A 72,089-nucleotide genomic window follows, 5' to 3' on the forward strand; every position below is an offset into this window, starting at 1 on the left:
CACATTAATGTCATTGCTTGAACCTGTAACTCCATAATATGCATGTCGAATCCACAAGTCTTGTGACGTGACGACTTCAAGTATTATTGTGGGTTTACAATGATCACCTCTACGATATTGTCCTTGCCATGCAATTGGACAACTTTTCCATTTTCAATGCATGCAATCAATAGAATCCAACATACTTGGAAATCCACGTACTTCTCCAATTTGTAGTAGGCAATTAATGTCATTGTTGTTTGGCCTTCCTAAGTATGCATCCCCAAACATTTGGTTGACACCCTTTACAAAAGCTTCAAAGCATTGAATTGTAGTGCATTCGACAACTCTAACGTACTCATCAACACTATCGACAAGTGATTCGTATGCTAATATACAAATTGTTGTAGTGCACTTCTGCAATGGTGAAAGACCCCTTCCTCTAGTGTAATATTTTCTAACCCTACTTGGATAGAAAATTATGGAAATTGCATTTCAACTTCATCATTGGAAGGAGTTTATGGATCACTAGAACTATTGGTAGGCATACAAAGCATGGCAAAATTGTTTCGTGACATTGAAGTAAACATTTGAGAACTTTGAGAATTTTTGGTGCAAGGGGATTAATTATTTTGCGTATAATTCATTGGTGGTGGTGGTGGTGGCATGTAGGGAAAAAATGAAAGAGGATTTGTAGGATTTTTGGTGGAAGGTGATTGATTATTTTGCATATAATTCGTTGGCGGTGATGGTGGCATGAAGGGACAAAATGGAGGAGGATTTTGAGAATTTTTTTTCGAAGGAGCCATTTGGTAATTTTGCAGTAAATTGCAATAGGCTTGCAAATGAAATTGATTTGGATCCATTAAGAGTCAAACTAAAGGTAGAGAAAGATATTGCAACATAGAGATATGATCACCGATATTCCGAATTTATAGGATTCAGTTATTACCTATTTTGATAGCAAATGGTAAAAAAAATCATGTGTAAACAATTTAATTCCATAGTAAATGTTCCAATTTACAACTACTAATATGACAATTTGACAAGCAACAGTAATAATTCAAAGGAACAAGCAAATGTTTCAAATTTTTTCCTCTTCTCCTCTCCCCCCTTTCTCAGTGTCTCACTTTTAGATCTCCTTTCCCTTCCCCTCTGCCCCACCCACCCTCTTCCCCCTTTCCCGTTCCCTTTGGCGCCCTACCTTCCCTATTCCCCCTTTCCTTTTCCCTCGAAGCCCCACCCTCCCTCTACAACCTACCCTCCCTGTGCGGAGCATCAAGGAGGACAATGTGTTTTTGCCAAATGGTGTGACGGTGGAAGTAGAGTGTTGAGGAGAGCCATGATCGTGACGGATCGTGGTCGGATCAATGCCTGGACAGCTTCAAAGGTGACGGATCGACGTCGTGACAATGAGTTTTTGGCCTTTTTCTCCTCTTTTTTTGGTTTTTTATTTATTATTTTAACTTTGAACCATTTGATCATGTTGTTGTTAAAATCAATGGATTTGTTGTTGTTGTTTAAAATCAATTGATTTGTTGTTGTTGTTTAAAATCAATTGATTTGTTGTTGTTGTTTCATCCCTTTCCCTTGGTTCCCCTCTTCATTCTTCATTTTCTATTGCTTCCCTCCACAAACAGTTAAGGAGAGTGGGAGTAACAAAATGTTTTTTTTTTTTTAAAAAAAGGACAAGTTATGAGGGATCTTGTAGAAGATCTCATCATCCAGTGTGATCAAACTCAAGATCTATTACTAAAGATTCTATGACAAAACACATTTAAACAACTCACTCATATCATTGGAATTATTAATAAGATTTATTTGAACTTATGGAAGCATCCAATAACCTTTCTAATAATAATTAACTTTTTTTTGGTTTATTTTTGTAAATTTAATAACATCCTCTCTGATAAATGTTAGAAATATATTCTTTTGAACACACTATTTTTTATTGATTAAAATTTATTAAAAATCACAATTTTATAAATTTCACACTGTATCTTTTCTAATTTTATACAGCAATTTCTAATTTCTTATAATAAATTTGAAAAGGAAGTGTGTTTCTACCACTCTTCTCTCTTGTTTGATAAGAGTTTATTTAATAAATATTTAAGTTCTTTGATTAGAATCAGATAGCATCCCGGCTTTTCTTTCGTTTTTTTTTACAAGCTAGGATCCGGTTTGTTTTGCAACCAGTTTGCTGACATTTACAAGGTCAAGAAAACCGATACCTCCATACATGAAACCTTCACATATCTTCATTTATTTTCAGAAAAATCCTCATCCACAATATCTTCAACTTATCTTTTATAAATCAAAAAGTGATATATAAGATCCACTAGCATCGAAAGCTCATAACCACATCCAGAAGGCTGAAGCTACTTTTTCAACACCAACAGGGTGTTCATCCAATGGTCCAGTAATCAAGACAGATCTAAAAATTCTTATAAAACCCAGAAATAAACTGACCATCCTATTTTACTGTGGTTGAACCACTATGAAACTTTCATGCCTCATGCAGTTCGGGTCAAAATCAAAAGTTTAGCAACAAGAGAACATACAATCAAATTTGTTAGTCTCGGAGACAAAAGGCAGTGCAAGCATAACTGTTGTGGGGATCTACGCCACTAAAGCAATAAGCCATAATAATAGGCACAACTTTCCTTCAGAGGCAAAGATACCCGCAACAGTTTTGCTGGCCCGACACAGAACAGTAGGAGAAAGGAAGCTTAGAATATGGGTTGCGGCTAAAGGAGGAATGCAAACCCTAGTGTTGCAAATTGAAAATTGTGAGAGGATGGTTTTATAGCACACTCAACAGGCCAGTTTTTTGTTTATACGGCTTAGAAGCATGCCACCTGTATTATTTTCAGACTAATAAATTCTTGTTCTCGTGTAGTAATAAAATTGAAGTCTTATAACAGCTGGAGTCATTTTGCTACTCGTTTAGTAGTAAAATTGAGTTCTTATGAGTGGAGTCAGCTTAGTTGAGGTTAAATACTCCCGCTATTTAAAAAAATTATTACCCCCCATTCCTCAATTAAATATAATATTTTTTTTTCAAAAAAATATTTCCTTTTATAAGATTATTTTTAAGTTGTCTATTACATTAATTTATTATTTTTTTTTATCAAAATACTCTTAATTACTTTATACTAAATGCTATAAATTAATAAGATAAAATAATTTTGTCTTGTTGGAGAAGATAGCTAACACACATTTATTAATTAGGTAAAATGTAATTGAATGAAAAGAGTGAGATGATGAATTCTGCTAATTTTAAGGCTTTTTTAGCAAAATAATACAAATTTAATTTTACTAATTAAGTTAACCAATTTTCTGTGAATTAATTAAAAAAGTGTTATATTTAGTAACGAAAGGCTTAATATTTAAGTTTTTTTTAGATAGATTAAAAGCAACACTACATTTATTACTTTTTGAAAAATTTAACCAAATTACTCTTATCTTGCATAAATACATTAACTGTAGTAATTGAGACATTAATGGTAGCGGTTGAAAAGTTGATGGACGTACATAGTAGTATAGACGTATAGTACTCAAAATCATTAAATTGATGTAAATTTTTTTATACGACAAATTGATGTAAATTATTTGAGATAAATTTGGAATGGAAATTTTAATGTTTTATTGAAAATTTAAAATATCAGTTAATATGGAAACTATTTCAATGTTAAAATATCAATATTTTAAAATTGATAGAGTAATTTATATGAATTTTGAGTTGATTTTAATTTTTAACAGTGGCAGCAATAAGGTTACTTAAACTCCTTTATTTGTAGGTTGATTTATTGAGTTATTTTAAGTTTATATCTTGTTACAATTATTGTAGGACCAAAAAATCGATTTATTCTCTCTCTAATTCTTTATATGTTTGCATTGTCTAAATATTTTTATATGATTTGTTATTTGATTTGATGATATGTTTATTACATGTTATATACAGCATTCTTAAAAATTAATATTTGTTTAGCATTATAAAAAAACAAAAAAGATTATTGAGTCATAGCACGAATTAAAACTTTCAATTATTTTGATATGATGCAGATAAATATTAAATTTTAAAGTTTGTGTTTAATAACATATAGACAAAAATGATTGAGTGTGTTTGATGAATCAAATGATAAAATCTATGATCAATTTAATGCTATGTTCTTTTGATCTTATGTGCAGAGAATGTTTGTTTATATTTTATAGGATCCTTTGGAAGAACAAAAATAAAAAGAGGAGTCAAAGGATAAAGTTAGTCCTTCAAAAGATGCGTCCAAAGCTATTTCATAATACAAAAGTTTATCTATCTTGTGCGAGATTTGGAGTGCCTTGAGGAAGATAAGTAGAGTGTTTTATTAATATGGTTTGACAAATTGATGACATGCATTTAATATTGCAACTAATGCTCAAATAGACATCTTGATCAACAAACACACAATAGAAAGAGAATGTTGTTTAAACTTTGGAAACAACAATTACTTCCCCATCAAGACTATAAATATTAGAAGTTTTGAAGAACTAAAGTTATGAACTATTAATTCTCTTAAGCATTCCAACTTTTATAAAGATATTTTTTGTATTCTCAAAAGCTCACAAAATATCTTATAAATCTTGAGAGAAAAAACTATGAGCTTAATTGTATATTCATCTATAAGACATTAACTTAGTGTATACCTGAACTTAAACAAATCTTATGATTTGTCAAGAGGGGAAAGTAGCTTGATGATCAATAATACTTAGGCTTCAGCTTGAAGATGCTAGTGTAAAAATTACTTTGTTAAGTTAGGCGTAGCTTGTAAAAATAAAACTTGATTTTTGTGAAAGTTAATAAAACTTGATATATGGATTGTAAAGAATTAAGCGTAGTCTCAATGGTTGAAAAAAAATAGTATAAATTTCTATGGTTTTCTTTCTTTTATTTGTCTGTATCTAACCCTTGAATTGTTAAGTTTGTTTTTGAAAATGCTTTATATAGGTTTGTTAATAACAAAAGTGTAAAAACTATCATGTGTTGTTTCATCTTAAGTTTTTTTTTTTTTTAAAAAAACTATTTCTATAGATGATAGAGTGGTTTTTGAAAAAGGTTTGCACAATTTTTATAAATTCCAATATTTAATCTATTTTTTGTGATTTTTATATTTTTATAATTTCTTTGAGATTAGAGGTTGTGCACAAAACAATTTCAAAATAACTCAATTCATCTCCTCTTCAATTATTGAAGTCACTTGGTTGAAAATAATGATGTGTAAGAAAATAAAAAAGAATGTTTTGAAGTACATGAACTAAAAGGTATAGCTTTGCCAACTGTAGAGACCAAACAAATAATTAAACCACCATTATTTATATCTTATTTAATCTTTTAATGATTCCTTTATTATATCATCTACATATTAGATGTTTAGAATAATATTTAGCTCTAAAATATTTTTATAAAATATCTTAATTGTTTATATATGTTGATTGAACATGATAATTATCCTTATTTTAGTTATATTATTTTCTTTTATTTTAATTTGATTCTCTGATTTTTATATTGTATAATAAATTTATTTATTTTTTGACCTATAATAGTAAAAAAAATTAATAAGAGTACATAATTATTAAATGAAAAGTTAAAGAGTTAAATTAAAATAAAGAAAACAAAGGATCATTACAAAAAAAAAACTTTAAATAAAACCAAAGAAACACATATTCAAGATTGAATTTATCAATATTAATCAATAACATTTATTTTTTATTATCTTCAAATGAAACATATTTTAATAAAAATAGTTAATAAAATAGACAATTAACGAGAATTTTATAAAAATAAATGATACTCCTTTCTGTCCCAAAATAATTATTGTCCCAAGTTTTTTTACACAAACCAAGAAAAATTAATAAAAAATAAAAGAGAGTAACAATTTTACTAAATTGACCTTATTACTAATAATTGTTTTATGGAAAGCGATGCAATACAATAATAATTACTAGGAGTATAAAGGGAAAATATTAATTAATACTATATTAAAAAATTAAAATAATAATTATTTGATAACAAATTTTTTCTTCTTACACGACAATTATTTTGGAATAAGAGTTAGTAATCAAATTTTTTGAAAAAAATATTACATACATTAACCCATGATTTATGAGTTTGAGTCTACCCATGACCCAATCGGCATAATTATATGAGCTTGAGTTTTTTAAGTGTTTAGGTCGAATTCAATCCGATCCAATTAAGACCTAACCATAAATGCATTGGGTAATAACTTCTATTTTTTTAACTTGACCCAACTCATACCATCTAATTAAATTTATTATTATATATAAATTAATTATAAATAAAGAACACATTAATTTTTTAGCTCATATCGTTTATTAAATTAAACCAATCATGATTTATTTTTATTTTTTAACTTGTTATTTTTATTTTTGTCTTAATTTTGTTTATATTTTCTCATGCTAATACAATACTTTATTTCTACTAAAATAAAAATATCGTATGAGCATTGAAATCATTAATTATATTATCCAGATATTTTCACAATTTAGTCTCTTTTAAGTGCATTTAGTCATCAAAGTTTAGGCAAAAAAAAATTATTATTCTAAAAAATCTTATTTTTTTACAAAGTAAAAAATAATTTTTTAAATATTCAAACCCGATTAACCAATCCGACCCAACCCATTTATAATTGGGTTGATTTGAGTTTGCAAAAAAAATTACACAAAACTCGACCCAACCTAATCCCAAGGCTGATCTTTAGATTTTGAGCCCGGAGAAATATTAAATAAGATTCTCTTATAATTAGGTATTTTTTTTAATATTGTTTTTTGTTACAATCTTATAATTAAGTACTTAAAAATAAACAGTAATTTTTATAATATATATATATATATATATATATATATTTTATTGCATTATACAAATATAATATAATTTAACAAATCTAAAAAAGATATATCATATATTTTTTTTTTAAATTTACTGTTATCATTCAATTTATATCTTTAGAAAAAATTACATACACATAAATATCTATATATAAGGTAGACATGACAAAATGATAGATATTATATCTTTTTAAAACTCCTTCATACCTCTCTTAGTTTTTATCAAGTGTGGATAAACTTGCATGAAACTTGTTTAACTTTTTATAATTTTAATTCATTTATATATTTTTAAAATATTAATTTATGTTTTAATTTAATTTTTTTTATTTGGTCCCTCAAAGAAAATGTTCTAGCTCTACCATTATCGTCTTTCATTAAAAACACATCTTTTTATATTAAAGCTTACATATATTTTAAAAATACTCATTTTAGTTTTATTTCCATTATAATTATAATTTTTATTTGTGTTTCTTATCTTGTTTAAAAATAGATATTTAAGTATATTTTATCATAGATCCATTATATCATCATATATAATAGATAATTAAAAAATCATTTAATATGAATTTATAATATTAACACATTAGAAAACCGATACATAAAACTAATTAAAAAAGTAATATTTTTGAATCACATATCACATTTTAATATAAATAAAAAATAATACATAAAATAAAATAAAATGATAAGTTCAATTATTTATAAAAACAATATGGAGTATCACAAAATTATAAAATGAACCCCTTTTAATTCAGAGTCATTGCACTTCCAGATGGATTAATTCACAACCCATAAATTTTTTGACGGAATTGAATATCGGGTCTAATTAAACCCGACCAACCAGTGAACACCACTGTTAACACGGACGGAAGTTAGTAGTTTGTTTTCGGATTACAGCGTAAAATTTACTTGTAGACACTATTTATTGTTTTTAATTTTTATACAAAAAAGTTAAATTTTCAAGGGAAAAGAAAGAAAAACTGTGGGCAGAGAGAAACAGGGGAAATATCGCATTTTGGTTGAAGTAAAATGGTTTTGTTTTGAATATGAATTGTCATGGGTCGTGGATTGGCAGTTTGGCACTGACCAATCCCTAGTAAAAGAAAAAAAAACGTCTTCAAAATTACGACAATTATTATCTGATAAGCTGAGGGTAGTTATAGAGAACAAGGACATGGTTTTCTCTTCACTTCGCAGGTACTTTAGTATGAGGCACCAAAGCTCCAAGGTTCAGGCTTTGTATGAACATTGCAAAACCATCTTATCGCCCTCTGGATCACCCCCTCCTTCGTCCCAAGCTTTGCAGAAGCTTTCTTCGATTCTGGGTATGTCTCTTTTGTTGTTCTCAACGTTCAACTTTGCAGCTTTTTCTCCTTTTAAGCAAAAAAAACAAAAAAAAACAAAAAAAAATGTATTCTTTTGTTTTTTAGATTGGTGAATGTTCAGTTGGTCCAATTGGGGTTTTGGGGGTGTTTTAAGTTGCTAGTGTTGGGAACATTGTTGGGGCGGGGCGAGTTTGGTCTTTTACGGTTAAATTGAAGCGTTATGTTAAGATGATGTTTTATGTTAAGGCATCTAAGATTGATTTGATTTTGAAGAATGAGAATATGCTCCAATAAGACTGTGGGGGGGGGGGGGGGGGGGGGGGAATAAACTATTAGGAAAGATGCATGAACTAAGACCAATATAACTTTAAAACTGAAAGCTGCGTACTTGGACTTGTAATATGGGTAATTTTTTATTATTGCAATTACTAGTCAGTCTAGGTAATTTACTTCTTCGAGAGGTCCAAGATGAATTGTAGAACGAGGAAGTAGATTTGGCCATTTTTGTTTATTTTTTGGGGTTCTAACCCTACGTAAGCACTCTCGTATTGGAATGATTGCAAAACTGAAAGGATGTTTTGAAGAGTTGATTTGTGGGAATTTGGCATGTTGCTGGATTCTGATGTCACTGATTTTGAGCAATTATTCAATGAATATAGAGAAATATGATAGTGGTCAATTGTTGTCAGGTTTGATTTGTTCTGCAAAATGAACTTCTGTTTTATCTCTGCACATTGTTAAGGTATTTATTCTGTTTCTGCATCATTTTATAAATTGGACGTTTCCTATCAAAATCCAGATTAAATTTTCATATTTTTTGAACTTTGAAATGCAGATGCTACATTGCTTTGGATAATGGAATCTTGATCTTTGTTAATTCATGACTTGGCAGACACTATTCAACCTGCTGATGTTGGCCTTAAAGAAGAAATTGCAGACGATGATCGAGGGCATGGATTTTTTGGCGCTAATGCACTTAGTAGATTAGCTCGATGGGCTCAACCAATAACTTATGTAGACATTCATGAATGTGATAGTTTTACGGTGAGCTTCACCATTTATTACACACCAGTGACACCACTGTAAGACAACTATTTATATTAATATGGTGGTAGTCAACTTTATGCGTTTGTATGTATGTTGCGTTAGTAGACTGCCTCTGCACTGCTGCAAGCTTCATGTCTATGCTCGTGTATGTTTATTGAAGTATGTTTCATTCTTGTCTTCTGAGTACTGGTATCAGGTGTTTATGCTACAATTCATTAATTGAATTCAAATATAGCCTAACTGTTCCTTGTATTCTTTTAATTGGGTTGATCATGACATTTACATTCTGTATGAAATGAGATTTACAATTAAAATAAGCGATGTTGATTGGTGCAGATGTGTATATTTTGTTTCCCTACTTCTTCAGTTATTCCTCTCCATGACCATCCTGGGATGACTGTATTTAGCAAACTTCTCTATGGCTCTTTACATGTGAAAGCTTATGACTGGGTTGAGCCTCCCTGCATCATAGAAAGCAAAGAACCAGGATATGCTCAAGGTCTGACTTGTATATTTCATTTACTTATGAGTTGACTTTCTTATTTCCTCCCATTCTTTCATTTACTGCTTCTTACTTTCATTTTTTAATTTTTGTATATGCTCTTATTTTTTTGTTAAGGTGAAATTGCTCTTGTTAATTTGTCAATTGAACTACAAATACCTTGTTCCATCATATTGCATAGTGCATATTATCCTCCTTTGGAACCTTATTTTACCATAATGCTTCAAATTATATACTCTAGATCTTCCTCAATATAAAAATATAAATAATGCTTTTGGTTCAAATGTCTATCTGTCCTCGTATACATCTAGATATTACATTTCTCCTGGCTACATGAGAACCATGAGGACACAAACTTGGTGGGTGATTGGTGTAATAGTATTGGAGGCTATATTTTGTTTCAAATGTTCACTCTGTCTTAGATCTACTGAAAGACTATGTTTTGTTTTTTCTAACTCAACTCAAAGGGTTAATTGTTTATTTTGGTTCATCTAATCTAATATATTATAATACAAAACCTGATAACTTACCTTGTCGCTATATGTTTCATCTCTTTATTATCCCTTAACTTTGGTTATCAATGGGTGGAGATGCCGACTGTTTGATATGTCTTTCCCCTTTGTCTACTAATAAAGCGGAAAAAAGAATGACAGTTATTGGAAACTAGTGCCTGTTATGATTGACTAAGGCAGTAATTAAAATCCTTATAAGGCAGATTGCTTACAAGTAATAAATAATTTCATTATGCTATGTTTTAGCTCTTGGTGGTTTACATTCTTATATATAATCTTCAGTAGAGCTATAAATTTTTTAATATTAGAGAATGTAAAAATCATCATGTTAATGGCTTATACATCCTGCTCTTCTGCATCCTTATTTTTAAGTTACTTGTTAATTGATTTCATTATTATTATGCTTTAATTTTCCTTTTATGCAGTAAGACTAGCAAAGTTAGCAGTTGATAAGGTCTTGAATGCACCGTGTGATACATCAGTTTTATATCCCAAACACGGTGGAAATCTGCACTGTTTCACAGCAGTGACACCTTGTGCCATGCTAGACATTCTCACACCTCCTTACAGAGAAGAGGAAGGAAGGAGGTGTACATACTATCATGATTATCCTTATTCAGCATTCTGTAAGTAACTGCTTAGCAATATTGCTTGTTTTCTATACATCATAATATATAGCAGTGATCAAGATTTTAATTGCAGACCACATCACTTGATGCAATTGCAACATTTCGGTTGTGGTGATTTCTGTAACCACAGTAGGCCCTGATTGTGGATTGCATCACCCACAATTGGCCTGCTATCACAACTTAGTAGAACTACATGTCATTACGTCAAAATTGAGTTTCTCCTATAAGCTAAAACCAACTCATGCACATTAGCTTTTGGAGAAGTTAAATGAAAGGTTTTCTATAAAAGCTAAGAGCACAAGTTGATTTTTGTTTATGGGAGAAGTTCAATTTATTATACTTCCGTATTTTCTTCTTCTATAAATACCTATTGAGAAGTTTAGCTAAACAGACCTTAAGTCATGATTAAGGATTGATAAATTGAATTACAATTCTTAATTCTAAAAGTATATTGATGGTCTTAAGAAGTTAGAATCCTTTTTATAGAACTCACACTCTTTTAGGATGTGAGTCAAATATGAGATTTCCAGGAGTGATTTTCTTGATGCTATGGCTCTGCAGCAGTTGCAAATGCACCTATATGTGACGGGGAAGAGGAGGAATATGCATGGCTCACAGAGTTAGAATCACCTAGTGATCTTTATATGCGCCAGGGGGTATATGCTGGTCCAGCTATTCAGCTTTAGCTCTGCTTGCTTGGATTTAAAAGCAATTGCTTGTTTCCTGCTGTGAAGGGTGGATGATATTAATGCCTGAAAATATACTTATCCCATTTTGCTCCTGGAAGCTAGTGACAAGAGGATCTAAAATGCTGATGGATGGAATGTTCTGGTTTATTTGTGCCTCCTTGTGCTGGATGCATATTTTGAGCAAAGATTTTCGTAAATAAATCTGCATTTTCTCATTAGCTTGGAACAACAAATCTTTGCTATAGTTACCAGTGGCTATTGTGTTTCATACCATGTTCCCTCATTGTTACAAGTTATAGATGTTCTGTCCCTGCACATTAATATAAGCATAATTGTTTTGTAATAATTATCATAAATATGGTATGTACAAAACGGATTCCTGTGTAGCCGTAATCAAGTATGGTAATACTTTTAGTATAATGGAAAAAGATGCCCTGGCATCATCAGTCTGTGGGTTGCAAATGACATTCGATTTGCCAATTTCCTGATACAAGTCTGCAATTATGAGCCAAGGTTCATTTTGATTTTCTTTTGAGATAGTCTAAGTTCAGGAGACGTGATTTTAGCAAGTCTTTGTAAACGAAAAGCATTTTCCTTTCCCTGTTTTTTAAGGTAAATTTAAGCATTTCCCTTTTCTTTTGGTTCAGGGTACGTGCTGGTCCTAGTTGTCTTAAACTATTAACTAGGTTTTGGTGTCAATAAATATTCTTTCTTTATTAAAAATTCTCATCCTTTATATAGACCTTATTCAATTAGGTCAAATTATAAAGGTCAATACTTTAATAAGTGGATAAGAATTTCCATGTTTTGACGAATAAAAGTATACAAACTAATAAAAAAATAGATTAAATTATTTTGTTTTCTTCTAATTTATTTTTTTTAATTCAATTAGGTCTTAAATATTTTAAAATGTTCCAATTAGGTCTTGTTTTTTTTTTTTTAAAAAAAATCAAATTGAACTCATTTGAAAAAATAAAAGTTCTAATTGAACTTTTTAAAAATAAAGAACCTAATTGAATCTTTGTTAAAAAGACCCAATTGAATCTTAAAATAATATAAAAAAAATCAAACCTAAAAGATAAATTAGAAAACAAAAATGTAATTTAACCAAAAAGATACAAAGAATAAAACCAAAATATAAAAAATTAAAGATATTTATAAGAACTGAAGCCAAAAACTATTGCAGAGTCTAAAATTAAAATTAACGATTTCCTTTATAGGCGCAGGGTGAGGCGTAAGAAATTTCAATCCTATATCACTAATGCTTAGCAGTAACAGACGGAAATTGTTCACAAGTTATGTAGAGAAGTACCATTACAAACACTGAACTACCAAACAACAACGTCTCAACCTCTCCCTTCTTCAAAGGATGACACAGTATAAAATCTTATTGCCGTAAGCAGAGGGACTAATTCACAAGTAGGGTTCTTTCAAAAAAAAGAAAAAAAGTTACACCGACGAAACCATGTTACTGCCCCAAGTTATCATCCAATCACATAGTAATTATTTCAGTTCAAAACACATATCTTAAGACTAACTCATCAAGTAGATCTGAAAACCCCAGAAGGCAAGCAACTATATCAAAAATCAGGATTTTCCTTGGTAAATCAATGATGACAATGATTATGATGCAGAATCATTTCCAGAATAAGATTTTTTGGATCAATTGAGTTCACTCTAAGGTGATCTGAAAGTTTCACCAGCATATTGCACACTTCCAAGTTCCTCTTCAATCCGAAGAAGCTGAAAAGAAATTGAATACATGTGTGTTAGATCACTTCATTATCATACTAACCATTCACATAATTTTAGCAATTGACTGCTAAAGAAGCATTCTAAAAATTACTTTTCAAGAACAATGATATTTTATCTATTAAAAACAATATAAATAAAGTTTTGAAACTGAGACATACTAAATAGAAACATTAACTATGAATCAATAACTCTTAACTCTACATGATTATACTCAGGTTTGTGTTTCACTTTTATCAATCTTTTACCATGCCGAGTCCATTTCAAGCCCAAATAATGCAGATAAGTGTACCAAAAGGAAAAATGAAGACGAGTTAAAATAGGTTAGACACAAAGATTATATGGAAACATTTGATTAATGAACACACTTTGCAACAGTCTATTCATAATGATTTCTATGGTGTCATAGGGTGACCTAAAATCCTTGAATCGAAGAGGAACACAAGTTCCAATTACCTGATTATACTTTGCCAATCGCTCACTTCGGCAAGGAGCACCAGTCTTTGTCTAGAGGACAAAATTTGGATAATCAATATGAAAGTGATAACACCACAGTATAATGTATGGTAGCTAAAAAGATTAAATTCACCAAAAAAAAATTAAGGATATAGAACCTGTCCACTGGCCAAGCCAACAGAGAGATCAGCAATGAAGTTATCCTCAGTCTCGCCACTCCGATGACTAACCACTACACCCCAACCTGCAGCCTTTGAGTCAAGTGCAGCCTGAATAGATTCGGTCACTGTACCAATCTGGTTAACCTGCAGTCAATGGACAACACAAAACAAATGAAGCATTAATTGCAACTGTAAATTCAGCCAACAACTATCTTGAAGCAAGCTGTAAATTCAGTTGGTGTTTGATTAGTTTCGATAAAATGCAAATAAAAACAACTATCTTAAAGCAAGCTGCAGGAGGAAATGTTCGGGAAACTAAACAAAAATATAATGAAATAATTCTAATAATTGAAAGAAATTTTGTTTAAGGATGCTAACCTTTAGAAGCAAACCATTGCAAGCTTTCTTTTTGATGGCCTCAGCTATTCTCTTAGGATTTGTAACTAACAAATCATCTACAAGTTGAATATCAACTGAAGCAAGCAATGAAGCCCATGAACCCCAATCATCTTGATCAAACGGATCCTTAATTGACACAATGGGAAATTCTTTAACATAATTTTTATATAGTTGACCAAGACTCTGAGTAGAGTGAACATGAGCTCCATCATTTGGCTGTTTCATGAAGTTCAAATCATACTTCCCATCCTTAGTGTAAAACTCTGAAGCTGCAACATCCATACCAATTTTAATCTGCACCATTGTTTTTTATTTCCAGATCAGCACAAGTGAATATTCAAATTATGCAACAGAAATAATCAAAACTTCACCCACCTTGCCAGTATAACCAGCCTTCTCAATGGCATCCACGAGTAAAACAAACCCCTCCCTGTTATCTTGAACACTGGGAGCAAATCCTCCTTCATCTCCAACATTACATGCATCTTGTCCATATTTTGCCTTGATTATTTGTTATGAACTGAAAATCAGCTCAATGTTTCCTAGCATTCGAGGTCTAGGACCCTCCCAAGAAGAAAGAAAGAGAAGAAGGAAACTCTAATATTTTTCTCTGCTACCTTCATCACGATACATCATTCATTCTTATAGGCACTGCAGCTACTGGATAGAGACAAAAGGTTCTAACAAGAATGGCACTACCAGTGGAATAACAGAAAAGGAATAATAAGGAGCAAATTATAACAGAAATATGTAAGTGGCAGACAACCACTAATTCTATAGCCACTGAGAAGCTGCCAACTCAACACTGTTGTTGGAATTGGTTACGCAGAATCATTTAGAGATATTGTGGCTTGGTTATCTTCATCTTGGGCCTTTGGTTTGTGTATCTGCTACTGCTGCTTTATTCCATTCATAACATTATTCCCTTTAATACAAGATAAACTGTTCTACCAGAAATAACCAAGTTAACTGATTGTCACCATATATAGATCGCTGGTGAGATTGAAAAAATCATGGAATTTATGCTATAGATAATATGCAGTCAGGAAAATTGGAATTAAGACTAGCTATCAAATCATATGTAATACCTACCTAAGAACCTAATATTAGCACAGAAGTTAATATCCGAACTCATCAATTCACACTCACCAAACAATTGAATTATTGACGAAAAAGGCAGACATCACGTTGAATGCCAAAATGAGAAAAATGCACACAAAAGATGCATTGTTTTATCAGCAAAAGATAATACTTTTTATATAAATAAAAGAGTACCAGAGGTACTAGTATACATATGGTTAACTACCCGAAGGATGGTTCCGACTCAAACTAAATGGAGTCTAGATTGGAACCACAACCAGGGTAGAACATATTAGTGAAATGTATTAACATGCTATGTTGCCAATCTTTACTGATACAAAATGCTTACTCTAAGATTACTAGTCCATTGATTGAAGTGCATAGAAAAATCTTTCTCCAAGTACCTCAACCATGTCCACAACAGAAAAGTTGCGTCTTCCATAACTTTGTTGTTGTCAAAAGATTCATTTGAGAATATCATCTTGTTCCTTTGCTGCCAAATTGTCCAAGTCACTGCCAGCCACCAACACTTCCATCTATTAGCCCTAGTACCCTCATTCAATATAGATCCATGGTGTAGGAAATGGTTTCTTGGATCATACGACAGAGCTGTAGAATTCTTCACCCAGGATAGTGTTTCCCACCAGATAGGTATGACTTTTCTGCAGTGGAAGAACATATGTCCTGCCTCCTCTTCCATGTTTGTACAAAATGGGCAGCTCCTATCCATAAGCTAGACTTGTCTCCTATGTAAGTTTGCTTAAGTAGGCAACCTATTTCTAAGCAGCCTCCATGCAAACAACCCATATTTAAGTGGCACCTTCAATTTCCACAGCTCCTCGAAAGCCTGATCTTGAATCCCCTCAACTGCTATCTTCCTCATCCAATTGTAAGCTGATTGTGTCGTGTATCTCCCGCTTGGATTTGCCATCCATTCCCATTCATCTCTTCTCTATGTGTGGATAGTCTTCCCTTCAATGTCTTGTAGGAAATTAACAGCCATTGGGATCTCGTTTCCGAACAGTTGTCTCCTCCATGATAACCCCCTTCCTTATGGCCTCCCATCTTCTGGATTAAGTTGTTTTGCTGGCACGAAATTAGGAAGAGTCTAGGGTATTTCGTTACCAGTGATGTCTCTCCATCTAACCACGTATCCTCCCAAAATTTTATGTTGTCCCCACACCCCACCCTCCATTTTACACCTTTTATTACCTCCTCACCTTGTTGTGTTGTTTGGAAAATCGACTTTAGGTCTCGCCACCACAATGACTCAAAACTATCAGTAGTGTTCTCTTCTAAACCCCTTCACCCTCCGTACTTAGACACCAGTATCTTCGCCCAAAGTTGTCCTTCATCATGAAATAAGTTCCATCTCCATTTGCCAAGCATAGCCATGTTGAAAGTGCTTATGTCTTTGATACCCAATCCACCTTTTTCTTTTGGAAGGCATACTGTGTCCCACTTGATCCAACCAATCTTGTTTGTGTCTGATCCTCCTCCCCACAGGAATCTACATTGCAGGCAGACTAACTTGTCGTTCACCTTCTTGGGGATCCTGAAAAAATATAAAAAGTAAATGGGAATAGAAGTTAAGACTGACTTGATAAGGGTCACTCTCCCCCCAAAGGAAAGATGTCTCTGCTTCCACTTAGATAAGGCTCTCTCACACTTTTTAATGATAGGTTCCCACAGTTGCCCCTCCTTTGATTTGCACCTATAGGTATACCTAGATAGACAAATGGTATGGACAATAAACCACAGTTCAAACATCTGGCTGCATCAAAGTTCCACCTCTCCGATGTAGATGCAATTGCCTTTGATGTTTTGATGATGATCATGATGATGTGTTGCAATTGATGCAAATGAGCTTTTCAAGATTAAATTCAAGACAATACTTCAAGATTACAAGTCACAACATCAAGATGATCACTAGAATATTAGGAAGGGAATTCCTAATTGAATTAGCAAAGGTTTGGCCAAGTGATTTAAATTAAAAAAGTGTTTCTCAAAGGTTTTACTCTCTGGTAATCGAATACCAGAGGATGTAATCGATTACCAGTGGCCAAATACGTTTTATAACAACTACAAAAATTTGAATTCGAAATTTTAGACTGTGTAATTGATTACATAATTTTGGTAATCGATTACCAGCAGTTAATAAACGTTTTAATTCAAATTTTAAAAGCAATAATTGATTACACAATTATTGTAATCGATTACCAGACAGGATTTTCAGAAAAATAATTCTAAGAGTCACAACTTTTCAAAGGCTTTATTCATGACCACCAATGGTCTATATATATGTGACTTATAACACGAATTTGCTCAGAGATTTTAAAAACAACAAGTGTTTATCCTCTCAAAGAGCAAATTCATTTTATCCTCTTAAGAATTCCTTGGCCAATTCAATTGCAATTCATTAAGGAATTATTTGAGTGCTCAATCTGTAAAATCCATCTCTTTCTAGAGAGATTTGTTCTTCTTCTTCTTCTCATTCTCTAAGGGATTAAGAGACTGTGAGTCTCTTGTTGTAAAGGAATTCTAAACACAAAGGAAGGATTGTCCTTGTGTGTTTAGAACTTGTAAAAGGAATTTACAAGATAGTGGAACTCTCAAGCGGGTTGCTTGGGGACTGGACGTAGGCACAAGGGTGTGGCCGAACCAGTATAAAACTGAGTTTGCATTCTCTCTTCCCTTAATCTCCTTTATTTATTATTGCTTTATATTCATATTCAAATTGTTTTATTTGAATTAATATTTAAGAAGATTGTCATTAAGGGAATTCATAACTTGAATAAAAAGTGAAATAGATTTTTAATTGGGGAAGTAGTTTGGAATATCTTAATTCAACCCCCCCTTCTTAAGATATTTGAGGCCACTTGTCTAACAAGTGGTATCAGAGCTTCATTCTTGTATAAAGTTTAGAAGCTTCAAGAAAAAGATGGCCTCAGCAAATTCCTTATTTCCAGAAGGGAATTCTATCAATAGACCTCCAATCTTTAATGGAGAGGGTTACCACTACTGGAAAACCCGAATGCAAATTTTTATTGAGGCGATAGATCTAAATATATGGGAATCCATAGAAATAGGGCCTTATATACCCACCACAATAGAAAGAGTTTTAATAGATGGTAGTTCATCAAGTGAAAGCATAACCATAGAAAAACCTAGAGATAGATGGTCTGAAGAGGATAGAAAACGAGTACAATACAACTTAAAAGCCAAAAACATAATAACATCTGCCCTGGGAATGGATGAACATTTCAGGGTTTCAAATTGTAAGAGTGCTAAGGAAATGTGGGACACTCTTCGATTAACACATGAAGGAACTACATATGTTAAAAGATCTAGGATAAATGCACTAACTCATGAGTATGAATTATTTAGAATGAATGCAAATGATAATATTCAAAGCATGCAAAAGAGATTTACACATATAGTAAATCATCTAGCAGCCTTAGGCAAAGAATTTCAAAATGAGGATCTCATAAACAAAGTGTTAAGATGTTTAAGTAGAGAATGGCAACCCAAAGTAACGGCCATTTCTGAATCAAGAGATTTGTCTAATATGTCCCTTGCCACTTTATTTGGAAAGTTGCAGGAACACGAGATGGAACTATTGAGATTACATCAACACGAAGAAAACGACAAGAAAAAGAAAGGAATTGCTCTTAAAGCATCATCCTCAATTCAAGAAGAAAGTGATCAGGATAATGATCCAGATGATGATGATGATCTAAGTTTGTTTGTTAGAAGATTCAACAAGTTTCTTAAAGTAAGAGGAAATCAGAGGCGACCCAATTTTAAATCAAAGAGAAGGACTGAAAATTCATCCTCTACTTTAAAATGCTTTGAATGCAATCAACCTGGACATCTGAGGGTTGATTGTCCCATCTTCAAGAAAAAGATGGAAAAATCTGAAAAGAAAAATCATAATGAAAAGAAACTGAAGAAAGCATACATCACATGGGATGAAAATGATTTGGAATCCTCTGAAGATTCTGAAAATGAAGAGATAAATCTCTGTCTTATGGCTAAAAGTTACGAAAGTGATGAAGAGGTAACATCTTCAAATAACTTATCTATTTCTTTTGATGAATTGCAAGATGCATTTGCTGATTTGCATAAAGAATCAATTAAACTTGCAAAATTAGTTTCATCATCAAAGAAAACAATTTCAAATTTAGAAAATGAAATTTCGAAATTAAACAAAGAATTAGATCTTCTTAGAAATGAAGTCTCAATTTCTAAAACAAATGAAAAAGTTAATACCTCCACTATTAATGACAAGAAAATAACAGATTCTTGTAGTTGTGATAAATATGTAAAAGAAATTAAAGAGTTGAAAAATTCACTTGCAAAATTTTCATATAGTAGAAATAATTTAGATGTTATATTAAGTAAACAAAGATATGTGTCTAATAAAAATGGACTAGGGTATAAATCTGAAAAACAACAAAAGTTTCATAAAAACTTTTCCACTTCCACACAAAAATGTAATTCTAATTCTATCACTTGTTTCTACTGTGGAAGAAGAGGACATGGCATATCAACTTGCTACTTCAAGAAAAATTATAGTAACCTTAAAATGATATGGGTCCCAAAAGGATCCTCTGTTTATACTAACATGCAAGGACCCAATAAAATTTGGGTACCTAAGTCAAAAACTTGATTATGCAGGTATCTTTGAGAAAGAAGTGGTACATAGATAGCGGATGCTCAAAACATATGACTGGAGATGCATCAAATTTTACACATATCTCTCCAAAGAAAAGCGGGCATGTAACGTATGGTGACAACAACAAAGGTAGAATCCTTGGAGTGGGTAAAATAGGTACAAATTCTTCAAACTCCATTGAAAATGTTCTACTTGTTGAAGGCCTTAAGCACAGCCTGCTTAGTGTTAGTCAATTATGCGACAAAGGCTATCTAGTATCATTTGATTCTCAGAAATGTCTTATAGAACATAAGCATGACATTAATATAAAGCATGTAGGACATAGAGTCAATAATGTTTACATGATAGACTTAAGCATAAAACAAGAAAACAATCATTGCTTTCTTAGTAAAGATGATGATCCATGGTTATGGCATAAAAGAATTGCTCACATAAACATGGATCACCTAAATAAATTAATTTCAAAGGATTTAGTAGTTGGTTTGCCTAAATTGAAATTTGAAAAAGATAAACTATGTGATGCATGTCAAAAGGGCAAACAAACAAGAGTCTCATTCAAATCTAAAAATGTTGTCTCAACTACTCGACCCTTACAGTTATTGCATATGGATCTATTTGGTCCATCTAGAACCATGAGTTTTGGAGGAAATTACTATGCTCTAGTTATAGTTGATGATTTCTCTAGATATACTTGGACATTATTTATTACACATAAAAGTGATTCATTCCAAGCATTTAGGAAACTTGCTAAAGTCATACAAAACAAGAAAAATCTCAAGATTGCATCCATTAGAAGTGATCATGGGGGTGAATTTGAAAATAAAGATTTTGAATTATTTTGTGATGAACATGGTATTGAACATAATTTTTCTGCACCAAGAACCCCTCAACAAAATGGAGTTGTTGAGAGGAAAAATAGGTCATTGGAAGAAATTGCAAGAACTTTATTAAATGATACTTTTCTTCCAAAGTATTTTTGGGCTGAAGCGGTCAATACTGCATGTTACATCATGAATAGGGCCTTAATAAGACCTATTTTAAAGAAAACCCCATATGAGTTATTTAATGGTAGAAAACCTAGTATTTCTCATCTACATGTTTTTGGTTGCAAATGCTTTGTGCTCAATAATGGAAAAGATAATCTAGGAAAATTTGATGCAAAATCTGATGAAGGTATTTTTCTTGGATATTCATTACAAAGCAAAGCATATAGGATATATAATAAAAGAACTATGAATATCGAGGAATCTATTCATGTTACCTTTGATGAATCTAATGTTATCTTGTCAAGAAAGAATATGCTAGATGACATTGCAGATTCTTTAGAACATATGAATATTGATGAACAAGATTCCAAAGGAAATGATAAAGGAAACAATGAAGATTCTCAAGAAGAAGTCAAATCCAATAATGAACTTCCAAGAGAATGGAAAGCTTCAAGAGATCATCCCCTCGACAACATTATTGGTGATATCTCAAAAGGGGTAACAACTAGACATTCACTTAAAGATTTATGCAATAATATGGCTTTTGTATCTATGATTGAACCTAAAAATATAAAAGAAGCCTTAGTAGATGATAATTGGATCATTGCCATGCAAGAAGAACTAAACCAATTTGAAAGAAATAATGTGTGGAAATTAGTAGAAAAACCTGAAAATTATCCTGTCATAGGAACAAAATGGGTTTTTAGAAATAAATTAGATGAACATGGTATAATTATTAGAAATAAAGCCAGGTTAGTAGCAAAAGGGTATAATCAAGAAGAGGGAATAGACTATGAAGAAACATATGCTCCTGTTGCAAGATTAGAAGCCATTAGAATGCTTTTGGCATATGCATCCATAATGGACTTTAAACTTTATCAAATGGATGTTAAGAGTGCCTTTCTAAATGGTTTAATTCAAGAAGAGGTATATGTTGAACAACCCCCTGGTTTTGAAATTCCTGATAAACCAAACCATGTTTATAAATTACAAAAGGCTCTTTATGGTTTGAAACAAGCCCCTAGGGCGTGGTATGAACGCTTAAGCAATTTTCTTCTAGAAAAAGATTTCTCCAGAGGTAAAGTGGATACCACATTGTTCATAAAGAGAAAGCATAATGATATTTTGTTGGTTCAAATATATGTTGATGATATAATTTTTGGATCCACTAATGATTCATTGTGCAAGGAATTTTCCCTTGATATGCAAAGTGAATTTGAAATGTCAATGATGGGAGAACTAAAGTACTTTCTGGGATTACAAATCAAGCAAACTCAAGAAGGTATATTCATCAATCAATCCAAGTACTGCAAGGAATTGATCAAAAGATTTGGGATGGATAGTGCAAAACACATGTCTACACCGATGAGCACTAATTGTTACTTAGATAAAGATGAATCTGGTCAGTCTATAGACATAAAACAATATCGAGGTATGATCGAATCTCTTCTTTATTTATCTGCTAGTAGACCTGATATTATGTTTAGTGTATGCATGTGTGCTAGGTTTCAATCCAACCCCAAACAATCACATTTAAGTGCAGTAAAGAGAATCATGAGATATCTATTAGGAACAATCAATTTAGGATTATGGTATCCTAAGAATTCAACATGTAACTTAATAGGATATTCTGATTCTGATTTTGCCGAATCTAAAACTGATAGAAAAAGTACAAGTGGAACTTGTCAATTCATTGGATCGACTCTTGTCTCATGGCATAGTAAGAAACAAAACAGTGTTGCTTTATCTACTGCTGAAGTGGAGTATATCTCTGCCGGTAGTTGTTGTGCACAAATTTTATGGATGAAGCAACAATTATCTGACTATGGCATCATTCTTGATCGCATACCTATTAAGTGTGATAATACTAGTGCCATAAATCTATCCAAAAACCCAGTTCAACACTCTAGAACTAAACATATAGAGATTAGACACCACTTTCTTAGAGATCATGTCCTAAAGGGAGATTGTGTATTAGAATTTGTTGATACTAAGAATCAACTTGCTGATATTTTCACTAAACCTCTCCCCAAGGAAGTGTTCTTCTCTATTAGAAGAGAACTAGGTCTCTTAGATGTAAGAGATTTAGAAAAATAGGGATTGATTGGTTGATTGATTGGTTGATTTACTCTTACTAATTGATTGTAGATTATTTTGTTTGTTTGATCATGTTTGAATTCTTGTTTTTATGATAGAATTTATGATTTCTTGTGTATATAATAATTGAATGATTGAATTTAGTGTATTAGTAGTGAAAATTAGTCATATAGGATGTATTTGAGCATAAATATAGATATTCTCTTAAGAAACTAGCCTAGGATAGGCTCTGGTAATCGATTACCATCCAGTGTAATCGATTACACATGAACAGGCAGCCTGTAATCGATTACAACATCCTGTAATCGATTACCAGAAGGCTTATTGGGCCTGTAATCGATTACCAATACCTGTAATCGATTACAATGTGTCATCTTCTATAAATACTCACGAAATCAGAGCTGCTGCGCAGCCAAAGCCTCCTCCACGTTTTCCTCCATACCTAGAACTTCAAACCTTCGATTCTCATTCAATTCTTCACCAAATCACGTCCCGTAAAGCCCAATCTTCCTCTTTTTCACTCCTCTTTCACTTCCACCAATCAAAATCTATAAAAACTTCATCAAATGGCAGAGCCATCAAAGAAGAGAAAGGGATCATCCTCCACCGCTACCGCCGCTGCCCATCGCCGCCACGGCCCATCCGGAGCACCCACAACACCTATTCCTCCTTCTTTGTCATCTCCAAGATCATCAACTTTGTTTTCATCCGATGATCAGCGTCTACGATACCTTTCTCAGTTTTCTTCTAGAATAATCTTAGACCCTAAGTACCTAGACGTAGAATTCTTTAATGATGAAACGTTTGATTATTATCAAGTGTTTCAAAATTCTGGTCTTGTTGATTTCATGTCATTAAAATTGCCATATTATCCTGAACTTGTAAAGGTCTTCTACTGCAATTTAAAAATTCAGGATAGTATTATTATGTCTGAGGTGCATGGTACTTCTATGGTCATTGATCAGTCACTATTCTTTTCTTTGACTCATTTACCCAGTCAAGGTGCACCTTTTGAGGGCACCATTGTTGATGACTGGAAATTCGATTATTCGAGTCATGATGCTCGTCGCATGGTCTGCAATGATCAAGCTGAAATGACCGGTAGATTGCTGGCCGGGTCATTAGCATTTGATAATCGCATCATGCATTATATCATTGTTAGAATTTTGCTTCCTCGGTCTTCAAATTTAGCACAAGCCTCTGAGGAGGATTTGATTCTTATGTGGGCTTTTCTTACCGATCGTCAGATCGAATGGACCCATTTGGTTCGGTACCGAATGCATAAGGCATTACGGGCCAATGCACCTCTTCCTTATCCACATTTGATTACTCTGTTTTTGCGTCATTTTCAAATTCCGCTTGATGATGAACCCTTTGTTCAAGTCAAGCGTTCCTTTGCAATTGGTGCTGGTGCAGTGACCTCCTTTGGGTACCGTAAAGATCGGAATGGTCAATGGCTGAAGAAGGATGCACTCCCTCCTCAAGATGAACGTACTCCTTCACCTCCCCCTCAACGTGAAGATTCCGCACTCATGAATGAAGTCCTCTCCGAATTACGGGGTCTTCATTCTTACGTTGGTGACCGCTTCGACTCGTTAGATTCACGCTTTGCCGGTATGGACATTCGCCTTACACAGCTTGAAGAGGATGTCGGATACATTCGTCAGAGTTTCGACCTTCCCCCACCACCTCCGTCTTCTTAGATTTTAGTTTCTGATTATATGTTTTTTTAAGCCGTGTATTTTGGCTATTTAGTCTCTTAGAGTTTAATTTCATTATGTTAAGTACTTTGCTTATTTATCTTGTGGTTTTTAAAATTTCAGTCTTGGATATTTTGTGGTTTTTGACATTATGTGGTTGTTGATGTTTTGAGTTATTTGGATTCTGGTTGATTATTTCTTGTTTGTGAATTTGGATGGTTATGCCTCATCGTTATTCCATTGTTATATCTTTCTACTCCATTATTATATTTGTGTTGATTCTCGAGTTCTTTGGCTTTTTGATGTTTCCAAAGGGGGAGAAAAAGGTTGTAGAAAAAGCTTAACAACCTTAGATATCAAGTGATCATAAATTCCGAAATATAGGGGGAGTAAACGCACATTTTATCTATATACAATTGTTTGTTGCTTGCTTGAATCTTGATTTCAGGTATTGTATTGTCATCATCAAAAAGGGGGAGATTGTAGATGCAATTGCCTTTGATGTTTTGATGATGATCATGATGATGTGTTGCAATTGATGCAAATGAGCTTTTCAAGATTAAATTCAAGACAATACTTCAAGATTACAAGTCACAACATCAAGATGATCACTAGAATATTAGGAAGGGAATTCCTAATTGAATTAGCAAAGGTTTGGCCAAGTGATTTAAATTAAAAAAGTGTTTCTCAAAGGTTTTACTCTCTGGTAATCGAATACCAGAGGATGTAATCGATTACCAGTGGCCAAATACGTTTTATAACAACTACAAAAATTTGAATTCGAAATTTTAGACTGTGTAATTGATTACATAATTTTGGTAATCGATTACCAGCAGTTAATAAATGTTTTAATTCAAATTTTAAAAGCAATAATTGATTACACAATTATTGTAATCGATTACCAGACAGGATTTTCAGAAAAATAATTCTAAGAGTCACAACTTTTCAAAGGCTTTATTCATGACCACCAATGGTCTATATATATGTGACTTATAACACGAATTTGCTCAGAGATTTTAAAAACAACAAGTGTTTATCCTCTCAAAGAGAAAATTCATTTTATCCTCTTAAGAATTCCTTGGCCAATTCAATTGCAATTCATTAAGGAATTATTTGAGTGCTCAATCTGTAAAATCCATCTCTTTCTAGAGAGATTTGTTCTTCTTCTTCTTCTCATTCTCTAAGGGATTAAGAGACTGTGAGTCTCTTGTTGTAAAGGAATTCTAAACACAAAGGAAGGATTGTCCTTGTGTGTTTAGAACTTGTAAAAGGAATTTACAAGATAGTGGAACTCTCAAGCGGGTTGCTTGGGGACTGGACGTAGGCACAAGGGTGTGGCCGAACCAGTATAAAACTGAGTTTGCATTCTCTCTTCCCTTAATCTCCTTTATTTATTATTGCTTTATATTCATATTCAAATTGTTTTATTTGAATTAATATTTAAGAAGATTGTCATTAAGGGAATTCATAACTTGAATAAAAAGTGAAATAGATTTTTAATTGGGGAAGTAGTTTGGAATATCTTAATTCAACCCCCCCTTCTTAAGATATTTGAGGCCACTTGTCTAACATCCGACATATCGATTGCACCAAAACTACTTTTTGCAAAATTAATTTTCAGGCCTGATGCAAGTGCAAAAGACCTCAGAATTTCTTTAAGTGCCTTCACATTCTCCATTGATGCCTCTCCAAAAAATATTGTATCATCCGCGTATTGGAGTATGCTTATGTCAACACTGTTTGAGCCCACTTTGAATCCCCTAAATAAGTTTTTGCTACATGCCTCTCTCACTAGTCCAGTCAGTGCCTCCACCACAATATTGAATAGGAATGGTGCTAGTGGATCTCCCTGTCTTAAACCTCTTTGTGGTGAGAACTCGGATGAAGGGCTACCATTTACCAATACTAAAATAGATGCGGATTTCAAGCACCCCTCTATCCACTTTATTCATTTGGGACAGAATCCCAGCCTTCTCAACATATAGAAAAGAAATTCCCAAGATACCGAGTCGTATGCCTTCTCGTAATCCACTTTGAAGACAATGCATGACTTCTTTCTTCTTTTTGCCTCATCCACCACCTCATTTGCTATCAATGCACTTTGTAACAGATGTCTACCCTCTATGAATGTGGACTCCCTCTCATCTATTATACTTGGCATGATCTTTTTCATTTTGTTGGCTAACAGCTATGCCACTATCTTATACATACACCCAATCAGTGATACCGGTCTGTATTCGTCTAGAGCCTGGGATTTGCCACCTTGGGGGTTAAAACTATAAATGAAGCATTGCACCCCCTTGGGATGATTCCATTGGTGTGAAATTCATCCAAGAATCGTAGTACATTAGGTTTTATTAGATTCTAGAATGTCTTGATGAATTTGAAATTAATTCCAACTGGGCCTAGGCTTTTCTGGCTTCTGCATCCCCATACTGCCTTTTTTACCTCCTCGTCCTCCTGAAATCTGGCAGTTAACATATCATTTTGTTGATTGTTAATTGTCTGGAAGCCAATCCCATCCAGATGGGGTCTTTGCTGATCAGCCTCTTGGAATCTATGCATGAAAAATCTTCTAGCTTCCTCTTTTACCCTCACCGGCTATTCAATCCACTAGCCCTCGATCCAGACTCCATTCAGATTGTTATTTCTATGTGTTGTGTTGACCAACAAATGGAAAAATCTTGAGTTACAATCGCCTTCTTTGACCCATGTGGCCCTTGCCTTCTGTCTTAGTAGAGATTCATGTGATTGTGCAGCTATCCATAGATCTTCTTGAAGTTGTTTTCTGATTATCATCTGCTGAGGAGAGAGTGGTCTATCAGCCAAGTTCACTTCTAACTGGTTTAGTTCTCCCTCAATCTTCTTGTATTTCTTTAAAGTATCCCCAAACCGATCTCTATTCCATGTCTTCAACCTTTCCTTCAATTTCTTTATTTTTTCTTTCAACACGAATCCACCCCACCCACTCTGCTGTTGGGACAACCAACATTCCTTCACTATTGACTTGAAAGATTTGTTTAGAAGCCAGCAATCCTGGACCCGGAATGGCTTTGGTCCCCAATCTACAACCTTTGACCTAAGCAAAACCAGACAATGGCCAAAAAAATTTCTATCCAATGGGTGTTGGATGCTGCCTGGCCATTTTGTAAGCCACTTTGGAGAGACTAGAAATCTATCTAACTTGCTTCTTGCGATGCCATTGGGTCTAAACCATGTAAATTTTCTTCCAATCCATGGCGCTTCCTCCACCTCCATATCATCTATCCATTCATTAAACTCTTGGATATTGCTTTCCTTCATCCCTCTTTGGCATACTTTCATCCTTTCCATCGGATCTCTAATGTTGTTAAAATCCCCCATAATGCACCATAGTCCTCCCTGATTGGCTGTTTTTAGGTGTTTGATAGTTTCCCATAGTACTCTCTTACTTTGCATGTCACATGGTGAGTATATATTAACAATATGAACCTGCAGTGCCTCCTTAATCCATAGGCCTGTCAAGCAAATGAAACCATTCCCCACTACTTTCCTTTGTAATGTGAATGTGTTTTCAGTCCACATACAAAGCAATCCCCCTGCAGAATTAATTATTGGCTGCACCTCCCAAGAGACTGTTGTGTCCCCCCACATTGCCTGGCACATTGATCTCTCAATACTTTCTTTCTTGGTTTCTTGAATACAAATCATGTCCAGCTTCTCTTTTTTGACTAATATCCTTATTGCAGGCCACTTCACCCCCCTCCCTAATCCCCTCACATTGTATGTGATAATATTCATGGATTATTGCTCCTATTCCCCACTCCTGCTGCCTCTTTTTGGTCTTTATCCTTCATTTGCATGAGTTTCTCCACTATCCTTCCCTGTTCTTCTATTCCTGTTACTCCTAAATTAGTTGCTATTTCCCATATCATTTGTGCTTCTTGCTCCTTAGTTTCTGCTACATGTGGCATATCCATGGCTCCTTGGTCTATTGGCTCTTCCCTTTGCTGGGCTTTGTGTTGGGTGGGCTGATTTTGATCCTCCTTATCCTGAAGCTTCTCTTGCTGAGGGATATTTGTAGTTTCTTGCATCTGGGTATATGGTGTTTGAATTTTCGGGGCAGTTTTTTAGATTTCAGATTGTGCCTCACCCCCCTTCTTTTGCTTTTGGCACACCCTTTTTCTAGAGTACACCTGGTATGGTGTGGCAACCACTACTTTTTTATTTTTTTGGGCCGATGGTGTTGGGTTTGTGTGGGAGGTGTGGGTAGGACAAGCCATATGGTTTGTGGCTTCAATGTGTGGAGGTTGGGCTTGCAGCGGAAGGGATTGTGGTTGTTTGAGAGTTGTATCCTTTTGTTTTTCTTTATATATTTGGGTCAGAGATGTTGAGGTTGTAAGGGGGGTGGAGATGGGAAAAGGCATTTGGGTTGCAAATGCTTTCTAAGGTGTAAGGGCTTTTGGTATGTGGTGCAGACATTGTTGGGGGGCTGTATCCTTTTCTATATCTTTATATTTATGGGCCTGTAGTGTTAGGGTTGTGGGGGGGGGGGGGTATGGATAGAAAAAGCCAATTGTTTTGTGGTTTCAGGCTGTGGTGTTTGGGCTTGTGGCTGGCGGTAAAATGTTTGTTGGGGGGTTTTAGCTTTTGGGCTTTGGTGATCCACTTTGTCTACCTTTTTTTTTGTTTTTGTTTGAGCTTCTCTTCCCTACCACGTTCATGTTTCCCTTTTCCTTCTTCATCGTTGTGCCCTCTGACAACCTTCGGGATGTCCCTTAGGCTCATTTCCTCTAATAGCACAGATTCCCAAGTCCCCCTCGATTTTCCCCCCACCCGTTCTGCACCTCCTGCCAGTACCTCATCTGCAGTGGATTTTGGACCTTCCGATATTATCCTCCGGTCGCAAGTGATAACCAATGGTCCATGAGGCTCATTTGAACTATTGGGTAACAGTGCTCTCTGTGCTTGGTTGTCTCCGCCATCGTTAGTCGTGACTTCCTGTCACGGGTCATCGAAGTTTTGCCGTTCCTGTCTCCGCCTGAAATATTCTATCTCCGACAGCGCTGTTTCCTCCATCGTCGATGACCCCATGGAACTACCATCGAAGTCGATCTCTTCCGACGACGGTGCGACACTACTTCTCCTCCATTGATGGTTGTCTGTGTTACCTCCTCGTTCCTCCAGAATTCTCACATCGTACACCTCTTCCCCTATGTGAACTTCGACGGTGTGCTGTATGGCCGGTTTCCATGGTGTTTTGACCAGCGCACGCGCTCTGTCCAACCTCCGACGTTCGTCGGCATCGTCATCGATCTCCACCAGATCCCCTAGGACCCCCACTATCTTCTCGATGGAGATCGCATCCCAGGCTAACACCGGGATACCCCAACATTGCACCCAGGCCAATCTGTAGCCTGGCCGCAAGTTGGGCGTCCATTTTTGGATCGAGTAGAAAAAAGGTGGCATTTCGTGGTAATCTTCGTGCAACAAGTTTTCTGCACTTGCCTTATTCAATCCAAGCAACAATACCATGTCATCCCCCATGTACTTAGTTGAGATATCCACCCCATAGTCCCACCTCAATTTGTCCTCCACCTTATCAAACTTCATCGGGTTCAACAACCTCTCTACCCATGCGTCTTTTAGCCACTTCAACATTTTGTCGGAGGGCTCAAGGTATAAGGAGGATGACCCCCCTTCTCTGCTCTTTGATGTAGTTCTTTTCCCTACTACCACCTCCACGTAAGTTGATTTATTTGCTCCTTCACCTATCTGTTTTTGGCTCCATGCTTCAGTTTTCTTCACCTGTTGCTGCTCTTGCCGTTTAGCCTCTAGATTTCTATGTCCTCCGCTCCTCCTCCCAAATCATGGGAGATTGACATATAGCTTCAATCCTCCGACCACTATATTGTCTAGTTGCCTCTCCAGCCTGTATTCATCTTTTACGTCTTTGTAGCGTACAAAACCGTACCTTCTACCATTCTCATTGGTTTGCTTAGAGATGAACACCTCCCTGACGTCTCCCCACCTCTTAAAATGTTGCCACAAATACTTCTCATTGATGTCATCGGCAAAATCGTGTGAAATAATAGGATGTTATCCCTATTTGATCTCACCAGTTTGTTTGGTTTCTGTGGTTATGTTGTCCATCCCTCGTCCTGGTACTTATCCGTTGAGGGCCCGCTCGGAATCTCTCTTTGTGTCTGACACTCTCCCACCTCCTGCTTCTCTCTCCTCTTATTCTCTCTCCTTGCTTACTAACGAATCTAGTTCAGTTGCACAAATAACACATGATCAGTAGTGCAGAAAATTCAAACACCAGAACTTGCTTAAGTCGTCGGATTTCGTGGCACATGTTAGTCGGTGAAAATGACTAACTTTTGTGTATAAAACTTGTGTATATTGTATCAAACTTCTCCAATTTATAGTTGTTTTTGTAATATTATAAGTACTTTTTGTTAAATATAGGTAATAGATAATTTATACTTTTGTTTTGCGTGTTTAATAATCAATTTCTCTCAATTTTAGGTTAATTAGGCAAATTAGAAAAAATGTTGTTTTCACCTTCTCGCTAAGCCAATATGCTGGCTTAGTGAGCATTCGCTAAGCGCGGCACTCAGTGGCTAAGCGCGAGGAAGAATCCAGAAGAAGATGAGCTGTCAGGTTCGCTGAGCGCACCGCTCCAGGTCATCAAGCACACCGCTTCAGCTCATCCGGTAAGCGAGAGAAGCGCGCTAAGCCAAAAATCACTAACGTGTGCTAAGCAATCTATATCTGCGCTAAGCGCACGAGCACGAACAAGGCCACCTATTTAAGCTTGAAATCAGATTTGCAAAGGGAGTTTGGCATTTTTCTTGAAGAAGCCTCTGCATGCACGAGAGTTTGGCCTTGGCTTGAAGCTTTTGAATGTTTAGGAAGTTCAAGAGAGAGAAAGGTCCAAGTTCCAGAGAGTTCTGAGAGATTTTGCTATGTGAAGATCTGCAAAGATGCGAGTTCGAAGCGGAAGCTGTTATGAGAGCTTGAGATGAGTTTGTGAGTGATTGTGAGATCCTAGAGGTGAAGGAGACATCCTCACCACTTGTGTTTTTGCAGTCTTTCATCTTGTTCTTCTCTTTGTTGTAAAGGAGGTTCCCAGACTATGGAAAGCTAAATCCTCTGTTGGATCTTCCCTGTAGGTACCTGATGTAAATATATTTCTATCTATGTAATGATGTTTTGTGTGTTCCCTGTGCTATCTGCTTTTCATTCCAATGTCCTTTTACCTTGATCACGTAGATGCATGCTTTGTTAGGGTCATTCAACAGTGGGAACTGATCTGATTCTAAAGTCCTTGATAGTACGAGACTAAGTTGTTGTGCTATCACAAGGGATCGGGGTACAAGAACTTAGTTGTGTATGTGTCTCTTAATGTGGTCTTGGTTGAGTGTAGTCTTACAAGAGGAATCTGCGGAGGAGACTTGATCAGGACTAGGCTAGGCTATCATGAGGAATCAGGGTCTAGCAGTCCAGGAGACAACATAGGAACGCATGAGCATTGTTAAATAGAGAACATCATTTTTAGCATCAGGAACCTATGAGGAAGACCAGCGCATTCTCTACTTGTTTTTACACAGTATTTCTCTTGCGTGATTTTCTTTCTTTTTGTCTAGATAGTTTAAATACCTGTTCATAACCACAATCATATTTTCATACCAAATGCCTATTTATCGAAATAGCTTGCCAGATAACACAAGTTCCCCAAGAGTTCGATACTTGGTTCTTACCGTTTTATACTACTTGTGCGATCTGGTACACTTGTCGGCCGTGAACAGCACACACACACAAAAGATGCATAATTACAGTGACAAGTCACAACCATACTTCCTCAGTATGGTTACAGTCAGTCACAAAGTAGTAGGTTTCTAACCTTCACTGCCCATGTGGAGAGCCTCTACAAATTAAGTTGCTCCAACTGGTAGTATCATAAACTCTTGCATAGCCATATTATTCCCAACATGATTGCCCCCATTTATAACATTGAAAGCTGGAACTGGCATAACAAGTTCTTTTGTTATTGAAATCTCCTGGATGTGCCTGTACAAGGGCAGTCCCTTTGCCCCTGCACCAGCTCTACATACACTCAACGAAACTCCCAATATTGCATTAGCCCCTAGTTTTGATTTGTTAGGAGTTCCATCAATTTCCAACATAATAGCATCGACATTAGTTTGATTCCTTGACAAACAGAACCATAAATATCAACTGTACAACACAACTTCAAAAACAGAACCCAATATCTTTGGTAAAAGTATATGTAAATATAAAATCAGTTTCTCTTTCTTTTCTCCCTTTCAAAAGCAATAACAAGTCACAAGAAAAAAAGATGGAAATATTGTTCATTCAAAGCAAAAACAATATCAATAGCCAAGCATAACCCTAAAAAAATGGTGTTCGACTCACAATGTATAGTAGGCTACAAACACCCAGCTCAGAAAAACTTCAGCTAACTAACTCCATATCATAATATTTCACATAAATTGTATTCCAGAGCTGTTTCTACTTTCTACTGCATTAGTACACATTGCTGCAACCTTACAACAACTTCCCAACTTTAGTATTGGATTATTAATCATTAACAAAAACACAACTCTAGAGCTTTTGATATACTACATTGAGTGTGTTTGGATAAGTATTTGCAAAAAAAATTGATCAAAATGTAATCATTTTGGAAATGGTACTATTCGACACATTTGCAAAATTGATTTTGAAGTAAAGTAACTTATGTTTCAATGTTTTTACCCTGAAAGAAAGTTTGATGCAAAACTTATTGTAATTTTTTCAACTTAATACAAAAAGCTATTTGTTACCACATTTAGTCAAACCCAAGTTTGTAAGCAAAATCAATTTTACAGAACAATAATAAGACGTATGTATCTTTACTAAAACCAATTCTGATACTACTTCCTATCTGATGACAACAAAAGACACAGGCTGAGCAGAAGCTTTCATCCCTTAATTTTTTTCCTTGTCACATAAAATTCCAACCACACCTAATTCAATCTTACAAACATTTTCTCAACATAAACACAATATCAGCCTTCTCTTCTCTTCCAAACACTCTAGCGAAACCTTTTAAGGGCATGTTTGGGTGTAAGTTTCTCTAGAAGCACTTCTATGAAAAGAAAATAAGAAGAAAAAAATAGAATGAGCTTCTCCATAAGCTAAAATTACTTCTCCATTAGCTAATTTGTAGAACTTTTCGCATATAACTTCTCTAAAAGAAAGATGAGGGGACATCTATAAATTAGTTAATGGAGAGCTAATTTTAACTTATGAAAAAGTTTATTTCATTTTTTTCTTCTTATCTTCTTCTCCTATAAGTGCTTCTAGAGAAGCTTACCCAAACAGACCCTAATTATTTGTACCAACCTACACTCTTTTTTCTCTTTACCTAATGAACTCTCTTCTGGGACTCCAAATTGCATCCTATTGGCTAACTTCCTCATGTCTGTTATTGCATACCTTACAAAAGAATCAACAGGTCATGAATTTAAAAACAAAAGCAAAAGGCATAAAGAAAACATATCCTCAACCCTGCAACTAAAAAGTACAGTATAAATAAGTTTAAACTATGCTAACCTTTCCTTCTTCTTCCAAAGAGGAAAACCACCTCTCTTCTTTTTAGGCTTAGAATCAGGAACTGGAAGTGGTTTTGGTTGCTTAGTAGGAGGGGGCTCCTACCACTTCTCAATTTTTTGTGGATCTCTTCCTTGAAAGCCCTTCCAATTTTTCCAGATGGATCCCCGCGTATAGAATCTACTCGTGCTGCAAGAGTAGACTTTGCAGCTAGGAGTCAGGATGCTCGCATCCTTAGAGAAGGTGTAGTCTGAAATATTTCTGTTTGCTCTAGGTAACCTACACGAAATTGAGATGTTGCTATGGAGAACCCAACAAGATTCTTTTTCTTGGCACCAAGAAGTTGGGACAAGAATGTCAATGGATAGTATATTTGAAACTTCTCACATAATGCCTGTATACCTGAAACCTCTCATACAATACCAGAGTTAAACACATGTAGATCCAATAAGGTATTATAATGCCCCTTCTCAATTTCCTCTTCTTTTACTTGATGAAGAACAAGGGTTTCAATAATTAAGTCTTCCCAATCAACATCATCAACTACCATTCCTTTTCTTTTCTTCCTTCTACTTTCAGGATAAGAGCCATCTAAAGTGCCAGGAATCTCAGCATCAGCTAGATCAGCATTTGACTGATGCATAATTCTTTTTATCCGCACCATAGAAGCATTGATCCTCTCCCGCCTCATTTTACATTTCAATTGACCATTGACAAACGATGGCGACATGGTATCCACTTCAACATCCTTCTCCAGTAAATATTTAAGCAGAAGCTTCTTGCTCATTTCAGATTTCCCCTCTCATCACTCCCAACACTCTAGCAGATCAAATTGTAAAATCCTCCTTTTCTGAGCACTCCCACTCCCTCTCAGAGACTCTGCACAATTATTTTCATCCAAAAACTTCTTATACAACACTGACAAGCATTCAAGCGAAATTTGCTGCCTCTCTGAATCCCCACCACCCACTCTACCAGCATTACTCTCCAACATAAAATACCGTGAATCCTTCCTTTTAGACATGCCATCAACCCCGTATTCAAATTCACCATCATTTCTCAAGCATTCAACAACCACATCCTTCAAATCCACCGTAGCCTGATCAAGACCCTCCTCCCTCTTCTCCCCATGCTTCAACATAGCATTCCTCTCCATATACTGAATCCCAACCAGCGCATTCTTAATAATGTTCTTCACAGTAACATCCTTCCCCCAAGGCAACACCTGTGCAACCTTCACAAGAGTCTCAAGTAACTCCTTATACCTAGCCCTACAAGTTGAAACCCTAGCATGAACCTCTTTAGCTAATTCTTCCATCCCCACCCCAACCCCATTCAACTCCACCATAAAAACCAACACCGCCACCACCAACGGCACCGGCCTCCACTCGATGCTCAGATACCACTTCACCGCACACTGAATCAAAAACATCCCCTGCTTCCTCATCCTCTCAATCAAATTCCTCTCAGCAGAGGCACAACCGCTACAATTCCTAATCATTCGTTCCAACAAATGAACTATATCAAACTCAGGAAAATCAGGCCTCAAATTCAAAAAATCAACAACGCGTAAAATCATTCTACTGATTTCGTAAACATCAATCCCTATCGTGGAGGCGACTTCCGCCATAGGCAAAGGTCGATCCTCTTTTCGCATAACGACATAAATGCATGCACCAATGAGCACTTTAAACCACTCGCCTTGTCCGAACTCGCCCTCGGTGATGGTGGATATCATGCTTCTCACGTCGCTGCTCTTGAAAGATAACCCTAACGGGTTTGTTACTTCGTTGATTAGGTTTTGCGCCACGAAGAGTTTTCTTTGGCGGTAGGAGTAGAGGCTGCTAGAACAGGCGCAATATGGATGAAGGTTCCTTGAGGACCATCGAATTGGTCGAACTGCTGGACGCCGCCGCACGAGGAGCAGATTAACTCACTGGAAATATCATCATGGATGAAGGAGGCTTCGCCGCAGTAGGTGCAGGGAGAAGATTTCGACATCGACGTTTCAAAAACAAGGATCTCTCGTCCAAATCTTTCTTTCACAGCAGCAAGCTTGGCCTAGTTCAACAAAATATAATTGTAAGCGAAAGATCATTGAAATAAACAGTTCATTGAAGTGCAGAAGCAGTAAACTTGAACTAGGAAAAGTTGGTAGCAGTACAAATAAACAAGAATACATATGCATTAGAGAAAAATCCATAATGTCTCATGGAATATCAAAGATAACAATCATTTCAGAGGATAGGGAGATGACTTCCTCGTCCTTATTTTGATTTAACAAGTCCAAATATCCAAGAGGGTTTGCATCTCAAATGAAAGGCTCAACAAGCCCCATTTGTAGGCTTTAGACTATTATTAAAATTGTAAAAATCACAATTTGATATATGCAATTCTTCCTGCGATATGCTGAATTGCACCTTGAATCGTAATAAATTTCTGCAACACACAACTCAGCTCGCAACTGGGTTGCCAAAAAGACATTTAAAACCCTATAGTGCATATCAATGTAAACTCAAAAACACTGGGAAAACATAACACAATGCTAAGAACAAAAATTATTTCCTTTCCAAGGAAGTAAAAAACCCAATAATAAAAAAGAAAACTTGCAAGAAACCCACAAAAGGAACCAAAAAGTCAGTCGAATCGGGCGAAACGTCTAATGAAATAGGTAGCCAGGTTCTCTTTTTACAACCATTTTCCATTGCCTTGCCACCAGAAATTATGGACCCACTCCCAGTTATATTAACACAAATAAAACTAGTGAAATCCAATCTTTGTAGAACTAGGTTAGCACAAGAACGTCTCTTATCTAAAAAAAGGATTGCTATGATTAACACAAAAAAACTAACACAAACCCGAAGAATCAACAATCTCAGGAGAAATCAGTGACAGAGAGAAGAACTTACTAGGGAAGAGAGAAGATTTTCCTTTCCTTTGTGGAGTGAAAATTGGGGGCAAATTGACTACATTGGGTTTCATTTACAAACTATTTCTCAATAAGGGTCCATTTTGAAATATATTGCGCTGAGTCTCTTTTGGTAAGCATTTCGCGAGCACCATTAACGAATCCGTCCACGTGACAGCTTGGAGTGCATTTCGTCATTGGGGTTGGCGAAACAGGCTTGGAATGCATTCACCTGACAACGCGTGCATGTTTTGCTAGTGGTGTTAGCAAAACAAATTTGGAAAGATTAAAAAATCATTTACAATTATAAGATAATTGATGCTAATAAATGTATTTATTTTATAGCATAATTGATACTAAAATCGTTTAATCAAATATCTTAATTGATGCTAATAAATACATTAAACGATTTCAACATCAATTTCGCCAATGAAGATGGCGAAATCCACCATTAGTATCATGATAAAAAAAATTCAATTATGATAGCAAATTTGGAAAGATTAAAAATCATTTATAATTATAAGATAATTGATGCTAATAAATGTATTTATTTTATAGCATAATTTATGTTAAAATCGTTTAATCAAATCTCTTAATTGATGCTAATAAATACATTAAACGATTTCAACATCAATTTCACCAATGAGAATGGCGAAATCCACTATTAGTATCATGATAAAAAAATTCAATTATGATAACAAATTTGGAAAGATTAAAAATTGTTTATAATTATAAGATAATTGATGCTAATAAATGTATTTATTTTATAGCATAATTGATGCTAAAATCGCTTAATCAAATCTCTTAATTGATGTTAATAAATACATTTACTTTTTTTAGCATCAATTAATATTTTATTTTATAATTGAAAAAGATTTTAAATCAAATCTCTGTAAATAAATACGATTTCAGCACCAATTTCGTCAATGAGGATGGTAAAATTCACTCTCTGTCCTTATCTTGTCAATGAGGATGACAAAATCCACTCCACCAAGCCTGTTTCGCCAACCCCAATGGTAAAATGCACTCCAAGTTGCCACGTGGACGGATTAGTTGATCATGCTGGTCAAATGCTTACCAAAACAGACCCCTCACAATATATTTCAAAACGAACCCTTAAAAATAGTTTATAAATGAAATCCACTCTCATCAATTTGCCGAAAATTGGAAATGTTGTTGAAAGCTTATGTATTTGGTGGCGTAGAACAGAACACACCAGCAAGCGTTGACAATCCGAACATATTCTGTGATTTTGTGACAGTTGTCGAGTTTTCGCTATGTTTCTCGGCCAAATTATTAATTATTTTCAAGAACAGCATCGATTGATTTACATTATTAGACATGTTTGACTTTATTAGCCATGGTTGACTGCTATAAACTTAATAATATTAATTTCACATATCACATAAATATATACTATTTATTTTTATATAAGAAATAAACAATTACTTATTAATATCAATAAAAAATAGATAATTTCAATTAATAATATTTTTTGTTTTTTTAATGTTTATAAATTAAATATTTAAAGTAATTTTTATATTTAATGACACTACTTATATTTCACAAGAGATAAATTTTTGCCAACAAAGAATATGACTTATATTGTTAATAAGGTAATAAATATATCTACTTGAGAATAAGTTAGTGTCTTATTAATAAATTTTACAATAAATTAAGAGTATAAAAAATTAGTAGTCAATGCATTTAAAAATAGGTCTAATAATAACAATACCTTTCTTCATTTCTTGTTAAGTGTCAGATTTTTAACTAAAAATTGTTCATATTTATTTGTCTTTTATAAAATTCAAGATAACGTTACTTTTTTTTTTGTCAACTATATATACCTTTATTCCCATTAATTATTTTATATTTTTTTTATAAAATTGAATAATAAATAATTAAAAGCTTCAAAAATAAATGAATCAGCTATTGGTAAAAAAAAAAATGAAGTGGAGTATATATACTTACAACAGGTTCGTGTCTTCTCGTCTAATCCAAAAAATATGATGCTCGCACGTGCTAACCTCGTATTGTTTTATTAGTAGATAGATTATTAGAAGATTAAATTAGATTTACGTAAGTTAGATCCTAAATTTCAATGATATTCAATAAAATTATATTTTTAGATCAGGAATAAAAAATATGATAAAAATTATATCCCGTTTTGTGGTGATGGTAAGTTTTTTTTAAAAAAAATTTGAATTTGAAAACAAAATTTATTTCAATGAATAGGGCTAAAATTATTTTAATTAACTTTTAAAAATAAAATAAAAACTGTTATTTTAGTTATAACTTTTTAGAAATTGTCTTGTTTTTTTTCCTTCTTTCACCATTTTTTTTTACTTTTAACCAATCTTTTTCAGTTATTATTTAGTTTTTTTTTGTCGCATGTTCAATTTTCTATGCTGGTGACAAAATGTCTAACCCAATCGAACCTAACCTAATAATAATAATAATAATTTGATTTGTAGGAAAAAAGTAATATAATAAATTAATAACATTGTCAACATAATTTTTTATATACAAATCCACTCACTTCTTAATAAACTCGTGTATCTCACGTGTACTAAAAACGAAATTTACGTAGATAAATAACTTAATATATGAGTTTCTTATGCTTTTTTTGTGTGTTGGAATTGTAGATTGAATGTTTGGTTATGGAGGTTCTGGTGTTTGTTTTGTAGTATGGGGCGTTCAAAGTGTCCACGGAAGGTTATGTTGTGCTCCAATTTGCTCCCTCAGTTGGTTGGTGCTGATGAGCCCATATATGATTAGAACCTAGGAACTTTACTTTCCTGCCATCTTGAAATTGTTAGGAACTTAGGATACTATGTACTTCCGGTTTGATTAAGTTCACAAATCACTATTTGGTGTAAACTGCAAATAGATTTCTTAGTGATGCAATATCTTAACAGTGATATGTACTCACTTTAAGGAATAGTTTAGCTTGCCCATTTTATGCCAATACCTGCAATATAAAGGAAAAATATTAAATGCCATAAATATTAAAGCTGGTGGAGGCTTTTTCATGGCAGTGGAGAAATTTAAAGGGGAGTCTAACATATCCTCTTTCTGGGTGGATGATAGGGATTCAGAGTTAAAAGGCCACATAAAAAGTAATTGGTGAGATTGGGCTTAAAAGGAATGGTGAGGGAGGTATCATATTTTTTGGTATTGCAGTGTACAATATGTGTGGAGGATGAAGTTTGTGCTTTTATTTTATTATTAGGAAAAAGTTTGATGATGAAATTTTCTTTAAGGTGAGTTTCTAGAAATTTATTAGTACTGAAAGCAATTTTGTTTTCACTGTTCAAAATAATTTTTACAGTAATATTCATTTGGTTTAGTATTGATCCTTAGTTAAGCAAGTTCATTTCCTAAACTCTAAATGTCAACACCTCATGCATCACACGTTCTTGACTGAATAATCCACATGTATAAGTGGAGGATAGTTATAAACAAAGCAACCTCAAAGAATTCCTATAAAATGTTGCTAATTTTTTGGTCTTGCATTACTCTAAGTAAGTAACATACAAAATGAAATTGATGAAACTGGAATGTAGACCATCCAAGAGTGACTCACATAACTAATTTGCTATTTTGGTGTTGGTGAAGATAACAAAGAGGGAGTACTCACTAGCAAGAGTGGGGAAATGGGCAATGGAGATCAATCAACTACAAGTATATGAAGGAAGGATTTTTTCAGAGAAGGTGGTTCTCAGCTAACAGACAGGCTATTCTCAAGACAAGACATGATGACAACAAAGCCTGGATCATACGTGGGAAGGCTCACTCGCTATGCTGGAAGCCTTGTGTGCATGGTGGGAAAACATTGTTAATTAGCTAGCCATCACCATTCTTTGGCAAAGGAGAGAAGAAAACGACAAGAAGAAACCTAGCATTCAAAGCAAGATGGTGGCCTTTGTTATATGTCGTACCTTGTCATAATTTTTCCTTAGTTTGTTGGAAAGAAAATATGTTAGTTCATCCCAAATTCTTTCTCTCGTGTATTCTTTGATTAATTCTAAATTAAAATTGCACTAAAATTATATTAAATAAAGATGCTTCCCCGGATTAGCATGTAATGTAATGTAAGTTATGGTGCGCATTTGCATACACATACATGTATGTAGATATAGACAACTAGATTGTTATATACTTATATTTGGTAACTCTTGTAGTTTTAGTTGCATATATGTATCAATGATATATCAATAACACTATAACTATTAATAAAGACAATTATTTTCTTTGGTATATACATTCTTTATTCCTAGATTACCTTTTAATATATAATTATTTTTATTTTTTTCTAAACCTTAAAATGTATTTGTTGTCGGTACTTTCTTCAAATGCTTTTTTAAAAAATAAAAATAAGGCACGAAGTGTCTCTCTTTCAATTAGTAGCAATTAAGGGGATAACTCTAATTTAAAAAATTACAAATAATTTAAGTTAAGTATCACTTTGTAATTTTTTAAAATTGGAGTCATTCCCTTAATTGGTCTTAGTTATGGTCAAAAACAAATTATCAACTTCTTATATATACTTTCTCTCATCCGATGACAGTTCATTGGACTCTCTACACATGATGGATGGATGAGATAAAGCTTACGACTAAGTGCGTGTTTGGTTTAACGTTAAGGAATTTATTATTGGTCCAAAATTAATTTTGGATACATTTTCACATGTTTGGTTTCACGTTGAAAAAGAATTCATAATTGATTATAGGTTGAAGCAACTTTTAGGCACTTTTGCGTTGGATCCAAATTTTATACTAAATTTTACTCCTAACTTGATTTTATAATAACCCATCCAAACACACACAAACTCTAATTTCAAGATTACTCACATATACCATGAAGGTAATGTTTGTGCCAATAGGCTTGCCTCTTTTGGTGCACAATATTCAGGGTATTCTTGAAGGGATTCCCCACCTTCTTTTATTTCTAAGGAGTTCCTAAGATACAAGGGCTATCTTTTTATAGATTTCCTTAAGTTTTGTCCATGGGTATGCTTTGGTCCTCCCATGTGTTTGTAATTGTTTTCAATCATTAATTTATTTTGAGATCGCTTGGATATGACTTCCATCTCTTCTAGTATACGGACTTCGAACTCAGATAAACCTTGGTCTAAAACACTTAGCATCCGCCAAAACATATAGACAATGTCAAGTGGTATGCTACCACATATCTTGCTAGCTCACATACACATGGGAGACCATGAGTACTTCTCATAATGCATCCATAATGAGAATTGTCAATGTCACGATAATTCACTTGCTCAAACTCGACAACAATTTGGTTTAACACATATCTTGATACCATGCCAATTAGTCTCTTGTATAAGGTACATTTAAAAACATGTCCAACAACATGTGTGCTTGTCTCAAAAGATGGCTTTATTTCACTTTGTTGCAAAGTGATCATGTTGTTCATTGCATCCCAAACACTACATAGGTCTCCAAGGCTATTTTGGAGTAGTTTCTATAAGGTCCAATGTGCAGACTCAACCTTGCATTTAAAAAGTCAAAAGAATTATTTTCATTTATTAATGTGTTCTCTTAAAAAAAACGAATATAGATTAACAACTTTCATACCTGTTAGTTGTAGTGTTCCTAGATGTATCACCTTATTTGTCCACATTGTTACAAATCTTTGTCTGTGGGGAACCAACCATGTGTGTTTGACATAGTCAACAAACATTGACCATGTTGAGCAAGCAATTTCAAACTTCGTAAGGCAATCATCATACTCTATCTTAGTAGGACAATCCACAAGACTCTCCCATGCTTCTTTCACATAGTCCCATGTATTTTTTCTACCCACAAGGGTTTTACATTTTGCCTTAACATTCTTATCAATATGAAACTGACACAACAGGTTAGTTGACTCAGGAAACAACATTTTCACTGCATTCATCAATGATGAATCTCTGTTAGTAACAATGACTTGAGGGAGTGCATCACTTCTCATAAAAATACCTCTAAATCGTTTAAGAGCTCAGACAATATTTTTTATACGTTTGCCCTTTAAATAGGAAAATACAACTAAAAATGTCACCCCAGTAAGTGTGATGTGCCATCATTTTCTCCTATTTCTTAACCCTTTTTTGCCCCATTTTAAATACTGATTAGTCTTAATTGTCAAATTTATTAGGCAGTTTTATTATTTGGGCCCATTCAGCTAATTTGATGTTTTTAATCTAATTTCAGGAATTAATGAAGCATTGGGTTTGAATCCAGAATTGGGCTTGGGCTTGAATCCAGAATTGAGCTTGGACTTGAAGAGGGCAGACTATTTTATTCTACAGAATTAGATCTTATCTTATCTTTATCTTATCTAGATATTATTTAGATTTGATCTCATCTAGATATTATTTAATCTAGATCTTATCTTATCTAGATTTGAATTTCTCATCTAGATATTATTTAATCTAGATCTTATCTTATCTTATCTAGATTTGAATTTAATTTATTTATGGGCCTGGATTTAAAACATATTTGTAAGCTTTGGGGCTGAAAAAAAACTATATAACAGCACCAAGGTTCTAGTTTAGGGGACGCTCTCTCTCCCTCGCGGGAGACTCTCTCTCTCTCCTCTCTCTCTTCTATTTTTCGTTTTTAGTTTTAGTCTCTCTTCTCTTTCTCTTTTATTTTCGTTTTTTTTACAATTCCAGTTCAGACTTTTAGTTTTATCAATAAAATTTCATTCTCTATTTGATTAATGGAAGGCTAAGTCCGCAGCGTTGTTTTCCCTTGAGGATCAAGCACAGTTCTCTTTGAGGTTCTATCATTACTGTTAAATTCTGTTTAGTTTTTCCTCTTCACTAATTACTTTGAATTTGTTGCTTTTAATTCATGCATGCTTAGTGCTTGATTAATTGTCTCTGCGCTTAATTTACGTTCATGCTTAATGATCGTTTATGAGTAATTGGTGTATGTGATGCTTAATCACATAATGAATGCCTTATGTTGAATTTCGCTTAGTAATTTAATTTAGGGTTGGATTAAGTGGTTAAACTGATAAAGGATAAACTCTCGTAACCTAGGATAAGAGACTTGCTTGTGAATCAAGGGGAAGCAACGTGTTTTAATTCTGATATTTTCTAATTCACATATATTCGTTGTTTAATTTACAAAAGCAAACAACCCCCCCCCCATCGTTACTGTTACTGTTACTGCAAGTATATTATGAACATTTGGCTTGTCACTGCTCGTTGGGAAACGACCTAGGATCACTTCCTAGTTACTACATTTTAATGTTTATTTGATTCGGGTACGGCCTCTATCAAATTTGGCGCCGTTGCCGGGGAGCAGTGTCCAAAGGTTCATAATAGCTAGCTATTGTTGTGTGTTTAATCCTTTCGTGTTTTATGTTTAATTGTTAGTATTGTGTTAGTATGTGTGTTAGTGTTGATTAGTTCACTGGTATTGATAACAGACAAATCTAGAGTCCATATATCTAGGCTAATTAGACTTGTCAGGTTTTAGCGATTTTAATATATAGATTTTAGTCCTTATTTTCATTGTCGGTCTTCCTTAGAAGTAGTTATTCCTTATTTTTTACTGTTGGGTTTTAGGAGTAAGTATTTAGATTTAGTAGATTTAGATCTTATTTATTTGAATTTCTTAGAAGTAGTTATCTTTATCGCAATTTAAATATTTTATCATATCTTATCTTTAAATTTTTTTTTATCTTATCTTATCTATTATCTTTATCTTCTATTTTGATCTTTCAATCTTTTATCTTCGAATTTTATCTTTAAATATCTTATCTTTTCTTTTATCTTCTAATTTTATCTTTAAATATCTTATCTTTTCTTTACCTTATCTTCTATCTTCTATTTTAAATTCTTATCTCTTGCTTTTAAATTGGGTTTGCATTAATCTAAATACAAACAAAGTCCCTGTTTCAGTCTTGGGTGTTTTGCTGTGAAGATTGTGCAGCCAAGCAGGAAAGATTGGAGTACCAGGCTTGATGACGCTCTCTGGGCACATCGGACTGCCTACAAAGCACCCATAGGAATGTCTCCTTATCGGGTTGTCTTTGGAAAGGCATGTCATCTTCCAGTGGAAATTGAGCACAAAGCATACTGGGCAGTGAAGACTTGCAACTTCTCTATGGATCAAGCTGGCGAGGAAAGGAAGTTGCAACTGAGTGAGTTAGATGAAATCTGCCTAGACGCCTACGAGAATGCCAAGTTCTACAAAGAAAAGACCAAGAAGTTCCATGATAGCATGATAGTTAAAAAAGACTTTGTGGTTGGGCAAAAAGTGTTATTGTATAATTCTAGGCTTGGACTCATGAGTGGTAAGTTGAGGTCTAAGTGGATTGGTCCTTTTGTTGTTACTAATGTTTTTCCTTATGGTACAGTTGAGATCAAAAGCGACTCCACAAACAAGAGCTTCAAGGTCAACGGACATCGACTTAAGCCATTCCTCACGAACCCTTCTTTAGTGGACGTAGTGGTGGAAGAGACTTCCTTACTCCACCCTACTCTTCCTCCACCATGACTTAGGGAGTTTTTCTTTTCCTATCTCCTTCTTTGCTTTTATTACACTTGTCCGATTCTCTTTGATGATTTAATTGTTTTTAATCTTTTAATTGTGCTACATTGAGGACAATGTGTTGTTTAAGTATGGGGGGGGGGGGGAGTGTTCTTTGGTTTTGCTAGTTTTTTTGGTTTTGTTAATTTGTTAGTTGTGTTAATTTGTTAATGTTGTTAGTTTCGTAGGATTTTCAGTTTAATATTTTGGGTCAATTTTGTGTGCACGTACGACTTTGCATGTTTTTCTTTGAATTATAGGATATGTTCAAGAAATGGGTAATTGTTTTGAAAATAAAAGTTCTTGACATTTTGTGACTTGAAATCCTTGATTCTTCTCTACATGTCATGATAGTTTTGAAAGCTCAATTTGAAAGTGATGATTTTACCTTTGTGAGAATTTGAGCCATCCATCATTATAATCATTTGGTGTGTTTTGCCCCATTGATTGCTTGCACAATAGCCTTGGCTTGATTCTTGTTGATGCGTCCTAATTCACATGCATATTTGGAAATGATTAAGGCAATTTTGTTCTTATATGCTTCTAGCCAAATGGACTTACCTTGAATTAATTCCTTTGATAGCCCTTTTGAGCCTTGTTTCCCTTTCCTTGTTTTGAAGCTAACTACAAGCCTTAAGTGAAAAACCATGATATTACCATATCCTTAAGGAATTTTGGAGCTTTGGAATTGTTTTGGGAATAAGTGTGGGGGGTTTTTTGTTTCATTGGACAACTTGTTTTGTTGACTATGCTTCATGATGTATTTTGGGCCATACTTGATGTACATTGTATATTGGTTAAATGTTGGACATGCTGAATGAAATGTTGTTTCTCAAAGGTAAAAAAAAAAAAAAATTCGAAAAAAAAAACAAAAAAAAAATTTCGAAAAAAAAAAAAAAAGAAAGAAAAGCAATAAAGTTGAGTGAATAAGATCTTAAATGGCACAAGAATGATGAAACTCTTGGTTCTACTCTTCATGTTAAATTTTTATCTTTACTTCTTTTTATTTTCTTATTTTTTTTTCTTAATATGCACTTATTCCCCTTTGCTCCTCTATTCCTTTGGGATTTAGCCACTTATTCCATATTTCTCCATACCTTGTCCTTGGCCCCATTACAACCTTAAAAGACCTTTTGATCCTCATGTGCTTGTGTTTATGGGTTGATTGTCAATTTTAGAATCTTGCCAAGTTTATGTGGTGTTTGCTTTCATGGGTGCTTTGAGGGTAAATAGTAGCCTAGACACTTGAGAGATAGAGTGTATATCTTGTGAGGCTTTATCACTTTTCATTCTTGAGCTGATTAACTATTTTGCCATGATTGGGTTGCTTGGATGATTTTCATGAATGTCTTGACTTTTTGGATCTCCTTATGTTAGATGTTACCCATTCCTTTTATTCCTTGATGTTCATTGAGAAATAAGTGAATGTTTTTGTTTGTCTCCCTCTGATATCCTTGGATTTTGTTCTTTGTTTCATTTTGCCCAGGAGTGCAAAAGGCTAAGTATGGGGGGTTTTGATGTGCCATCATTTTCTCCTATTTCTTAACCCTTTTTTGCCCCATTTTAAATACTGATTAGTCTTAATTGTCAAATTTATTAGGCAGTTTTATTATTTGGGCCCATTCAGCTAATTTGATGTTTTTAATCTAATTTCAGGAATTAATGAAGCATTGGGTTTGAATCCAGAATTGGGCTTGGGCTTGAATCCAGAATTGAGCTTGGACTTGAAGAGGGCAGACTATTTTATTCTACAGAATTAGATCTTATCTTATCTTTATCTTATCTAGATTTGAATTTCTCATCTAGATATTATTTAATCTAGATCTTATCTTATCTTATCTAGATTTGAATTTAATTTATTTATGGGCCTGGATTTAAAACATATTTGTAAGCTTTGGGGCTGAAAAAAAACTATATAACAGCACCAAGGTTCTAGTTTAGGGGACGCCCTCTCTCCCTCGCGGGAGACTCTCTCTCTCTCTCCTCTCTCTCTTCTATTTTTCATTTTTAGTTTTAGTCTCTCTTCTCTTTCTCTTTTATTTTCGTTTTTTTTTTACAATTCCAGTTCAGACTTTTAGTTTTATCAATAAAATTTCATTCTCTATTTGATTAATGGAAGGCTAAGTCCGTAGCGTTGTTTTCCCTTGAGGATCAAGCACAGTTCTCTTTGAGGTTCTATTATTACTGTTAAATTCTGTTTAGTTTTTCCTCTTCACTAATTACTTTGAATTTGTTGCTTTTAATTCATGCATGCTTAGTGCTTGATTAATTGTCTCTGCGCTTAATTTACGTTCATGCTTAATGATCGTTTATGAGTAATTGGTGTATGTGATGCTTAATCACATAATGAATGCCTTATGTTGAATTTCGCTTAGTAATTTAATTTAGGGTTGGATTAAGTGGTTAAACTGATAAAGGATAAACTCTCGTAACCTAGGATAAGAGACTTGCTTGTGAATCAAGGGGAAGCAACGTGTTTTAATTCTGATATTTTCTAATTCACATATATTCGCTGTTTAATTTACAAAAGCAAACAACCCCCCCCCCATCGTTACTGTTACTGTTACTGCAAGTATATTATGAACATTTGGCTTGTCACTGCTCGTTGGGAAACGACCTAGGATCACTTCCTAGTTACTACATTTTAATGTTTATTTGATTCGGGTACGGCCTCGATCAAGGTGTCACACCAAATGTCAAGTAAATGAAGTTTGTATCTGTTTGTTTTGTATATATTATCTATGAGGAATACCAAATGACATGCATTGCTTAATTTTACTACATCCGGATGTGTCCGAAATATATCACATACAACATATTCATCCTTCAATCTATGTCAATGAATATACATATTGCGTTCAAGTAGCTTCATTAATTGTTGCATTTCAATATTGTTGTCTCTTATAGAAAAACGATATGCATATCTTGCATTGTAGACTTGCTTCTTTGTTGTACAATTGTTGGCATTGTGCTCCTTCAAAGTGAGAAGAATATTCTTTGGTTTGACCATTGACTTTTTCATATCACCAAGAATAATTTTCTCATTCTCAACTAGTCAACCAACATATGGATGTCCACTCAATGACTTAGCCGATGCATGATTATGAATCCCACATATTAAGTTGACCATCCACCCTTCACCTCACAAGACTGGTTTCGGCCACAGCTTAAAAGGATTGCGACATTTTCTAGTGCTAGTCACCGCCCATACTAAATCTTTCTTGTATGCTCTATACTTTCCACTCCTCTCAACAAATTAAAATAAATGATGTTCTTCCTCTCTTTCCAGTTGATGTATCAGACCTCATCATCATAGCCACAAAACCAATATCATATGCAACAGTACGAGCCCATTGCAATATGTCCTCACGGGTAAGAAACACCTACAAAAAGCACAATACATGTTAAGGCTTGTTAGGACACTCATTTACTTACTTTAACCAAATAGAAAAGCATATCAATACATGAGAAGTATTGAAGGCATCAGAATAATCAACAAAACAATCAATAGTTTCAACCACAGTAGGTTCCTCCTCCTTGTCTTCATTCATATTAATTTCTTCAGACATAATGCTCTCATATATCCACTCATCTTCCTCTATCTTAACAAAACATTAACAAGAAAAAAATCCATGACAAAATAAGGAAAACTAATGAAAATCGATACATATAACCTATACGGACTAACATATAATAATTGATACTTGTATATACATATAATAATAATTTATCTCTTAGTAAAATATATCCATTCTTATTACTTTTAATTAATTCTAATTATTTTAAAAAAAAACCTATATATTTTAAAAGGCTTAAATATGTTTTTGATCTCTAATAAATACTTGATTTTTGTGTTTACTCCCTAATAAATTTTTGTATTGCGTGATCCCAAATAAAATAACATTTTTTTATCCTTGATATTTTGTTTTATCCCTAATAAATACTCGATTATTTTAAAAAATTTTATAATGCTTATATGGATTGACAATCTGTATGGTTCTTACATATTGTTAATCTGTATACAGATTGTCAATCCATATGACCCATACGGATGCACTATATAGATCAATATTTTGCAGATGTAAAAAACTTACCTCCGTTGTTGCCATCGCAACATCTACCACTACGAAGTCAATGCAGCAGGTAACAAATCACCGCGAAAATACAGTTGACAAACCACCACGAGCGAACAGACAGAGGAGCTCAATGATATAAGAAGAAAGGGAAATAAGAAGGAAGGAAGAAGAAGTACAAAAGGACAAAGTTGGAATTAAGAAAAATTTGAATGGTGTATTTGAGATTGAGTTGGTGCAAGAAAAAAATCCCTAGTTTGTCGAGCAGGTATTTTCAACAAAATTCAGTGGAATGGGCCCACTAACAGGTTGGGGTAGGACTATTAAGAAGGCTGTTAGGTGCACCCAACATTTTTGCTGGTGTACCCAACAAAATTTATAAATGACAAAAATGCCCTGACCTTTTTTTCCTTATAAAAGCTTTTTTTTTCTTGCGCTTCACAACTGCCATTTTTGTTCCCTGTTTTTCTTTGTTTTTGTGGTTTTTATGCGGCATTGTCTCGGGTTCGTTGGTTCGTTGTGAACGGTTAGCTGCGGTGGTCGGCAGTGACAAACGAGGTACGCAGAAGGTGGTGGCTGTGTCGCGAACGTACGGATTACTTACGGATCAACTTGATCCGTAAGTTGGTGTGTTACAGTTACGGATCAACTTGATCCGTAAGTGTCTTAAAGATCAACTTGATCCGTAAGTAACTTACGGATCAACTTGATTCGTGATAGTGACACACCAACTTACGGATCAAGTTGATCGGTAAGTCACTTACGGATCGAGTTGATCCGTAAGTCACTTACGGATCGAGTTGATCCGTAAGTTGGTGTGTCACTGTTACGGATCAAGTTGATCTGTAAGAAGAGTAACTATTTTTAAAGTGTGATGTTTTTTTAATTCAGTTTCCATTTTTTTTAAATTATTAATTTGTTTGTATGGCCATTTTTCGTTTGAGTTGGTTAGATGGATGAAGATGAGTGGATGTATGAAATAATGTCTGAACAAGAGGATAATGATTATGAAAATGAAGAAGCATGTGGTGCGAATGAACCACATGTTGATTGTTCTGATGCATTCAATACTTCTCAGGTTATAATGTTAATGTTTGTCACATATTTAATAAAATGAATACCGGTAGAAAAATTAAATTATGTGGATTTCTTTGTAGGTGTTTGAGTGCCGAGAGGATGTTTTGTGGTGGGCTCGATCCGTTGTTCATGAAAACGGATTTGTGGCAGTGATTTTAATGTCGTACACAAACACAAGTAGTAAAGGAAGGACTACGTTTGTGTTAATTGGCTGTGAAAGGAGTGGCGAGTATAGGTGTAGGAAAAAAGAATTTATCAGAAGAGACACTAGGACTAGGAAATGTGGGTGTCCCTTCAAGCTTCGTTGCAAGCCAATGGTTGGAGGAAAAGGTTGAATGGTGAAGTTGATTTGTGGAGTGCATAATCATGAATTGGTCAAGTCATTAGTTGGACATCCATATGTGGGGTGATTGACTAAAGCTGAAAAAACACTTATTGCTGATATGACGAAGTCCATGGTGAAGCCAAGAAACATTCTGCTAACTCTGAAGGAACACAATGCCAATAGATGTACGACCATTAAACAGATATACAATGCAAGAAGTGCATTCCGTTCTTCCATAAGAGGAAGCGATCTTGAAATGCAACATCTGATGAAGCTTCTTGAACGTGATCAGTATATTCATTGGCACAGAATAAAGGATGAAGACATGGTTCGTGATATCTTTTGATGTCACCCTGATGCAATGAAGTTAGTCAACGTATGTAATTTTGTGTTTTTGATAGACAACACCTACAAAACAAACCGGTACAGACTCCCACTGCTCGATTTTATTGGGGTGACACCGACTGGGATGACATTCTCTGCCAGTTTTGTATATGTGGAGGGTGAACGCGTTAATAATTTAGTCGGGGCTTTACAACGCTTCTGAGGCCTTTTTTTAAAGCGTGATGCCCTCCCTGGAGTTATTGTCACTAACAGAGACCAACCATTGATGAATGCAGTGAATGATGTATTCCCTGAATGTACAAATTTGTTGTGCAGCTTTCACATAAACAAGAATGTGAAGGCCAAATGTAAATCACTAATTGCGCAAAAAAATGCTTGGGATTATGTCATGGATTGTTGGGGATGTCTGACTGATTGTCCTTCAGAATAGCAATTTGATGAATGCCTGAAGAAGTTCGAAATGGCTTGCGCACCTTGGCCAATGTTTGTTGACTATGTCAAGGAAACATGGATAATACCACACAAGGAAAAATTTGTTTCCGCCTGGACTAATAAGGTGATGCACTTAGAAAACACAACAACAAACAAGTATGAAATTGTTCAACTATTTCTATTAACGTTGATGAATTGATGGAATTTATTATTGTATATGTTTATTTTTATTTGTGTATTTGAAATGTAGGGTTGAATCTGCTCACTCATCTTTAAAAAGACTGTTACAAAATAGCCTTGGAGACTTATGCAGTGTGGGGGATGCCATGAACAACATGATTATGTTGCAGCACATGGAGATTAAAACATCATTTGAAACAAGTACACATGTCGTTGGACATTGTTCAAAAAAACGATATACAGGAGGCTTCTTGGAATGATTTCAAGGTATGCTTTAAATCATATTGCTGCTGAATTAGAGCGTGTTGACTATGCTGGCAAGAATCACTCAAGTTGTGGTTGCGTGGTGAGAACCACGCTTGGTCTTCCTTGTGCTTGTGAGCTATCCAAATATGTTAGTGGTTGCATCCCACTGGATTCAATCCATATGTTCTAGAGGAGACTCAGTTTTTCAGACCAAGGGTTATCTGAGCCCGAGGTGAGCATCAAGGAAGTAATGGAAACAATATCCAAAAGATTCAAAGAACTTGATGTTTGTGGCAAGTTTACTCTGAAGACTAAACTTTGGGAAATTGCATGCCCTGATCAGAATTCGATGTGTCCTCCTCCAGCAAAGGTTAACACAAAGGGGGCACCGAAGAAAGCTATGAGCAGGAACCCAAGGTCAACAAAGCGTGATCCATCTTAATGGGAGTATATAGATGCCTTTGAATCTATGCAAAATAGCAATTCGTCGGTGAGGCGTACTGCATCATCCTCTGAGCAACCGAATCGAAGAACGATGATGCCCATGTTGGACCAGTTTCATCCATTTATGCACGATTTCATTGATAAGATTGTTGATGTCAAAGCTGATGGCAACTGTGGATATCAATCGATTGCCGATTTATTAGGTATGGGCCAAGACTCTTGGTCGGTGGTCTGCAACCATTTGCTTAAAGAACTTGCCAAATTCTCAGAAGACTATATCAAGCTCTTTGGTGGCATGGAGAGATTTGAGGAATTAAGGATGTCACTACTTGTTGATAGGTTAACCAAGGTATGTAATTTATGTATTTGATTTTTAAGACTTAACTTTGAAATTAAGTTTGACATGTATATTTGTTTCATTCAGGTGACTACGGATAAGTGGATGGATATAATGGACATGGGACATGTCATTGCATCAAGGTATAACGTAATCGTTGTATCCTTGTCTAAACAACAAAGTATGACATTCTTTCCTCTTAGAAGTCAACCACTGGCAAATTCTTCATTGCATCGTATAATTTGTATCGGTCATGTGTATGGCAATCATTTTGTTGAGGTACATTGTAGATATGAAGTGTTTTTTTTTATATTTATGCAATGAGTTTTGTAGGATTGAGTTAACACTTTTTTCGCATGTACAACAGGTTTATTTAAAAGAACATTGTCTCTTACCGCCTGTAGCATTGTTATGGTCTAACAATTGTCATCCGCAGGCAAAGTCGTGGCCAAATCCATATATTAGCAAAATGCAACATTACAAGAGCTTCGTGATGTTCAAGAGAGACTATGTTGACATAAATGATGATTGAACATGTAATTTATAATGACTGATCATTTTGAATTGGATATTCACATTTATGTGTCTTTGTATATTTGTTACGTCTATAACAAAATTATTACTTAATTCTAAAAAAAACATGTATGATATATCATTGTCTGAGTTGACAACACATTGTGAAAAAACGTGTATGATAAATTGTTGTTTGCATTAACATAAAGCGCGTGAAAGGACCTTGCACAGCATGACTACACATGCAGATCTGATGCAAGCTAAAACATGTCACGTCATTGGTGTAGTTGACAACACATACAGAAAGCATGTGCGTGCGTATTTTTAATCTTTAAAAAATGCAGCACTAATATTAAAACTCATCTATATATATGACATAACCTAACACTGTAAAAAACCACAAGTTTCAGTCGTAACCCAACTCTTACAAAAAACTATGGCATTCTTGGGAGAGACAAGCAGTCAGACAGTTGTGAACTCCACATTAGGTTTTTTTTTTCAAATGGATCCATTGTTCACAACGACAGTGATGTTTCCTTTCAAGCTTCCACTCCAGTTCCCATTCGAGTACCTAACGGGTGTGATTTTGAAACGTTAAAAACCAGAATACACAATACCCTTAAGCTAGCCGACAAACAATTTTTGGATGAAATTTACTACCGGCAGCCTTTCACATATGCAGGTAATCAATTTCGGTTTCAATGTATGCAAATGAAAGATGATGCTGATGTTAACACAATGTTAATGTGTAATCATGAATTTTCGTTTGTTGGTCCGATTGAGTTATTATGTAGCATTGCTAGAACCCCAGATGATATTTTAAACTTACTTCAAGCTATTATGACCCCTACTCATGATGCCCTGCTATATTACAATGGGAGGTGAAACATGTCATGCCAAAATGAGTTTGTTGGTTACTCGTTCACAGGAAAAAATCCCAAAAAATTTGACATTCCCACTGGATGTACCATGGATGAACTGAAAGATTTGATCAAGCAAGTTGCGCCTCGTGGGATTCCCCCTTATGGTATTGATGAAACACAAATGGTAAGATGATTGTTTTTTCGGAAACCAAGTCACAATGAGTATTCAGAAAAAGTTATAAAATTCGAAATAATTGAACTCAAAACCAACGATGACGCGATGAAGGTGTTGATTGAATCTAACTACTAGAAAAAGATTGGGCCAATAGAAATTTTAGTTGTTTTCAGTAAACCTGTAGTGGAAATGGAAGACGAGTTGTCCTTGTCGCAAAATTAGCATGAGTTAGTTGTAGTATTTGATGCAAATTTAATTTCGTTCAACTATGTTGAAGTTAATGTACTTTTTGAATTCATGTATCGCATAATCGTTTTTTTTTTGGAAATGGAAGATGACTTGTCGTTCTCTGTTAAATTTGATTTCTACTACTTTTACTTTTTTGTCAGTCTTTCAATTTTATTTTAAATATAAAAAAACAACTACAACAACCGAAAAATAACAATTAATTATTTATACTCGAGTAGTTCATTTTTTTTAAAGAAACTACTATAAAATTGAAATTTAATTAAAATATATTTTGTCATCAATTAAAAATAATTTAATGTTGAACTAATTAAAAAGATTTAACAAAGTAAATTTTACTCTGATGCAAAATATGGAAATGAAGAAAATAAATAAATTATATGAGTCAATTATTAATTTAATATGTTGTATAATGCTTCAAATGAGAAGGTTTTATTTTTTAGTCTCTCAAATTACAAGGTTTTATTTTTTAGTCTCGTAAAATAAAATATAAATGTTACGCCTAATTATAAAATTATAAAATATAATACAGATTTTTATCTTAGGAGAGAAATTAAAAAAAATATTTTTTAAATTTGATAGAATTAAATTATAATTTTTTTAATTAGAAGTTTTTTAAGCATGTGAGTCCATGTTTTCAACTTCTTTATTTCAATTTCCATTTTTTGTTTAATTTATTCTTTTCTAAAACCTTTCCACAAATAATTCAAAATTAGATTCATTAAATTAGTTGTAAGACTAAAGATTTTGTGGTTCTTAATAAATTTAATCCAATCAAAAAGTTGTGTTTAAAAGTGTTTTATAACATTTTCTAACTAGAAATATCTAGTTTTTACTCTTTAAACATCTTAAATAAATCTCACTATAACCCGTCATTATTTTTACTCTTGACAACTTGAACAAATTACCACTCTTAGCCAATAATTTTTAAAAAATTTATTAATACAAACTCCACACATAATCTCTCAACCTTATGTTTTGATATTGTAGCATTTCTTAAAGGTACAAATATATTGACCCACATAAAATATTTAAGCATTGATACTTAGATAATTACATCATGCTTCCCACACTCTAATTAAACATTCTCCCTCAGCACCACATCTTTTATTAAAATAAAATATTTTTTAGTCTCTTAAAATAAAATATAAATGTTACGCCTAATTATAAAATTATAAAATATAAATACGAATTTTTATCTGAGGAGAGAAATTAAAAAAAAAACATTTTTTTAATTTGATAGAATAAAATTATAAAATTTTATAAGCTAGATTACGCAAAGGGAATACACAATCAATAGAAATAAATAAAACTAACATTACTAATGGAAATAAATAAAACCAAAATTACTAATGAAATGGGTTCAAGTACAATATTTGTATATACATCGAATATCAATATAAAATATGTAAATAAATTACGCCTGATCCGTGCGTCGCCTGCATCAAGACCTAACATATACTAGCTGGTCTTGTGTGACACTCCTGACCATCCTGAGGCATTCTTCGATCACCTCATGTGTCGATGAGCCTGGCGTGACCACCCCTAGGCTCAGATGTCGCTGCAACCTCTTAGCAATCCCATGGCAAACTTCATGTTAAATATAAAACAAACAGATCACACAAATTATTATGAAAATATTGACGTAAATCACATAAATTATTAGTATTACTTACCACTACATGTCTAGGCTCCTCTACAGCGGGCCTCGTAGATGTCGACGGTGCTCCTGGCTCCAGCACGTGAGGGATATCTGTCTGTGGGGCCTGAGGGATGACTCGGGGCTGCGGAGCATGACCATCTGGCAGAGGATCTGATGCGTGACCTGCTGTCATGAAAGGATGCGAGATGCGGAAGAACCAGTTCATGTAGTCGTTGGCACACTAACCTGGCACAACACACACCTCACCTGCTAGAACCATATAATCCGAGTAGTGCATCCACCTGTCGTGTATATCATCATACGACACCCATGAATCAACAGGCGGAGCAGGAATGGTCTGGGTGTATCCAAATTGCCGCACGACCCTCTCTAGTCGGTAATACACAGCAACAGGCCCCCAACGCAAGAGACCAGAATAACATGAAATCAAATGGAAGTCTCAGACCGGTCGGTGCTCCCCATATGGGATCCAACAGACATCTGGAATCCGGAGTTGGTCCAGGCGCTCCTTGTACGCCGGTGTACGTATGCTCTTCACGGTCTTCTTCGTTGTAATCCACCTACAGGCACGCGGTGAATCCTCGTCGTAGTCCTGATCAGCAGTTGACTCCGCGACTGAGGGAAAGTGCTTGTATATCCAGTACTACAGAGGTAACATCAAAATGATAAACATTAATAATGAAAGTCTAACAAAATTTAAAGTTAAACATTGTTGAACCTCAACGAATGAAAAACATGTTTGTTACCTGCAGCAGTGTGATGTACTCGCTAGGCTGTCAGCTACTGTTGATAGAGGCATCGTTCAGCTGGTCGTACATATGCACCAACGCAGCTACTACCTAGGCGTACCTCCCGGTCTGACTGAGGTCACGAAGGGCCTCCAAATACACAACATGAACATTGGTTGCACTCTTGTTAGCAAATAGAGTGCAACCCAGAAGATGAAGAAGATATGCACGAGCCGCAGCTGTCCAATAACCTGCCTGACATCGGTGCTCGTAGATATCACATACCCATTGCAGGCGTACGTACGGTCCACGACACTGCCCTGTCTCAGCCCTGGCAGCCTCTCTAGAGACCATTAATAAGTCCACCAGCATCTGCACCGCATCATCCACGTGCAAGGGCTGAAAGGCGTGCAAGTCGCCAACCACGGGTAGATGCAGAAGCGAGGAGACGTTGTCCAGCGTGATCGTCACCTCTTCCACAGGGAGATGGAAACTAGATGTCTCCCGGTGTCACTGCTCGATAAACAAGGACAAAAGTCCCCGATCATCAGTGTCTACTGAACACGCGATTAGAGGACTTAGTCCTGTCCCAGCAACTAGTCCCTCAATGGCAGGGACAGGCCTGCCTAAACTATGGACCTTCCTCCCGTGAGAGGATAACTTCAACTCAGGACGCTCCTGAATTGAAGTATAAAGGAACACAAAATTCGTTAAAATCATCATTTAAAGGAAAACTAATTTCAATCATAAAGTATAATTAACAAGTAACTAAAAATAAATATTATAAATACCTCTCCCGTCCATACGCTGCAAGCAACGTGATCCTCATACTGGGTCAGCACGGATGGGTCGCTCGGACCACCCGGAAATCCCTCATGCTCATCCTCAGCAGCCTGCACGCCTGTGTCTGCAAGAATGTCTACCCTAGTGTCTACATCAGTTGGTGCCATCGGGTCATCCAGAAATACGTCAGCCTCTACATCTGGTGCAGGGACCACTGGCTCATCGTGCGTCGCAGTCACAGGTACTCGCTGCTTCCGTGTGGATGCGGTAGGCCGTCGACGCTGTAGAGCATCATCAGAATCATCACGATCTCCTCTGCCCACACCTCTGCCAGTAACGTGACCTAAGGCATGACCTAATCCTCTGGTCCTAACTATGATCTGCAAATGAGTACCACAAATTCCATCACTGATTTCATTCACTCAAATTTCATTGGTCTAACGTAAATTTCATTGACTCAAAGTCATGCAAGTTGTCAGCATTTGATTGAATGTAGGGTTGTCAGTCACTCAATTATTTATTTTAAAAGTTGTCAGGATTTCATAAGATGGGAATGTAAAATACTAGGATGTTGCATCACATTCATCATTTTTTTAATTATCTTCATTTGTGTGCATTAATGTTAAAATTACTCTCATAACCAAAGTTTTTATTCATGTGCATGTTTTGGTCTTTGTAACAACTATTTGTGCCTATAACAACTTACTTCTATGACAAAGTCTGCACATTGTTCCTTCTTTTTAGGACAAGTCTAATGTTTAGATTTAAAAGCTATCATATAATAGACAAAGAACACTCAACCTCAAACATTTTGGCTCAAATTGAGCTTTATATAAGTGCTTCATTCAATTTTTTGATCAAAAACAATTTCTTGCCAAACAAAGGTCTAACAAATTCTTGCATGTTAGCTAACTTTAATCTTTGTATCAAAAACAATTTTCCTAACTTGCTACTCAATTAGGTTGCTTCACTACTTACTCTAAATGACAGGAACAACTACAAAAGACATTGGTAATAATAGAAGATATAAGACTAATCTTGGAAATAATATTAAAACATCTACATCACTAAGCGGTCAAGACTCAAGACCTTTTTTCAGGACCTAAAGGCTTATCCAATGCACCTTTTTTCATCACCTGTTTTTTTTCAGTCTAACACTGTACAATTAGTATACGCTTTTAAATCTATGCTTTCACCCATCTACTTGTTCAAGCTGACCTGGGACCATTAGATAACTAAACACCAAAATATCTGCCATATAAGAGAGGATTCTTATGAGCATTTTCTCATATCATAGAAACTGAAGTTGGTCCATGTGATATTGTTAAATGGTTAAGAAGGGTTGGTTTAGACTCTTTTTATGGGACACACATTCCTCACAAGAGATTGCCTTCAATTACAACTCGAACTAGGCCAAGATGACCAAATTGTTGTGAACTAAATATACCGTGCATAGTAAACAAAAAATGTAGTGTCCATAGTAAAATTTAATTCAACCCAAAAAAGCCCCAACAGGTTCCAAGAATATAATATACAACATCGCAGTTAACAATGTTCTTGCTAAATTGAAAAACCAAATTGTGACAACAATCTAATAAGAATCGTCCAAATTATAGGTATTATTAAATCTTCTACCAAAGTAATACACAATGTTGAAAAAAAAAATTCTATAATATATAAAGTACATACAATTCAGACTTCAAACAAACACCATGGGAGAAAGAAACTCAATCCACCAACTTAATCAGTAACCTGCAAATTTCAGAACAAAAAGACACTAAATTCAAATGTTATTGTATTCTACAAATAATCCCCCAAATTTCAAAGTATTATAAACTAACCCTAAATCCTAATTTCAAAAAAACTCATTATTTTTTTAAATATTTCCCAATTTTAAAAATTAAAGATGAAACTTACGGATCAAGTTGATTTGTAACTTTCATCAACCATCTTATGGATCAAGTTGATCCATAAATTTCATCAACCATCTTATGGATCAAGTTGATCCGTAAGCTTCTTCCGGATCAACTTGATCCGAAATAAGCTTACAGATCAACTTGATCCGTAAGTTTCATCAAACATCTTACGGATCAAGTTGATTCGTAAGCTAATTTCGGATCAAGTTGATCCGGAAGAAGCTTACGAATCAACATGATCCGTAATCTTCACTTCTGCTAACCAGTTTTTACGGATCACCTATAAAATGCTTACGGATTAAATATAAATGCCGGCAATCGAAGACGAAGAGCTGCTTACCTCAACAATGTCGACATGGAGGGAGAACACCACCCTCAAAATGCCTGGGCTACTCAACACCAATGAGCACCACGATCGTAGAACACAGACTCCCGGTGCGGAGGAAGAAGACGACGCTCACGGCGGGAACGCGGCGCGGAGGACCGAGGTCAAGCTTTTCTGAAACCAGCAACCACTTCATGCAAAGAAAATGAAACGAAGAAGAACGCGACTTAGATGAGGTCTGGGGTGAGGAGGGTGACCGAAATCACTTCATGCCAGCAAAAAGAAGAAAAAATGGTGAGGGTTCACGAGGAAGAAGAAGGCCAACGCGGGAGGGAGGGAGGGAGAGAGATGAACTGTTTTTTTTTTTAGAAAAATTAAGCCAGGAATACAAAGATATTTTTGCATCAACTATTGGGTGCACCTAGCAGCACTCGACTATTGATTGGACTAACATAACATTAGTGGCAACGCAACGACGACGTTTACCCTCCGAATTATTAAGACGTTACTTTACCAAAGCTACCTCTAGTCAACAATTGTTGACTAGTTGTCGATTGTGGTCTGAGTTCGCGGTTTCAGTGAAAGATCCCCGCTCTGTTGGACCTCTGATTCTGATTCCATGTTAGGGTTTTAAGGGATCCAATTCCAGCTTCCTCTTTCCCATGGAATTGAAAAAGGGCAAGCTTGCCAGGTGTTTTTCTTGACTCTTTACTGATTTTTTCGAGCTTGATTCCTTTATAATGCATGAATTTCAACGAAAGTTTTTCATTTCATTTTAATTTATTCATTTGGTCTTTGCCCGGTACTATCCAAACGCATTCATTCGTTTACTGTGTATGAATACGTTTTGTTTCTTGAACAATAATAGTCCTTTTCATTTTTGGAGTTTCTTTTCTTCTGAAAACGACTTGATTTGTTTTCTAAGAATTTAACATTTTAGGTTCTACACGGATGGTAAAAAGCATAAGCAATCGTTTTGGGGAGCAAGAGCAACTGAGCCTCCAGCACTTAAACCTAGCAATTTGCTACCACTAGGGAAAAATAGAATTGCTGAAACATTTAGAATTGGAGGATCGAAGGTGTTCCCGGAGGACCATGAGCCGTGGCGTAAAAGAATACTTGACCCGGGTAGCGATATTGTGTTGAAATGGAACCGGGTCTTCATAGTTTCATGCCTGGTGGCTCTTTTTGTTGATCCATTGTACTTTTATTTGCCTAGTGTAATAGAAAACACAGGGTCTACATGTGTAAGGACAGACCTAACACTGCGCATTGTCGTGACCTTTCTTCGCACTATTGCAGACCTTTTTTATCTGTTGCACCTGATAATTAAGTTTAGGACGGCATATGTGGCACCAAGCTCACGGGTATTTGGCAGGGGTGAACTTGTCATGGACCCAAAGAAGATTGCAAGGAGATATATAAGATCTGATTTCTTCATTGATTTTATTGCCACACTCCCTCTACCTCAGGTGTGTTGTTCTAGTGTCAACATTATTTGATCTTTTACATTGTATCAATTTACTGCAAACTTCTCTTGCTGTTGATTTTGATTTCTGCTATAAAAATGGAGATAAAGTTAATTGAGAAAAATATTTAGCAGAAAATTATCTTTAGGGAAAATGTATAAGTTTCTCTATTCATTGTAAATTTCTAATTTTGTGCATGGTGACATTATCCATTATATTACATTGATGTAATAGATTAAGCTAACCATATTGGTTATAATCCCTTATCCATTCTGGACCAAAATCCAGAACTAAAGTCATGAATCAACTAAGCATGTTTGCCTCTAAAAAGCTTCTCATTTGATCTTCCATCACTTGACCACTTTTAGGGGCCCTGCAAAATGTAAAAGCATTATTGCCCTACATCTAAGATTTAGATTCTTATTTTATCATTTAAAGTGGTGCATACATAAACACCTCTAAAACGTGGTAAACTAAGATAATATGTCCAATTTGAGGCCTGTATTTCTACATGCTGTACTTCACTTATATAGACAGAACAGTTTAGTTGGTTTAAATTTTAGAAGTCGTTTGCAGGTTTGGCATATAGATGGTAGCTGATTGAACTTTTTTCTCTTTCAGATGGTCATTTGGTTTATTATACCAGCAACAAGAACCCCTCAAACTGATCACAAGAATAATGCGCTTGCATTGATTGTTTTGCTTCAATATGTTCCGAGATTATATTTGATTTTTCCATTAAGTTCTCAAATAATCAAAGCAACAGGAGTGGTTACGAAGACTGCTTGGGCAGGAGCTGCATATAATTTGCTGTTGTATATGTTAGCTAGCCATGTATGCAGTTTTGATTGGTTTTATGTTTCCATTTTCCAATTGTTACTCTCTCTCTCTCTCTCTCTCTCTCACACACACACACACACACACACCCGACAGTTGTCTGAACTCTTTGAAGTTTGAAACTTACTGGGTTAAGTCTAACTTTCTGTTATAACAATATATGTTTCTATTTTGTTGTTGCAGGTTTTAGGGGCAGCTTGGTATCTTCTATCCGTGGACCGATACACTACTTGTTGGAAATCCTTTTGCAAAAAGGAACATGATCCTGAAAATTGCTTTCTTTATCTAGACTGCACTTCGTTGAATATTAAGCTGCGCGAGATATGGGCAAATAGTACAAGTGTGTTTAGCAGCTGTGATCCCAGTAATGATAATATTAATTTCAAGTATGGAATATTTGAAAATGCAGTAAAGAAACATGTTGTCTCTTCAAACTTTATCCCAAAGTACCTTTATTGTTTATGGTGGGGATTGCAACAATTAAGGTATTACTTGGTATTTCCATGAGTACTGAAAATTGATTTTATAAATGGTGCATTTGATTAATTCATATTTTCTTCAATTTGTTCACTTTCTGATTTACTTCAACTTAAGATGATGCTGACTGCAATTTTAGTGTAAGAATTATATGGTTTAAGACGGAGAGCAAAGAGATTACAAATACTCTGTATGAGATTATATTCATATGAGCAGTGTTGTCAAATAGTGGCTATGGCACCTATGGCAGAAATTGGTGGATTTTTTTTTTAAAAAAAGGAAAAAATAGACTTTGGTCATGTGGCCTGACCCAAAAATGGTCCACAAAGGGTTTAAAACCCTATAATCGAATCAGATATGTTCTTTTCCTCTCCCAGTCTCCCTCATAAAGTTGCCTCCAAATGAGTAATCATCGACTAGCGACCTCTCTCTTCAGTGACCACTGTCCATCGCCATGAAGACAAGCTAATGTCAAATAAGCTGTGGCAAATCTAGTCATACTAGGCCTAATGAAGTCTCTCTTGTGAACTTCTTCAGCATGCTAATGAGCATTACTGCTTATTAGTAACCATCTAGATTACATTCTCCTCTCCAATAAAAGTGACAACATTATCCAACATCTTGAACACTTTGTCAGCTGTTTTTGAGATGACCAAGGCATCTAATGAATACAGAAAAAAATCCCCTTTAGACTGTTCACCAAAAATTTACAAATTGAACACCTTTTTTATGTATCCACCCATTAGACAAATCATAATTTTGGTCTAGGAAATTATCATAACAGAAATCCTTTTTCAAGTTCAGCATCTTTTGGGCAAAAACAGGATGGAGATGGGCGTAATTTGGTGTGAAAAGCAGAGGTCTGTGCCACTTAACATGCCAATAATTGATGGAAAGGAAAAGCAGGGGTTTATGCTTTTGCTGTGGAGAAAAGTTCCATCCCTTACATCAATGAGTAGAGAAACAATTAAGATTGTTAATTTTGGGGGATCATGAAGCCCTAAACGAAGATGGAGAAGTAATTGCTATTGAAGTGGTTAAGGATAATGCGGAAGAACCAGTCTCCAACTTTCAGCCTTGGGGACAAGGCTGATTTTTCAGCTGGCAATAATGATGCAAATTGACCGTTAGGGGAAGTTTTGGCAGTTATGTGTAGAAAATAACTGTTTTAGAAATCAGTTCTGTATTATAAACTCAGACAACTAACTGCTTTAGAAAACAGTTGTGTTAGAAATTGCAGAATGGTAGTTATGAGTAGAAAATAACTGCCGGTAGTTATTTATTAGGAGTATATATTTGGTAGTATGTTGTGTAATTAGGCAGTGTGAAGTTATCTGTAGTTTGTGGACAGAGGGTAATCACTGTAGGAGACTTTTGTCTCTGGTACAGCAAGTGTATTGTCGTATTTGTGTGATAGGAGACTTTCATCTCTGCATCAGCAAAATGTATTGCTGTATTTTGTTTGATTTTCAGTGTTCAATATTATTTTATCAATTGGTGAGGGTGAGCACTGGTGTAGCGGAAAAGTTGCGCCATAGTTATGGGTTCAAATCTGGAAACAGCCTCTTTGTGTATATGCAAGGGTAAGGCTGTGTACAATGACCCTCCCCCATACATTTACATTGCGAGTAGCCTAAGTTTGCAGAAGAATCTAGAAAGGTGGAGGAGAAGATGAGAAAGGAGACAAAATTTTTTTATCTAGAAATTAAAGAAAAAAGTGATCCCTATGTTCAACCCACACTTTGGTTCCCTCTATTTGTGACTGTCATTTCCTTCATAATTCTAATCCTTCCCCAGCCCAAATGATAGCCTACTGAATAAGCTTTACGTGGACATATCATTTACTTGATTTAGGCTTAAAATGAATGAGCTATGCCCGTTTTATTTTAAGTATATCCACTCAAGCATCCAGCACCTCTGTTCTAACTTTAAGACCAAATTTCTCCTTTGAAACATACAAATTGGTAAAAGTTGTCTCCCACAAAAGTGGTTGATCTCTTTCCAACCTTTCCTGAAGAACATAAAATCAAAGATATGTAGTTTTAAGTTATGGCCAAAATACAAGAGCAATGTAAAAATGGTGTCAAAGTATAATAAAACCCAATTTAGCCTAATAAATTAAATTGGTGCCCAGACAAATCATTTAAGACTGAAATCTCATTAATTAGGTAGTTATAGAGGTAAATAAATGTGTCAAAACAGTAGCTATTAGAAAGCCTTTTTGCTTAAAAGCTTCTTTGAGTGTAAAATAATCAAAATCAAACATGCATTGAGTTGGTAAAACGATGAAAGATGCTCCTATGTTAATGGATAAGAATAAGAATACTATAAGATATGCTGAACTTACATAGACTGAAATTGTATGTGGCAGTGAGTTGGTAGTTGTGTTATAGGAGTATACTTACTCAGTTTACTTATCTTTTTGTTTCAACTAATCTGCAAAGGCTAAACTACAGTTAGTAGTTAGTCTATAGTTGGTTAATCTGTTAGGATAACTGACTAAGGTTAGTTGACAGCTACAATCGTGTAACTGTCTATATATACTGAGGTGTAACTGTTTTCTCCTTGGGTTGAACACAATCATCAACTTCACCTCACTTTAGACTTTTGCAATTTCTTAGATTCCCTGCAACTCTTTTAGATTCGTTTATGGTATCACAGAGCTACTGTTCGATCCTTAGCTTTTCTTCTTGGCTTCCGCTTCTAACAACCCTCCTCCGCCGCCGCCGGTGACCACTGAAGTTGCGGTGCATAATGAGACACCGGTGAATGTAGATGCTGCTACATTGGTCGCCGCCACTTCTTTCATAGAACAGCGAAAGATTTCTCTCATTCGATCTTGGAAAAACTCATGAACTCCCACTATTTGTTATGGTATCAACAGGTTGAGCTTGTGATCAAAGTCCATCGTCTTCACTATCTCCTCACAAATCCACAAATTCCTCCGCGATATGCTTCTTTGGCAGATCGCAATACTGGAAATGTCTCTTCTGAGTTTTTGCTTTGGGAACAACAGGCTCAACTTCTGTCGTGGCTTCAATCCACGATTTCAGGTGAAGTTCTCCCTCATCTCATCGTCTGTAAGTCCTCCTAGCATCTCTAGGATAAGCTTCATTCCCACTTTCAGTCTATTATTCATGCGAAGAAGCAACTTCGTAACGATATCCATAACATTCCACTGGATAATCGTTTGATCTCTATATATCTCCTTCGAATTCAGATTTTGATTGATTCGCTTGCTTCGATTGGAGATTTTGTTCCAGCAACTGAGCATGTTGATAACATTCTTGATGGACTACCCGATGAGTTTGAGTCTCTGGTCACGCTCATCAGTTGTAGATTTGAGTCTCTCACAATTGATGAAGTCGAAACTCTCCTTGCTCGTGAGACTCGCATTGAATAGTCTTGCAAGAAATCAATTGCTTTTGTCAATCTCACTGAGACATCCAAACCTAATTTTAGCCCCAATTCCTCGCAGTAGATGTCTTCCACCACCACTATATAGCCTCAAGCTAATGTTGCTCAGGCTAACACTGATTCAACCTACTACAACTACAATGGAGGTAATCGTTTCCCTAACAATGGTCGTGGAGGTGGTCACAATTTCTCTCCCGGTGGCCGCGGTGATAGTCGTGGCTATGGTGATGGCTGTGGGGGTTGTGGTGGTAGGTTCTCTAACATTCAGTGTCAAATCTGTCATAAATATGGACATGAGACTTCCTACTGTTATTATAGGCATGATGATAACTATGTCCCTACTCAACCAATGAACTATCCAAATCAGAATCAATATCCCAACTCCAACCAAATCCCAATCAACAGTGATATTCTAACCAAAATCCAAACCAATATCAAAACCAGTATCCCAGTAACCAACACTCAAACCAATATCCCCCCTCCCAATCTTCCAATTCATATCCTAATCAACATTCCAATCAGCCTTTTATCAGAATGCCCCACCCTAAGCCCATCTAACCAATGCTTAGTCCTCTTCATCCCAAAACTGGTACCCCGATTCAGGTGCTCACCATGTTACCAATGTCTCTCGGAATATTCAACAGATCACACCCTTTGTAGGACCAGATCAAATTATTATTGGGAATGGTCATGGGTTAAACATCAACTCCTCAGGTGTAACTTCCTTTAAAACTCCTCTTAACTCTCAAATTCCTCTTGTTCTTAATAACCCGTTATTTGTTCCTTCTATAACCAAAAACTTGATGAGTGTCAGTCAGTTTTGTAGAGATAATTCTGTGTTTTTTGAGTTTCATTCTCAGTTTTGCTTGGTCAAATCTCAGGTCTCTAAAGAGGTCCTGCTTCAAGGGTTGGTTGGTGCTGATGGCCTTTACAAATTCCCTAATCTGCTTCAGTCATCTCAACTGCCACTCAAGCCTTATATCACTGTCAATACCATTTCATCTGATGTTTCAGAACCTGTATTCAGAACATCTTCAAACTCTGTTTTGAATTCTGTAAAGAGTCAATGATGCTTCTGTTGTAAATACAGTTTCTAGTAAGTTCTACATCTTTTGCCCCTTGGCTTTCTAGATTAGGACATCCTTCTGTTGATACTATGAAACTTGTATTCAAACTTTGTAATCTGCCTATTATCAATAAAACAGGTCCTGATTTTTATTCACATTGTTGCATTGGTAAATCCCATAGACTTCCCTCCTTCCCTCCTTCCCTTCGCTTAGTGTCTATTCAACTCCTTTTGAACTTATCTATACTGATTTGTGGGGTCCCTCTCCTATTCTGTCCAGTACTGGTTACAGATATTATGTAACATTTGTTGATGCGCACACAAGGTTTACTTGGCTGTACTTGTTAAAAAGTAAATCAGACACTCTAGCTATTTTTAAACAGTTTCAAACCATGGTTAAAACTCATTTTAACCTACCTATCAAAGCTGTTCAGTCTGATTGGGGAGGTGAATATAGGCCTTTCTCTAAATGTCTTACAGATCTTGGTTGGTATTATGCATCGACTGAATTTTCCTCATACACACCATCAAAATGGTGTTGTAGAGAGGAAACACAGACACATAGTGGAAACAGCTTTAACTATGTTGTCTCAGACCTCAATGACACTTGACTATTGGGATCATGCGGTCATTTCTAGTGCTTACCTAATCAACAGGCTTCCTTCTTTGGCTATTCAAAATGAAGTGCCTTATCAAAGACTGTTTCACTAGCTACCAGATTACAAATTCCTCAAAGTCTTTGGTTGTGCCTGTTTTCCTCTTCTCAGGCCTTATAATCAACACAAACTGCAACCAAGGTCTCAAGAGTGTGTATTTTTGGGTTATTCTCTTTCTCACAAAGGCTATAAATGCCTTACTGCAGATGGCATAATATACATCTCCAAAGATGTAATTTTCAATGAAATCTGGTTTTCCTTTCCTTCCTTGATGGGTGAATCAGATCAGACTATTTCCACCAGTGTTAGTCATCCCAACACTTTAACTGTGCTACAGTCTCCTAGTCCAGCTGCCCCTGCTACTACTTCACAAACAGGTGCAGTATCTGTCAACTCATCTGAAGCTACAACACCAGCCTCATCACCATCTAATTCTTCTCCTTTGCCTCAAGGGACTTCTGAATTACCTAATACTCCACCCGCAATAGTATCATCCAATGTTGAAATTACTGCTGCTGAGGTATCTTTATCTTCCCCTGTTACTGATTCTGTACCTCCTGTCACACCTAATACTCCACCCGCAACAGTATCATCCAATGTTGAAGTTACTGCTGCTGAGGTACCTTTATCTTCCCCTGTTACTGATTCTGTACCTCCTGTCACTGCTTCTCAAAATGCTCTTGTTAGACCTGATAATGTGCTTATGTGCACAAGAGCCAAAGCTGGTGTTGTCGAGCCTAGACTCCATCCTACACTTCTTGCTCATTCTGAGCCTAAGTCCACTAAAACTGCGCTTTCCAATCCTACTTGCCTGGCAGCAATGAAGGCTGAGTATGGCTTTGATGAAGAATGGCACATGAACTGTTACTGATCTACCTTCATTTAGGGCTCCTATTGGCTGCAAATGGGTGTTTAGGGTGAAGGAGAATCCAGATAATACTATCAACAAGTACAAAACAAGGCTTGTGATGGTACCAGCCAAATCTCTCGTTTTATTACTCTTGTGGTACAAATGGACATCTAGGAATTGGAGCCTAGCCTCCCTAACCAACCACCGTGATTACTCCCGAATGAGTAATTCCAGGCAGTCAGTCTCTATTTATAGCTAACAACTAACTACTAACTGCCTTTAACTGACTTAAACAGTTACAAGGCTAACTACTAAACTGTAACTGATCTTAGTCAGCTACCTAACCTGGTTCTGGCTGCTTTGGCTGCTGCTCTGGCTTCCTCTTATACTTGCCATGTGTCCTTCCTTCATACACTTGCTTAACCAGTAGCCTAACAGCTTGTAGAAAAGGGATTTCATCATAAACTTGGTTATGATTACAATTAGACTTTTTCTCTTGTAATCAAACCAGTAACTGTTCGGATTCTCCTGTCCCTTGCTATTACTCACAAATGGAGTCTTCAACAGTTAGATGTCAACAATGCCTTCTTAAATAGCATTCTTGAAGAAGATATTTACATGACTCAAACTCCTGGCTTTGAAAACAGCAACAAGCAACTTGTGTGCAAATATGGCTTAAAACAAGCTCCTAGAGCTTGGTTTGACAAACTTAAAGCTACTCTTCTTCAATACCAGTTCTGGTCAAGCAAGTGTGATCCTTCCTTATTCATTTACACTGAAACCAGCACTGTGATTTATAAGTTGGTGTATGTCGATGACATTATTGTCATAGGCAAACAATCCTACTTTCATTAAATCCCTGGTTACCAAACTCAATTTTGAGTTTTCTCTTAAGGATTTAGGAAATCTAGACTATTTTTTGGGTATTGAAGTAAGATCTCAGCCTAATGGTGCGCTCTCATTCTAACTCAGTCCAAGGATATAAGAGACCTGTTGACTAAGACCAAGATGGATGAAGCTAACTCCATCTCTTCTCCAATGGTTGGTGGCTGCAAGTTAAGGGGGTGTTTGGTTTGGTTGTTTTCTGTTTTCATTTTCATTTTCATTGAAAACAGAAAACGGTGATGAAAATGTGTTTGGTTGGATTTCTGAAAACATTTTCAGTGAAAATGAAAACAGGAAACAACCAGAAAATGAAAACAATAAATTTTCGTTTTCAGTGTTTTCAGTTGAGAACAGAAATCTCATTTCAGTTAAAATGAAATTGTGGTGACAATGAATGTAATTTTAAGTAAATCTAAAAATACAAAAAAACAAGAAGTCAATATATTATAAATTTTCAGTATTTTTATTTCATGAAAACAGAAAACAAGAAGTCAAACCAAACATATTTTCAGAATTCTAATATTTTGAAAATGAAAACAGTTTTCAGAAAATGAAAACAGAAAATGAAAATGCAAACCAAACACACCCTAACTAAGTCAGGCTATGAGTCCTTTTCTGATCCCACCTTGTACAGATCTGTTGTGGGTGCTTTGCAGTATGCAACCATCTCTCGACTTGAAATTAGTTTTTCTGTCAACAAGGTCTGTCAATTTATGTCTGATCCTACTGAACAACACTGGGCAGCAGTAAAGAGAATTCTCAGATACTTGGCTGACACTATTAATTTTGGACTCAGTTTTCTTCCTTCATCTACTGGACCTCCATTTTCTTTACTTGCTTATTGTGATGCTGATTGGACTTCTGATCCAGATGACAGAAGATCCACTTCAGGAGCAGCAGTTTTCTTTAGCTCCAATTTAGTCTCTTGGTGGTTTAAAAAGCAATCTGTGGTTGCTAGGTCCAGCACAGAAGCTGAATATCGTAGTCTTACCTTGGCTACAGCAGAAGTCACATGGATCCAATCTCTTTTGTCTGAGCTTCATATTCCTTATGCATCTCCTATTATTTTTTGTGACAATATGAGCACAATAGCTCTTGCTCACAATCCTGTGATGCACTCTTGCACCAAACATATGGAACTGGATTTATTTTGTCAGGGAGAAAGTCATTGCCAAGCATCTTCAAGTTGTTCATGTCCCAGATCAAAGAGCTGATATTCTTACAAAGGCTCTCACTCCTTCTAATTTTACTGCATATAGGTCCAAGCTCAGACTGGTTGAAAAGCATTCTGCAAACCCCTCATGAGCTTGCTGGGGGTATACATACTCGGTTTACTTGTCTTTTTGTTTCTACTAATCTGTAAAGGCTAAACTACGGTTAGTAGTTATTCTATAGTTAGTTAATTAATCTGTTAGGATCAATGTTGTTAATGGTGGATGGCGGTTCATGGCGGAAAGCCAAAAATCTGCCATAAAAATATGACGGATGATGTAGCGGAAAATGGCGGATGTCATGGTGGACAAAAAAAAAACATATATATATATATATATATATATATATATATAATTAAAAATTATCAAGTACCAACACCAAACAAACTCATTCAAATTGAAAAAAACAATGGATTGCAGTCAAATAAACTAAAAAAGTGGTGTCAAACAGAAAACAAAATAAAAAATGGGTGTCAAAAATGAAAAAAGGGTGTCAAATAGAAAAACGAAAAAAAAAACTGCAGACATCAAAAACAGGTGTAAAACAGCAAACAAAAGAAAAAAAAACAAAATAAAAACGCAACACTCCGTCGTCCACGTTCGTTCGTCTTCGCCGTTGTGC

General features: G+C 35.2%; 5 protein-coding genes and 1 pseudogene across 7 annotated transcripts in view; 2 read left to right on the plus strand and 4 right to left on the minus strand.

The window, feature by feature from the left end:
* Positions 1-7,846: 7,846 nt before the first annotated feature.
* Positions 7,847-12,032, plus strand: LOC114409633 (plant cysteine oxidase 3-like). 2 transcript variants are annotated; one of them, XM_028373145.1, is made up of 5 exons: positions 7,847-8,186; positions 9,079-9,230; positions 9,570-9,741; positions 10,673-10,873; positions 11,438-12,032. In XM_028373145.1, the coding sequence occupies exons 1-5, from the start codon at positions 8,036-8,038 to the stop codon at positions 11,560-11,562; spliced, it is 801 nt and encodes a 266-aa protein (XP_028228946.1). In that variant the 5' UTR covers positions 7,847-8,035; the 3' UTR covers positions 11,563-12,032. The 2 variants fall into 2 exon arrangements, with proteins under 2 accessions (XP_028228946.1, XP_028228948.1); XM_028373147.1 differs by having other exon boundaries at positions 7,852-8,186; positions 9,570-9,732.
* Positions 12,033-12,760: 728 nt separating this feature from the next.
* Positions 12,761-15,452, minus strand: LOC114409634 (enolase 1, chloroplastic-like). Its single transcript, XM_028373148.1, has 5 exons — positions 14,709-15,452; positions 14,313-14,627; positions 13,932-14,078; positions 13,774-13,824; positions 12,761-13,308 (listed from the first exon to the last, which is right to left on the minus strand). Exons 2-5 carry the CDS (start codon positions 14,613-14,615, stop codon positions 13,243-13,245), a joined length of 567 nt encoding a protein of 188 aa, XP_028228949.1. The 5' UTR covers positions 14,616-14,627; positions 14,709-15,452; the 3' UTR covers positions 12,761-13,242.
* Positions 15,453-16,718: 1,266 nt separating this feature from the next.
* Positions 16,719-28,237, minus strand: LOC114410772. Its single transcript, XM_028374702.1, has 2 exons — positions 27,546-28,237; positions 16,719-16,968 (listed from the first exon to the last, which is right to left on the minus strand). Exons 1-2 carry the CDS (start codon positions 28,235-28,237, stop codon positions 16,719-16,721), a joined length of 942 nt encoding a protein of 313 aa, XP_028230503.1.
* A 7,039-nt stretch (positions 28,238-35,276) lies between these two features.
* LOC114410773 (plant-specific TFIIB-related protein PTF2-like) lies at positions 35,277-36,209 on the minus strand. Its single transcript, XM_028374703.1, has one exon. The coding sequence runs from the start codon at positions 36,207-36,209 to the stop codon at positions 35,277-35,279; it is 933 nt and encodes a 310-aa protein (XP_028230504.1).
* Positions 36,210-56,628: 20,419 nt separating this feature from the next.
* LOC114410774 lies at positions 56,629-59,586 on the minus strand (annotated as a pseudogene).
* A 1,503-nt stretch (positions 59,587-61,089) lies between these two features.
* Positions 61,090-72,089, plus strand: part of LOC114409635 (cyclic nucleotide-gated ion channel 17-like) — a 13,906-nt gene continuing 2,906 nt past the window's right edge. Inside the window, exons 1-4 of one of the 2 annotated variants that reach the window (XM_028373149.1) lie at positions 61,092-61,290; positions 61,540-62,071; positions 62,690-62,902; positions 63,089-63,390. In XM_028373149.1, coding sequence (XP_028228950.1) covers positions 61,262-61,290; positions 61,540-62,071; positions 62,690-62,902; positions 63,089-63,390 — 1,076 coding nt within the window. In that variant the 5' untranslated portion in view covers positions 61,092-61,261. Of the gene's footprint in view, positions 61,291-61,539; positions 62,072-62,689; positions 62,903-63,088; positions 63,391-72,089 lie in introns of both variants that reach the window. The other variant, XM_028373150.1, reaches the window with a different exon arrangement.

Source organism: Glycine soja, chromosome 4 (assembly GCF_004193775.1).
Source record: "Glycine soja cultivar W05 chromosome 4, ASM419377v2, whole genome shotgun sequence".
Taxonomy (NCBI): Eukaryota; Viridiplantae; Streptophyta; class Magnoliopsida; order Fabales; family Fabaceae; genus Glycine; species Glycine soja.

What these genes read in the sequence shown, in the direction of transcription:
- LOC114409633 (XM_028373145.1), top strand. Translation starts at nt 8,036, where the DNA reads ATGGTTTTCTCTTCACTTCGCAGGTACTTTAGTATGAGGCACCAAAGC. An exon ending in GAAGCTTTCTTCGATTCTGG is followed by an intron (nt 8,187 to 9,078) that starts GTATGTCTCTTT and finishes ATGACTTGGCAG; the next exon opens with ACACTATTCAACCTGCTGAT. An exon ending in ATGAATGTGATAGTTTTACG is followed by an intron (nt 9,231 to 9,569) that starts GTGAGCTTCACC and finishes TGATTGGTGCAG; the next exon opens with ATGTGTATATTTTGTTTCCC.
- LOC114409634 (XM_028373148.1), bottom strand. Translation starts at nt 14,615, where the DNA reads ATGGATGTTGCAGCTTCAGAGTTTTACACTAAGGATGGGAAGTATGAT. An exon ending in TTGGCTTGGCCAGTGGACAG is followed by an intron (nt 13,825 to 13,931) that starts GTTCTATATCCT and finishes TTTGTCCTCTAG; the next exon opens with ACAAAGACTGGTGCTCCTTG. An exon ending in GATTGGCAAAGTATAATCAG is followed by an intron (nt 13,309 to 13,773) that starts GTAATTGGAACT and finishes ATTTCTTTTCAG; the next exon opens with CTTCTTCGGATTGAAGAGGA.
- LOC114410772 (XM_028374702.1), bottom strand. Translation starts at nt 28,237, where the DNA reads ATGGGGGATTTTAACAACATTAGAGATCCGATGGAAAGGATGAAAGTA. An exon ending in AACTCAAGATTTTTCCATTT is followed by an intron (nt 16,969 to 27,545) that starts GTTGGTCAACAC and finishes ATATTTTTTCAG; the next exon opens with GATCCCCAAGAAGGTGAACG.
- LOC114410773 (XM_028374703.1), bottom strand. Translation starts at nt 36,209, where the DNA reads ATGATATCCACCATCACCGAGGGCGAGTTCGGACAAGGCGAGTGGTTT.